We start from the raw sequence: 71,436 nt of genomic DNA, 5'->3' as shown, positions 1-71,436 counted from the left end.
TTATTTTTCTGTGCACAAGATCTAGTGCTTCTGTACCTCAGAGTCCATCCCAAGTGTGTTTAAGTTGGTGGAAAGACTCCCGCTGGCTGCAGCAGGCTCTGGGTCAGGGCCCTGGGACAAGAGGCAGAGCAGTGGCTCCATTTACTTTAGAAATTCCACCCATGAGTGCAACGCTTGTTGGAGGAGTCCCGTTCCCTCAAATGAAACAGCTCTCAGTGCTCTGGTCTGTTGTTCCAATCAGTGCTCCAGCCAGTGACATTTTTGGACATAAATAATTACCTTTTGGACTCTGAGGGCACTGCTTTCCCTGCCAGCCACCTCCTGCCCCCTGCCCTCGTGTCTAGCACTGATCTACAGACCTTTTGTGAGCCTCAGGTGTGAAAAACAGGCCAGTTCCAAGGCCTGAAGTGGAAACTGGAAAACAAACCAAGCTAAATAAAATATCCAAGCCAGGCATTTTGTGCTTATATAGCAACGTGTGCCGCTATCCAGAAAGTCTGAAGCCTCTCCTAGACTCTATAAATGATGAGCATCTTTACTGATGATGGGAGTCATTCAGGTAATTTTCTGTTGCTGTGCCCAGCACTGAAGAATGTGGATCAAACACAAAAGAACCACTTGTTTCCCAACCTGTTCAATATTTACAACCTCTGTTTTCTTAGTGATGGTGCATATCTTTTTCTCCATTTTAGGACATGCCCTGGAATGGTGTGACTGCTGAGCCTCTGAAGAGGGAAAAGAGCTCTTCTTAGCTAGTTTGATAAAACCAGCATTTCTGGAAGCTATGAGTAAGTCCAAGATGGATATTTAGTATCTGTTCAGCTTACAGCGTGCAGCATTCACTATAGATTGTCCAGGCAGCTCGGGGTGAGTCAGCTCTTGTACTGGACCCAGCTTGCTGCAGGGGACAAGGATGGGAGGGACTGATGGAGGGAGAGGTGGGGGCCATGACTCTGCCAAGGGATGGGGGAATGCATCCTGCACCAGCTGATGCTGCGGTACAGCTTGAAGTCCTCCTGCCCATCTCAGTAAATCAGCGGCTGTGTTACTGCCAAGCTCCAGGCAGCCTAATTTACGTTTTTTCGACACTGACATGATGATGCTGATCTCTGAAGTGTGCAGATGTAGCCTCAGACCTGAGACCTGCCTGCATTTAACCTGGCTGCATCCCAGGCAGGTGGCCTGGAGACCGCTTTGGGTTGCACTTGCCTTCAGCAAAGCAACAGGGAGGAAAGCCGATGGTGCTGGTGCCGGTTTGGGGAAGCTGATAAACCTGTGGATGGAAAGGAAGGGATGGCCTGGCCAGCCTGTTCAAGTCCAGGTGGCATCAGAGAACAGATACTGTCCCTATGTTTGGAGAAAGAAATGAAAAGAAGGGAAAAGCTGATTCCAGCAAAGCTAATGCCAAAACTTCCAGTGACTGCACTGCATTTCATAAAAATTTCACTGCATTTCATAAAGATTTCTCTTCAGTGCCTTACATCCACGGTTATTAAAAGCCAGGTGTACAGCTCATTTTGAATAAAATGTGGTGGATATTTAAAGTGATACAATTTGTTACATTTATAGTTAATAAAGCTAAAACCTATAAAAGGGAGGCATTTTGGGAAAATAAAATCCTTATGAAAGTTTAGTTAACCCAGGACAGATGTTTCTTCTCCTACTGACAGTCAGCAGTTCATAATAATGGAATTTGCTCCCTTTTTAATTAAAAAGGCTAGTGTTTGTGGAAAGGTGAATAAGAATAGACATTTGGCAAAGGATATTAAAGTATATTTTGAAAGAGGTCTGTTTTATTTCCACCCTCACAGCTGCTCATAAGTCTAAATCTCTGAACTGACTCTGCTGCTTTCGTAATTAAATACGATATATCCCCTTATCTTCTCACTCTGGAAATCACTCAGCGTTGAACGCTCCATTATGCAACTTCATCTGTTCACGGATGGGTGAACATGGGTAATACGGGCTGGTTTGTGCTGGATTCATTTCACTTGCTGGAAAGCAACTGGAAACAATTTTCTATTAGAGTGCTAAGCTTCGTCATTTGACATCAGGCAGAATCATGCGACTTTCCCTTCAAAATGTCACCTCGCGCATGCGACCGACGCTTTCTGGCTTCAGACTGAAAGGTCCTATTCACTGCCCCCTTCCCTGGCAAATCTGCCTCCAGGGGAAGGAGCCAGGGCAGAGCGCTCCTCACGGTGTGTGGTCACGTTTCTCAGGCGCTGGAGCAGAAGGAGCATCTCAGAAGTTTGAAAAAAGAGAGGCCAAGCCAGGCTCAGCCTGTGCGGGGGGAGAGGAGAGAACGGCGAGGAGTGCGAGGGTAAGAGCAGGAGATAAATCTCCCCAGGCCCTGTGAAGGGACTTGGCCATAACCGCTCAGCCGAGGGGGAGCCAGTCCCTTGCCACAGAAGACTTGGCCAGGGACTGCGAGCCTGAATTATTGGTTGGATGAAGGGAAGAGACACAGGCTGATGCGCCTCCCATCAAGTTTTCCTGGAGAGGAAAAAAATCTCCCCAGAAATCCGGCCCCAACCTTTCCCCGCACTGCTGCGCCTGCCGGGAGCACACTGGTCTCTTACCCAGGTCAGAAAGGATTTTCCTTGGCACCCAAGACTGGATCATGTTAGGTTTTGTTTGTTTTTTCTTAGACTTAGGGTTGGCTAGAAAACAGCTTTAGCATTTAATAAAAAAATGGAGGATTCAAAATTTATTTTCTTTCAGCTTAGAAATGAAATTGAGACCCTGCAAGAAAATCAGCTCCCCCCAGCTCACCCTAATAAATCTGCCAGCCAGCTTGAGCCCAGGGGTTTTGTTTTCTCACTTGGGCTTTTTAGCAAAAATCATACTCAAAAAATTCCCAGTCTTTTTTCTTTTCTGGTGGTAGAGGGAAGAAGAGACTGGATGGGCGTTTTCAAACTTTTAAATACACTTGTCAAGAATTCAGAGGTCTGGAAGCGAACACACTTCCTTGGTGAGGGTCGGCTTTCACCCCAGCCGGGACCAGCTGCGACTGCAGTTAGAGGCAACAGATTGTGATAGAAATGCCCGTGACAGATGGCCTACATATATATATATATATATATATGTATGTATACATACCAAGCCTTGTATTTTTCCACCTTTGCAAAGTGTTTTGTGACCCTCAGATGAATGCTGATGTTTTAAGAGCAAAATATTATTATTGCTTCATTGTGGCAGGAAAACAGCTTTCCATCTTGAGAGCTTTATTAACTAATGTGGAACAAAAATAATTTAAATGCCTGCTAGAAATGTGGAAATTGATTACATTCAATTTTGTTGAATTCCTAGGGAAAAAAAATATTTGGTTGTTTTAACAGCTTTTACATAAACAGACTGCCAACTGCAAAGAGCTGAGCTCCAGAGCAGGGGGCTTGGCTCACAGTGGGAACCAGCCCAGGGCTAACTGCTAACGCGGCTTTTACTCATTGTTTTTTCCAGGTATGGCTGTCATCCAGGAAGATGATAAACTCCACCACCTTACAATTATATCGGTAAAAACAACTTGGAAAAATGCACCTGAAATTAAAGGGTACCGAAAAGACGGAAAGTGTGGTGAGTGTATTTTCAACACCTCCTTCTGTTGTTCTTCAAGGATAAAATACTCTCTTCTCTACAATTTATATGAAGTTAGAGCAAATCTGACAACCCCCAAAACTACTGGATGCCCTGTGTGTCCGCAGTCACTTTGGCTGGGATGTGCAGAACAGGGTCTGAACCATTCTTCCCCCAGGCTTACCACTGGAGCTGGGCTAGCTCTCCAAAAAATATTCTGTTTACACTTCAATCCTCAGCTGCGCGTCAGAGAGCCTCTCGCCAGGTCTGGGGTGTTTCAGCAATTGCAGTCCATCAAATGCATTTAAGAATGCAAAAATAATAATAAAACAAAAACTAAAAAAAAAAAGATAAGATGAAGAGAGCTGTGGCTGAGCTGCTGGGCTGGCAGTTGGGAGGCTGTGGTGCTGCCCTGGCACAGGCAGAGACCAGCCAGGCGGGTGGGAAAGCACTCCCCACTGCCCCACGTTCCCCTTCCACTCTTTGCTTTGTCTGTTTGGAGGCTGAAGCCCCTTGGGACAGCAGCATGTGCGCGAGGCTGTACACAGCACAGAGCACTAAGCAGCTACGCTCTCATATCGGGCTTTTAGGCACCAGTGAAATATCAACAAGAATAAATTGGCTTAGACAGCAACACCCCCCTCTTCATCGCCACTAACAAATGCAACCCAAAACCTCCACAGCACCTTCCCAAACCCAAAAGTCCCCCTGAGCCACTCCGAGCCCTACGGGAGCTGGCTGGGGTAGGAGAGCTCTGCAGCTGCGCCAGGAAGGTCAAGGAATTCTGACATTTGTTCAAATAAAGGCTCAAATTCATTTGACTGCTGCGGTCTCTTATGGCTTCCCAAAATCGTATGTATGTGTGTGTGCGTGCATGTCCACGAAAACGTGCTGGTAAAAAGCCATCTACATGCTTCTGTTGGGCAGGAGGGTGTTTAGCACAAGTATTCTTCCTTGAGGGGCTGCTGTACTGCAGCCTGTGGAGAGCAAGGGATTGAGGCTGAGGAATTTAAAAGATACTTCTATTCATTTCTGAAAGAGGAAAGGAATTAGGATATGAAATGAAAGCTGAAGATAGGATTAGGGCAGATGGAAATAAAGGGTAGGCATGTTGAGTCAAGTGCCTTATTCCTAAAATCTTCTCCAACGTTTTTAAAACAAAGTTAATGAAAATTTTTCCAGCCATAATTCTCTTCAGATCTGTATTGGCTCCTCCCATGACTTGTAGCATGCCCTACGGCGGACTTTGTTATTTTTGAGAAATGTGAAGGCAAAGAGATATATGTGCATTAGGAGCACTAAACCTCAAACCTTTACAGGACTTTTCTTGTAGAAGAACCTCAGAACATCTGTTTAGTTTATCACGTCCAATTGCCATGGAGATGTGAACACCCTGTGTTATTCACAGGAAGATGACATAGCTATTCTTCTGCAAAACAGAAATTGCTTTTTAAGTATTTCCAATCATAAATCAGGAAAACACCCAAAAATCCACGTTCCACCCATGACCCAAAATACCACACCCTATTCTGTCGATTTAAAATAAATGCCTATGATAACCTTAAGCTTGATTTAGACGTGTCCTGCACTGAGAGTGTCAGCAGGCCAGCTTGCTTTCAGACCACCGGTACTGCCACAGCCCCTCTCCGAGCGCAGCAGCAACACTCATCCTGGCAGAAAGCATTTCTCTGCCTGAATTTCAGATACTGACTGTTCGTGATGAATATGCCAGAGTGACCCGCCAGCCCGTGACTCTTCTTAGGCAGCCGGTCTGGGAGACAGTCAATGTGTTTTAAGGAAGAAGACCATTATGACTGCTGTCCAAGCAGAAAGCTGCTAATGGAACAACATACATGCAGTTATGTGAGCCAGTCTCTAGGCTCTGCCCTGCATTAAATTAAACCAAATTAAATTAAATTAAATAAGTCTGCCACTAACTGATTATGTTAGCAATAATGTCATGTTAAATACCAGAGGCCCTGGAATTTTAGCCCCAAAGTGCAGTCAGTGAGCAACCCCAGCGCAGACCTGCCTGTGCACTGCTGTCCTGTGGTTTCCCTTTCCTTTTCCATCCACCTACCAGCAACTCCTCTCTGCATTTTCCCTCTGCCCTGCTGGCAGAAATATGAGTTCCTCAGACACCTGCGTGTGCATCCAACACCAATAAACCTGGAAACCTTCTCCCCTGGACTTCTACTCATAGGAGCACGAGAGGTAAAAGAAGGAAAAGTGACACACCACCATCAGCAAGTGACAGATCATAAATTCAGATCATAAACTATTGTCTTTGTCCTTTTGGGAGTGTAGCTGCTTTAAAATACATGTAGAATTGGCTAGAGACTGCAAGCTCCTCTGCAGAAACCTCATTTTTCCTGTTTCCTTTTGTACCCCACTCTCCATTGTCTCAGCATGAGTTATGTCCTCCTACTTGCGTTATCGAAATAAGTGGATGTCCCGTCTTTATTTAAAAACAACAAAGCCAAGTATCACTCGGTATGTCACTGAGGCACGGCACCATGTTGGCTGAGGCATCGCCAGTGGTGGCTGCGCACAGGGCAGCACCTCGGGGAGCACCAACGTGCTGCTTGAAAGTGGCTTTGCGAGCTTTAGTGGGGCATGTATCGCTGCTGGGTCCCCTGATCTATTTGGATTATTAGAATTCAGCTGTATTGGGAATTAATTCAATGCCTCCGGCTCTTGCAACATTACAAGGACAATTGCCAGGCACAAGGTTTTCTGTTATAAAACATAGCTTTAGTCTCATAATCCCAGCCTGATATTTCACCCTCCAGCTATTTCCCACATTTTATGATTAAAGTAGGCTTTCAATTAACTTGTCTTATGGATCAGATGCCACCTGCCGATACATATACAAACATAAAAAATGGAAGGTTACTCAGAGGCTAAAGAAAAATCCTGCACTTTATAGCCTGTTTAAATCCACCCAGCTTGATAGAGAGTGGAGCCTGTCGCTGATGGCTCTGGAGGAGGTTGTGTTTAGTCTTCCATGCATCCACCATTCAGCACATCTTCCCTAAGCGCTGGCACTGCTGACCTCTATCGTACTGTGGGACACAAAGGGGATCATCCTATAGACAAGGACTTGTTCAATGGAAGAAGGCTACAAGCATCTATGATTATTCATTCTAAAAATAGTTTAATAAATAACTTCAAATATCTTTCAGATCATTTTTCTGCAGGATCTCAGCAAGCATTGACCTTCTTGTGCTGTGCTCCCTTCCTGACCATGTGAGTGACCGAGAGGGAACTCCGCTCTCCTACACCTTCACACCATTGGAAAAGCAACCATTAAAATCTAAAGGGACTGGCTAATATTATGAGAATAAAACTAGACATTGCAGGAATTCCAGCCAATATGAAACGAAGTAGACTTATCTCACTGCAGTTTCCCCTGGGGGAAGCACAGAGAGGTACGGTGGGGTTTGCACAGCATTAGCTCTACCTCTGGCAGCCTCGGCTGGGGGCATTGCCAGCTGAGCTCATCTGGGCCCTTGGCGGTGATGCAGAAGAAGAATTGCATAAATCTATGAGATAACTTGTCTATTCTTCTGGGAAGGAGAGCAGGAAGGTTTTAGAGGACTCTCAACATGCAACATAGTATTTTCTAGTGGAGTTCAATCAGCAGCTTACAAATTTTTAAGGTTCTGTAGACTTATACTAAGTGGTCTGGAAGACATAGATGCAAATTTCTGTATTCCCTTTCACAATCTACGTATGTAAAATCTGTATAAGAGGCTGTGTTTCCACTAGAAAAATTTTAGGGGGTCGCTATGTCAAAAAGGGTTGGAATCCATCGCTCTGTGCCTTAACTACAGGTTACTGCCACAATGCAAAGGAGCGCTTGGCAGCTGGGCCCAGTGACCTGCCATGAAAAGCTGACCGCAGTCAAATGAGGGATCTGTGCACGAGGGAGCATTAAGGTCAACATCAACAGAGTTCTTAAAGTACAGAAATACCCTAATTACCCCAGAACTACACAAGGTTTCAAGCTGTTTATAACACAGCTGAGCCTTTATTCTTGTAATGCTCTGGCAGAGGCTGCAGGAGAGCATCAAGTAATTTGCCTTTAAGACAAACGTGTGGACGACCTTCACGCCTTGGCTTTGCTTTCCATGATTCCCCACAAGCAGCAGGAAGAGAAGATGGGCTCTCAGGAGCAACGTGAAGGGGAGCTCAACTCTGCCGAGTCACCACTCCAGTCAGGCTGCTGGTGGTGCCGGCCACCCTGGGACATCTCCAGGGCCACTTGAGGACCCTCCACCCACTCATGTCCACAGGGACCTGGGTGAGGCTTTTCCTCATGCAAAAATAGACTTGCAGGTGATGGGGGCTGCCTGGAAGCCTCCCGTGACATCACGGGGTCCCTGCAGAGCTTTGCTTGCCTTAGTCCCAAGTTTAACCCAGCAAAATTTGGCCTTCTCAGCTCTCAAGGTTTTGTACAGAGGCAGGTTTGGTGCCTGCGTGCCCCTGCCCTGCCTTTGCGGGTACGTCAGGGTCTCGCATGACGTGGGGCAGGGAGGTGACGGCTGCCAGATAAGCTGGTTACTCATCTCAGTCTGGCTCACACTTGCCACTGCGTGCACGTGTACGCTTTGCTTATAAACAACATCTTCAGGCCCAGCAGTTGCAATTAGGATCAAATCAGGATCCTGCTGTGCTAAGGAGTGTGTTCTTCTGGAGAGCTGTAAATTTATAAATGATGAGAATCGGGAGGGTGGATAGCATACAAGATAATGTTTTTAAAACATCTAATGTTTGTGGGGTGTTTTTGCCAAACTAACACTAACTCTCCTTCTTTTTTTTTTTTGTTAGGTGGCCACTAGCTCGTCAGTAAAGTGACTTTGCAGCAAAAATAAAAATAAAAATGGGAACGGAGGGTAAGGAGTCCTGGTCTTCTGAGCGAAGTAGGGCAGGGGATCAAGACTCTATAATCAGGAAAGAGGCAGCGGAAGGAGCTGCCACGTCGACGGGAAAGGGCTGTATCGCTTTCAGAGCAGGCATGGTGCAGGGTAGGAGGAGGTACGGGAGGACAGTGACAGAAGAGGGAGGTGGTGGTTTACGAAAGCCCTGGCAGGTGGGTTCACATGTGCATAAATCAAAACACCTCCAAAGATTTATTGACACCCAAGAAAAGACCGTTGGTTGAAAAGCAGGTATTTATCCCCAAGTCGTCTTACTTTCAAATGAAATGGAAACAAAAGAATTTAGGAATTACTATTAAGTAATAAAACACTTGTAACAGGGTCATAAAATCCACCCAGTTTCCCTATAAAGGCAGCTGTGATAACAGAGTTGCTTTTCCTTTCCATTTCTTACAAGCGACTGAACAACTGTAGAAAATGAAGTGATCTGAATAATGCTCGGCTTCACGGCTGGCACAGTCGAGCTGAACTTTTTAAGGAGCATAATGTCCTCTGTGGGGAAGCTCTGCAATGCCTCGCTGCGAGCAGAGCCAAACCGCAGGGCACGCCAGCCTTGTCCCTGCTGCTGCTGGTTATTGGAAATGAGACTCCAGCATCTTCAGGACACCGCATGAAATACCGCACCGGGAATCTATCCTGCGCCGCTTCGCGAAAGGCATAGGCAACCTGGTTTCTAAAAGGCAAACAGTGCAAATAGGTTTATACTATTTCTTTTTAAATTGCTTGTTCTCCAATTCAGCTTCTCTGCTGTCTTCCAGAGATGAGCATCTGGGATACTTTCTTGTAGATGCTTGGAAGTGAGGAGTAGTCCCCCCTGGAGTTACTATATCTACCTCAGGGAATGGTGCCAAAGAGAGACAGCACATTATAGTGCCCTTTCTAATATTGTTAAGTGCACAGGGACCACCTGTAACAGAGTTATCACTGTTTCAATCAACTGAAATTATGCTTTAAGGGCAGCTATTGATTAGATGGAAGAAACATGTTTAAATGAGCAAAGGCAAAACCAGTGATGACTTTGAGCTGGCATTCAGTCTGCGTCTTCACTCAAACCAGAGCTCTACTGCTCCTGGGACCACCTAACACTCCCATTTTCCAGGTGCCTGCTGAAGCTCACATATCTTTACCCCACAGCTGGCAGCTGGACTTGAGCATCTGGGCTGATCCGGAAACCTCCTGATGAATTCTGTGGTTTGGGTTACAAAGCAGGCAAAAACAACAATTGCTGAGTTCCCTGTAACATTTTCAAATCCACCTTCTGTACTAAGCTACCTATGAGGCAATCAATCAGTTCTGGCTGGGAAAGGCTGGAATTTGTGTGTTCAGCTGTTACTTGTGATGCCGAAGGAAAACATCTGCATGAAACCAGTCACCTCTGTGAGCAACAGCATAAACCAGACACTACAGAGCAGGCAGAACTTGTACTAAAAATCTGAGGATCACATCATATCTTATACAACCTTTTGTATCTTTTAGTGCATTTAAAAATATGAAGCAATCCTTTTTATTATTCATCTTTCAGAAAAAAAAAAAAAAACCCAACCACACAAAAGCAAGCCTTTTACATCTGCCTATACTAGTGATCAGCTAGAGCTAAAACCAGAAATGCCTTTTCCTTTTTTTACAACTTGGTTATATGGAACATCACTTTTCCTGTGCGTAGCAGTACAGCAGTTAAAGAAAAAAAAAAATGTCTTTACGGACAAGCTACAGGCCCTTCAAAATACCATCAAGCATTTCTCCTGCCAAATGAGAACAATTTTGCACCATATAATATGGTGTAATACACCCAACACACCCTATGATGCATCAACTAATACTGCGTCACTAACAAAGTTACTGGAAGCGATGCTTAAAGAAGTTATTTCTTTTTAAAATATGCTTTTTTACTCTTCATTATCTGCTTTGTTTATCTGACCTGAAGAGGTGGTCTGATAATCTTAATTCAGCCAGTCCAGCACAGTGGAGGAGTTTCTTTTTAGAAGCACTTGAATGTCTCCATTAAATTGCTTTTTTCTTTCCTAGAGGCCTTTATAGCCACGCAAAGCACTCCAACACCTGATTTTAAATACACCAGCGGTTTCAATGAGATCGATGAAATTATTCACATTTATTGCAAGAGCACTGAAGTGCTTTGTAGGGCCATGATAAGCAACTACAAAGTAAGTATGAACCAGGTCCTTTGATCTGAACCTACACATCCTCACACTTGGAGAAAGCAGGGCTGAGGCTGCAGTCTGGTTTTCAGTGATAACTGACAGAATTCCTGAAATCCCCTATCAAAAAAGGGTATTTTTGCAGCTTGACTTTATTACTGCTAGGGTCTGGAGCGGATCTCCCCTCTGCATTCCTGCATGCTAATCGCCTCCGATTCCCCTGGATGTCTGTAGCCTGGGCTGCTCCTCCTTCACTTCCAACTCTTTCACGGCGCTGAGCCAGAAGGTTACTTCACCTGCTGTATTTTGTTATGACTTTCTTCCTTCAGCTCTGCACTGGTGAGATAGTTTGCGGCAGGGCAAGTGTGTTCTTTAGGGCTGTACAAGCCTCCAGGGATGTACGCTAGAAAAATGCACAGAATAAAATCCCCTGAATTATTCTGACCTGCACAAGCATCACCTGAGCACCACAAATACTTTAATGAAAGCTCTTTGGTATGGGAAAAACACAGGCATGGCATGCCCTGAATCTCTTTGGGCAAAGCTCTGGCTGAGCAGCTTTTTTTTTCTAACAAAACAAGACTTACAGGATCTGGCCTCTGTAAGGTAACTGGCAACAGCATCTTCTCATAGAAAGGAAAATGTTTTCCTTCTGGCTGGACCATACTAACCCCACTAATCTATAGTAAAAGCTGTAAATAAATCTTCAGCTTGCCCTGCTTCAGATCCGCTTGGGAACACATCAGATTTCCCATTTCCTTGAGCTAAACTTTTTTTCAGCTGAAACCTGCAGACATCAAAGGTCAGTTGATGGATTCTTATCAGGTTTACTGGAGTTTTCCATGGGAATCTCCGAGCAGGGTACTGTATCTCCACCACATAGGGTGGAGTTGCTCTGATTACTAGTGTTCTGAGCCCCTATCTATATCTAATAGCAGGACTCCGTATGTGAGATAGCAGCTGTCTTGGCCGACAGCCAGAGAACTGAACCTGTGACATCTCCAGCAAAAAGCCAGAGCCGCAGGAGCTGGAGCCGATGTACAGCTTTGCAAAGCTAGCAAAGGAGACAGCCATTAACCTGCTCACCCATCAGTAAAGATATGAGCACCTCGTTCTTTGCCAAAATGAAATGAAGCATCCCTTTAGTCTCTAGGCATGCACACTTTCTCACTTTGGCTAGAAAACAATGTCCAAAGGCAGTCAAGGGACATGTTTAACTATTGCACTGTGTGAACCACCACCAAGAGGGGTTGAATGGCAGGGCTCCCCAAAGGAGTGAAAAACATATAGGAGCTCAGTCGGACTTTCAGACTGAAGCACCTCAAGAGGTTCCTGAATGAGGCTCTGTGGCTTGTCTCTCAGCAATTCTATTTTTCTTTTAAAAGACATAGCCTAGAAACAAAGTTAAAATCATTTACACCAGTAAGCAAAACCAGAAAGATTGTCCCAGTCCCACCTTCATGCTAGTGTTTATTTACAACTCGGGTTCTTCTTCTGTGAGCTATGAAAGACACCTTGCAAGGGAAGAAGTCTGTTCAGTAGAGCCTGGTCTAGCGCCCAATGCCATCAGCCCCAGGTATGAGAAGATGAAGGGGGGGTTCAGGTTTTAAGTCCTGTTTACAGAGCTGGGCACCACCCTGCACATCCACATCCCTTCTACAATTAACAGCGCGTTCCCTGTTGTACTGAAACTAAATAAGAACAAACTGACCAGCCTGCTGGGGACATCCCTATTAGCATGAGCCATCTGCACTGCTGCAGCGGGTGGTTTCTCCCGCGTCACTGCAGTCAAGGTTACTGGCAGGACACCCAGTCTACGTTAGGCATTAGGACTTGCTCCCAGAGCTTTCCTATCATCCTGCCCTGAAGGGAATTTTACTTACAAACACTGATATTTCTGCAAGCACCACCCTTCAGAAGCAGCATGTTGTAATTACACGTCAGAATCTGGCTACGTTTGACCAGTACCTTCCTATCAGTTGCTACTCCTACACTCACTCACTTGAGAACAAATAACTCATCATCAGCAACTTCCCTTCTCCACTTCAAATGTGTCTTTCATAGGCCCATAGTTTACTAGCTAGTAATTTTTTTTCTGTAAACTGTACAAAAAATAACTTAGAAACATGCAACCTCATTAAGGAACCATTCCTGCTATTAACATTTACCGTGTGATTTACCAGCTGATTGGGACAGAAAATTAATATCCACTTTTCTGGAAAAGTTGGGGTTTGGCTCAACTACAACTCTGGAAAACAGGAAGACTGCAGTGATAATCCATCTTCCAGATTATCCAGATGAGAATTAATGAGGTTTTACTGGCCAAAGTGTAATGAAAGAAAAGGTAATATTGCCACATAATGTAATAGGCACCTGCCTGAGACAGGTTTGCCCTGAAAAACAGACGACACAGTGACTGCAATGTATTAAGAACTAATTTAAATTACACAGAACAAACTTCTGGAAGATTTGGAAGTTTGGTCAGTTCCCTGGAGAACTGTTACTTTTTCTGCATTTAAGTTGGGAACAGGATTCCAGCCTGCTGCTGCAGAAGTTCTGGCTTGTCAGAATCAAGACATAAAAGCTCCAACACAATTTAATTACAGTAGGCTTGTAGTTCAATCCTAAAAAAAAAGCTAAAGAGTTCAGAATAAGCAGAGCCAAGCTGGATCACAGATTCTTGTGACAGCATCCATTATCCTGTAGCATAAAATGTTAACATTTCTGCCTTCACAACTATAAATAGATAGATACAAATATAACAGATTAGATGTATAATATTTTTACACGACCAGCTACACCTGAAAATACACCCCACGTGGGAGGGTTAAGCCTCAGGGTAGGTGTCAGCTGTGCTCTGGCCCAGGTCTGCCAAGGAGAGAACTGTTATGATCCCAGTGGCCAAACTACAGATGTTGTTGTCCAGATGTGGGTGCTTTTAAGGGCAGTCTGAAAGCAATTATAAACCCAGTCAAACAAGACTGGGTTAGATCTGAGATTAGATCTGAGGTTAGATCACCCTAATTTCACTGAAGACATTTCATTGAAGCTCTGCTTTTCAGGCCACAGCCGGCTGTTATAACATGTAAGTTAAGTATGAAAGTCCAGTTATTAAAAAAAAAAAAAAAAGTTTGCACCTTTCTTGGAGCTGAAATATTTCCAAAGCGAGCAGCAAAGTGTCTGTACTAAATAAATCATGGGATGAATGTGTTGTGGACATACGCATTAACTGGGCTGGATGTTTCAAAACCGCTCCGCGTCTTTGTCTGGCCCCATGCAGACGTTCTCGCCAGTCCAGTAGGAAGCATCACCTTATCACAAAACTTACTGGAATATTTGCAGAGCGGAGGGCTCCGGGCACGGTACCCACAGCTGCAGGGCAGGCTGGGCCGGAGCTGGCTGGAACCTGCCCTGGCTGCCAGCACAGCCCTCGGGAGCATCCTGGGCTGCAGGAGGCTGCTCCCTTCCAGCACTGCCAGCTGATGCAACCCATTGAAGGCAGCTTTCGTGTGCAGGTACACACAGCCCGAGCCCGCTGCTTTGCCCCGGCCCCGCTGCTCTGCTTGCTCAGCACCACCGGCAGGATCCGCACCCACCGTCCTGCGCCGCGTTACAGCGGCAGCTGGGTAACACAGAGGGGGAACTCCAAAGCATATCCAGAAATGTCAGGGGAAGGGAGGGGCTTTAGCTTTCGTGGAAAAAACAGGAAAACTTGGAAGCAAGGCAGACGCTCACCCTCTTGGGAAGCGGTCTTCCCGCCTCCTACCCCTTTTTGTAAAATAAGACGAAGCTTTGCGAAGCCCAATTGTCCTTTTTCCTTTCTTTTTCTTTTTTTTCTTTTTTTTTTTTTTTGGAAATATAATAGAAAGTGATGAAATGAACATGTGCTACCACCTGCTGTCCGGGATTTGCAAGAGCAGCCTCCTCCACAGCGCCCGGCCCCGCTCCCGGCCCCGCTCCCGGCCCCGCAGGCGCCCAGGCTGGAGCAGCTCCGTGCGGGTGGCAGGTCCCTGGATGAACAGGGAGGTACCAAGATGGAGAAAACATCCAGGACAGTTCTGCACAGCCATGGCCTGGGGTCCTCGCCCACCAGCTCGTCCCTGACACCCCATCATAGCATGGCAAACAAGGGCAAAAGATTCACTGAACGAACCTGGGTTTAAATAGGCAAATTTCTGTACAAGTCACTTCCACACATCGCCAGCGGGTCGTCGGCTCTGAAGCAGCATCGCGGACCTGAAGCAGCGGCACCCAGGGCTGTTAGGAATAACAGCCCAGGGCTCACCAGTACCAAGAATTTATTTAACCTCGTTCTGTTGCTGTGGTGAGCACACAGAGTGTGCCCAGCACATTAGGCAGCAAAGGTGTGGGCTTTTCTTGTGTTAACATAATACTCGTAATTATTTGTAAAATAGAATGGAGATCAATGGAGTCAGCCTAAGTACTCCCCATTCACTGCAGCCAAAGGACTCCCAGGAATCATTATCCTTCCAAAGTCTCGACAAGTAGGGAATTAAACAGGAAAAAAATCCGGTTCCAATTGATGTAGCCAGAACCACATATGTCCTGAACCAAGGTTACACATAAGACCTTACATGAGAAAAAGAATGGAAGAAACTTCTGGACACATCAAAAATCCACCTTTGTCCTTCTCAGCCTGTGCAGAGGTTTTGTGTTTGCCAAGGCCCTGGGCATCAAAGTCACACATCTCAAAGCCTTTATATCTGCTTCTTTTGCAGTATGTCACTGGTACCACTGGTCCACGGTGCCTCTCATCCAACACCCTCACACCTCTACAGCTCATTAATCAACCACTTTACAACTGTTTTACAAAGCTCAGAACTAATCCCTCACATACAATATTATATAGCTGAGCAGCAGCAAACTTCAAAGGCCAGCCCAGTGCCGAAGACATAACAGGTTTGTCTGGAGCAGCCGATGTGCTCAGTTGTGCTAGCAGAGAGCACACGTTGAACATTTACAAACAAGAAATTGGGAAGGATTACCTTTTTCCAAGATACCTTTTCCAAGAACATGTATGCAAATAAAGTGTGGCTAAATTTAATGAATAAATTACTCAGATATAATATTTTGATCAACTGCAACAGAAGGTCCAATCGCAGCAGTAATTTCATCGCTACCTTCCCTGGCCTTGCCCAGCCTGTTGCAGTTTGCTCTGAAAGCAAACAGCCCCTGGGTTGGTGTGGAAGTGATCGTTCCTATAAGCCCATTTACCCCAATTTTATCTGACACCATTTCTGTTCAGCCAACATGCTGGAGCAGTAACTACCAAGGAATAAAAAGACCAATCCAGCACCGGTCTAAAGTAGAAAGGCAAAAGATAGTGAGAAAAAAAGGCATAAAGGGGAGTAAGTTAATGACAATCCAGGCTTTACAAATGTGTTTCAAGGGCTCTTCCCTTAGTTTCCATCTGCCATAAAGAGAAGAAAGAAATAATCTATGGGGAAATAAAAACGAGCAAAGGAAGAAAACAACATGTGTGTTAAACCCATTTCTTTCTAAACCTTGATGGCATTTCTCTGCCGCAGCACTCCACATCTCTCCGTAGGCTTGAGCCAGCAACTGGATGCTGGGTTACTTCACTCTCATAGCGTGAACTCGTACTCCTTGCTATTCTCAATCTGTCACATTCAACAATCACATGCAAAAATGACTCAGGCTGCTAGTTGCCTCCGTGTTGTGCTCGTTGAGCATTTGCCAGTTCCTCAGGAGTAGGCTCGATAGTGAAAGCCACACTTTTGGAATTGTGATTTAGCCTGAGGCTGCTGCATAGGCTCAAACGTTTTGATTTTTGTCCTGCAACTTTCTGTCCTTTTTTTTTAATCTCGCAGCCCAACAATTCTGGACACAGAGGAAACAACGGCAGGTCAGATCGGTGGCTCGTTCAGCCTGGTGTTTTGCGGCTGCTGAAGGCATTTATTCAAAGTGCCTAGTATTTTGGAAGGAGCGGAAAAAGCCTTAATGCACCACACCAATCACCAGCTGTAAATGTTGGACAAATTTTCTTCCTGTCACCTGCAGTGATTGCCTGCAAAGCAGGCAATGATTTTCATCTTTTCCCGAGCAAACACCATTTCATGGTGTGGCCTTTTACCCAGCACAGCTATGGGGACGGAGTGACCCCCCTCCCCTTTGCAGCAGTGAATACCCTGCGTCAGTTCAGCTCACTGAGATCTCCCAGTGCTTGGAAACAAACCTTGTCCAGTTTCATCATCTCAGCTCCAATGCCTGCCTTCAAAGCCTTCAAAAAGAAATTACAGCCCCAAGGGTGCATACTGTAGCCTCCACTGACTATAGGGGCAGCCCATGGTGAGCAGCTCACGGACACGCACAATAAACGCCCACTCTTATTTAGGTGAATCCTGCCCTGGGGTGTCCCAGAGCAACGGACCCAGCTCTGCAGCAGGGAAGCAAGCTAACGTGTAGCTCCAGGAGAAGCTGATGAGTTGTAGTATTTAATTATTTTGGCTGTGTTGGTGTTTCACCCAATACTATGTCATATACCTTCTTTGCAAACCTAGTGTCCTAGGGAAAGTATTTTGTCAATTCAGGTAATATAGAAACAGCCACACTTAACTACTAGCTAAGTTTGTTCAGTAATTCTGTATTTTTTTTAACTGCAAATAGAAAAAAAAAGAATATTAGTGCCATAGCAGCCTCATGATTAAAGAGTACTTTATCAGTTCAGTGGAGGGACTTTTTTTCCCCACGAGAGACTGTCCTTAGCCAAAACTCTTCAGATTAATAATGATCTCCTATACGAAACGTTCAGCAACGAGGACATTTAACATCTTGGAAATGTGTAACAGGTAGCCAAAGGAAGACTATGTATAACTATAATTGGAAATTGTGCGAAGTCACTTACTGTTACGTAAGTAAAATTGGGGCCTAAGGTTTGATGCAAGAAATAACAAAATTAAAGAGATTAATTCTAAAATCTTCATGCAGCCATTTCATTGTTATTCAAAGTAATTAATCTGAGTTACTAATTTACAAAAATTAAATAATACATCACTCATTCTGTCTCAAATATCAAAAGTAAGGTCATGGGGACGATAAACAAAGTTTGCAGCGTCTTCTAATAACGTAGCAAGTGGACTTTATATTCAAGAAGCCTCCATAACTTCCCCCAATTACACAGAGAGCTGTCTGAAAGCATACGGTTTGTGTAAAGACTGCATATACCATATGCACATATCACTTCACTTGCCACTGAAACAGTTGTGTCATGGGTGGAATGTGGCAACTCTACCCACACACAGTAATGTGATACAACAGATGAAGATAGTGGAAAGCCGTGAAACTGCATGGAGAAATTTAAGTAGATTGAGTCCATCTCTACTTCAATGGGAATTAGATCAGGCCCCAAACGAGAATTTATGCATGACAGCTGGATTAACATATATATTTCCTGAAAGACAGTACCTTTATAAACTGAAGACCTCCACAGCGTCACACTAGAGCATTAGTTCATTTTTTATTAAGAGAGAAACCATCATTTTGTAATTCATGGTAATTTCCTCCAGGACATAGGTCTCCTTAGTTAATCTCTTTTGAGTCCTGATCCTACTTAATTTGCAAGGTAGGAGACTACAGCAGGGACAGCTTAGTGTATATTTGAGTTATAGTCCCCATATATTCTGGTTCATGAGCAGGAAACAGTGCAAGCATGAGAGACCCAATTAAGTTAAAAGTTCAGCAGTCTTCCGTTTCAGTGAACTATCAGGCATCAAATGATTAGAGTATTACAGTTTTTTCTTACCCAGGAAAAAACGCACCCCCTCTTATTTTTAAACCCATGCCCAAGCGGCAGTGCTCTGCCTGCCTGGTCCACGGTGTGAAATCCTGGCACTCCTGAAGGCTGGAGCTTCCTAACGGTCGTAGGAAACTAAATCAGACATGCCGTGCCACGGCAGGGGGAAGCTTTACAACGCAGGAGCACAGATGGGATCAGCTTGCAAGTAAATATGTTTCTGTTGCTAGAGAAAAGCGTGGAAAACAACAATGAATAAAGATGAAAAATAAGATGCTGACAGAAGAAGGGAAAAAACCCGCCAAAATGGGTACAAAGAGGATGTGGTAGAAAGGACCAAAAAGCCGGCCAAGCAGTCTGAGCAGCTGGCTTTCCGCTAATGAGAATCCTGCCACTTTACATCAGTAATGCCATTATTTGGCATTTAACCTCTCAGTCGTGACTCCGTAACTAGGCATTCGAGTATTTGATAGCAATTTTCACTATTCACTCACCTACATAAAAGCTCTTGCCGCGAAAGGCAAAGCCTTGTGCTCCCTTTGCGGTGCTTTAAATGCAACCAGGAGCTCTGCTCGTGTAATGAATGTGTGCAGGGCATACCTTTTTCTTTCATATCATTAACTTAGTTTTAATATGAAAAGATGGTGGTCTTGGAGAAAGGTAACCAAGAGCTGGAGAGGTGATTCTAGAGACAAAAATCTGTAAGAAACAGCCTGCACCTAAAAAATGACAATAAGGAAGGAAAACAACATCATGGTTTGTAAGTCCAGCTTCTTAACAGTGTCCAGATTTTAATATTTGATTAGGACAAGTAAGAATTATGGCATTCTTAGGTCTGTTACTTCACTACCACAGTACAGCACAAATATACGCACCAGAGAATATTAATAACTAAATGCTCCATAGACCTGCCAGGTTGATGCAGAAAACAAGATTCAATACACATTTTAAACTGCTACAATCCTGATAACAAATCAAACACCTAAATAAAAGTCATCTAAACATGGCATATGAGCATCTCAGGTGGTGGCAGAGTTAAGTAGTAATATCCATAACTGGCAAAAAGGAGCTAGGAATTCTTCTCTCACTATGGAAATCCTCCTATTAAATGCAGATATTTCTAGAAAGAAAGCTTTTGATCATATTCAACTTCTTAAGTACTTAGACCATTTTCGTGTAACAACACATATTAAAGTGATGCTAAGGCTGCAAAGCCCACACCTACAAACTGTGCCATCCCAGGATTAAAACTCCTTAATTTAGCTCTGTGGTGGATACGCATAAGGGGAGTTTTCAATTATCTGTTTCCATCCAAGTCTTCTGGAAGCCACTGAACTCCATTCCATGAAGAGGAAAGCAGGAATATTAATTGCCTCAATGCTTTTTGTATGGGGCTTTCACTGTAGTTTTAATGCTCAATAAACATCAAAGATTTATCTTTACTATGCAACTGTGACAGAAGATGTTCTCACATTCACTCGGTAGATGGAGAGCAGGCCATAAAACTTAAGGCTGAAATCATTAAGCATGCAATGATTTCAGATGTACGAGTGCTCCAAGTCCTCATTTTTCAGGGGACTTGACGTTTTAGGACGATCCCATGCTCAGAGCAGTGTTCCCCCTGATCTCAACAGCCATGGAAGCTGTCCTGCAGCTCGGACCCCTGTCTCTCTACCTGGATATATTGACAATGTAGATCATCGTGAAGCTCTGCCCTCCAATTTGGGATCCCTCTCCTCCTCCCAGTTATTCCCTTTTTCCCTCCTCATTGTCTCCTGTGCTTTGCCATAACTTTTCTCTCCTCCCCTGCTTCATTTCTTGCCTCCACTGGGTTTTTTTGCATTTCCTGGGCACAGAAAGTGGGGGACCGGAGAGGACTGAGCCTTGCCACCTGCGTAACCCCGCACCCGTGCCGTGACAGCTCTGTACCTGCTCTCCCTCAGGATGGGGTGATGTTTCTTCAGCTCACTCATCACGTATGATGGTGAGAAAGGACGTATCCTCCACGCAGGAGGAAGGATGTATCTTCTACTACAAAGAATTTATAAGTAAAACAATCCTCTACTGTACAGCCGTATATAGATACTTCAAAAGAGTATAGCTTCACCAAATTCGGCGATTTAAACAAAGCAAAAAGTACCATAGCTCCGCCACAAAGGCAACTCTCTACCGCAAGTTTCACATCTCTCTGTCAGCACACGGAGGCAACAGGACCTCAGGACAGCTGTGAGGGTTGTTCAGATGGAGCGAGCAGCCCCCCCGTGCCCTCCCCGGCATGCTCCCCAGCTCCCGCCTTGGATGTGTGCCTGAAGGGGGGAGATGGCATGGGTGCTAGGAGTTCTTAAATGACTCACAGCAAGTACTTCTGTCTCAAGGTGTACGGTCAGAAAGGCTGTAAGACATTCCCCTTCATTTTGTGGGACACTTGGTTGTGGCTCACAAGCCAGATTTGGCCCAGCTGAAGCCTTATTCCACAGTACAGGAAGGTATTTTTGGTTTAGGGTTAATGAATGAAAACTTCTGCTCAGAGTATGGTTAAATTAAACATTGTGTTTTAAAAAGTGACTAATTTCTGCTCTAATCTGATTGTCTTTCACAGCAGTACTGCCCTGAACTCAGGACAACGGCACTCCATGCAACATGGCAACTCCTAAAATGTGTGGAAACTGTCATGGGCAGGTAAAAGATTAATGGGAAGGGCTCCCTTTTGATTGATGAATCTGTGACCCTGAGCAACAAGAGCACTTTCCTGAAGTGTATCTGCCATGCGAGACAGACAAAATGGAAGAAGCTCATATTACACTCTCAGATCTCATTAAGCACCCAGACCAGAAACACCGATACTGGCACCGGCCATCTGCTCCGCTGTTTGCCTGGTTACAGGTCTGATAACACTTAGAGGGAGCAAAAGTTAATCATAGGTACAGATGAGCAACAGCACTTCTGCACAGGAAATTCAGTGGAGCGTAACAGTTTCTTTAAAAAAACCCCACGTACCTGTTTTTACTTCATTCTGTTGTTTCAAACCGCACAGGCAAGCTGGCAGTTCAAAAGAAAAATTGTTGACGTAAAAGGCCATAACTTTAGACTCTTCAAATCTTTTTTTTTTCTTTTTTTTCTTTTTTTTTTTAATAAATAACCTGTAAAGTCATCATAAGGTTAACTAACTTGAAAGCTGCCAAATTGCTGTGATCTCCTGTTAGTCTATATAATGGGCAGTAATACATAACTATTTTTTAATTGCTTTTAAATTATTTCCTCTAATGTACTTTTTTGCTTATCTCAGTTATTTGAGAATTACTAGTATTTTCTGCCATTTGTCCTCTGCTTGCAGCGACAAAGGCCCTTGCCAGCAGACCTTTCCAAGTCTACTGTAACATTACCCCAGCATCCATCCCCGAGGAACGAAGCTTCCCTGCAAGCGTTTTTTGAGACTTATGATCAGCTGAATTTTCTTTGCTGAACAGCAATTCCTGGAAAATCCTGCAACGTATTCAAAGACTTTCCTACTGCTTTTGGAGAATTAGCTCTGGGCAAAACGATACAGTCTATTGAGGCCATATCTGACCTAGAAAGTATTAACTGAAGAATGTGCGGGACAGCTGGTTATCAGAAAGAAAAGAAGTGCAGCGCAGGAGAGTGACATGTAGAGCTCCGCGAGCTAGTTCTGAATGACTGTCAGCTCTCCAGAGCCAGCCAAGCCCGGGAAGCAGATACAGGGCTCCTGCCAGAGCCCGTGCCGCATCCCGTAACGGAGCTAGCTCAGATATCTCTAGCACAGGACTGCGCCATGCGGCAAGGCGATAGTTTATCATCCACAAGCATTTCAGATACGTGATACGATAAGGCTGAAGAGAAATCTGAAGTATAGCAGGATGATTTCCAACAGAGTGCCAGAGTACGTTCTGTGATCCAGCTTGGCACGCCGTGTGCCAGGATCATCTTTTTCAAAGCCCTGCTCTCGATGGCTGGTGGTAGTGCTCCTCAGAAGCATGGCCAGGTATCATCCTCCTTTAAATTACGTTAAAAGAGAACACCGTGGTGCACAACAGCATGAGGGCTGTTTATTTCCAGCTACATATCCAGTTATACCTAAGCAGACAGGGCTTCAGTTCGTATTTAGCTTTCCCAGGCCAGGAATGGGGTTGTGTATCTGGGGTGATGTCTTTTTCTTTACTATTCCTTTTGATGATACATCACCAATACTTGAACACTTTAACTCTCTGAAAACCAGAAGAAATCCTTCATTTGGACGTCATTATTTACGACTCTGGCCACCACGGATGGCGCTTCCCACCATCACTTCACCTAGCACCTCTCATCTTGCACAGGGGCAGCAATAACAGCACTTAACAAGAATGTCCTTTATTTTTCCAAATATTTTGGTTCGCAGCCACTAATGGATCCAGGGAGAAAGCGAGGCGAGCGGTAACCCAAGTTTCATGGAGGTGCTGATGGAGGTCTGGTGGCCACCTGCCAGTGCTGATGGTGGTTCTGGTGGCGATCTCCCAGTGCCAACGGCGGTTCTGGTGGCCATCTCCCGGTGCTGATGGCGGTTATGGTGGCCATCTCCCAGTGCCGATGGTGGTGCTGGTGGCCATCTCCCGGCACACACTGCTCGTGTAAATGTCACAGCAAAGGCTCTCAGGTGCAACGTCGCTATTAAAAGACACGGGACACGGAACAGATCCTCCTTCCCCAGAAGCCTCCAGCACTGCACCCACATTTTGCCTGCGCACACCCGCTGCGAGCCCTGACTGGGACCTTCCCGGGAGTTTCAGTTGTTTTTTTTAGGACAAGCAGCTGGCCCCCGGCGGCTGCCGCCCCCACCCCGAGCACCCCTGCGCCCACTCCCCGCATCACGCCCCGGCCCACACGGTACTTTCATCCACTTTTCCGCCGCCTCCTCCCCTCCTCGGCCCCCGGCCCCGGCGCTGCCCCCGCAGCGGGTACCCCCGGGTTCGCCCCAGCCTCCTGTGTCCCCCGTCCCCCCCGCCCCGCGTTCCCCTCCGCGGCCGCGGAGCCTGCGCGGAGCGCGGGCGGCCTGGGCAGGCGGGGCGGAGGGCGAGGAGGAGGGAGGAGGAGGAGGAGGAGGAGGAGGAGGAGGAGGAGGAGGGCCGGCCCGCCCGCAGCCGCTGCCGCCAGCGCCGCCATGATGCTTGTTTGCTTTCAATGAGTGTGAGGAGGAGGCGGGGGGGAGCTGCTCTCCCGTCCGGCCCGCGGCAGGAAACAAAGAGCCAGGCAGGCGGCGGAGCGAGGGCGGCGGGGGGACGGGGATGCTGCAGCCACAGGTAGGGGCGGCCCCGTCGCGGGGGGCGGCCGCGGCGCCTCGCCTGGAGGGGGGGCTCTCGCCCGGGGGGGCAGGACCCGGCGGGGGGGGCGGCACTGCGGGGGGAGGGGAGCGCCGTTATTACGGCCGGGGGGGGCGAAGCCTCGGAGTTTGGCGGGGGGGCTCCCCGCGTCGTGTCGGTTGGGGGTGTCACGGGGGGGGCGAGGCCCCCCTGGGGGGGAGCGGGCTACCGGGGGAGCGGTGGCGCCGGGGGGAGCCAGGGCCCCGGGCGGTTGGTGCTGCGGGGCCGGCCGGGGGGGAGGGGGGGCAGCGCGCTCCGGGGCGGCGGGCGGGGAACGGCCGCGCTCGGGCGGGGAGCGGCGGCTCCGCCGTGGGGAACTTGCCCGGCCGGGGGCAGCGGGCGCCCGCCCGGTGTGCGGGAGGGAGCCGGGCCGGGCGGCGCCTCGCAGGGAGCCCGGCTTCATTTGCATCGGGAAGGCAATTAAGAGAAATTAGTATAATGGCATCTGGAAGCCTGAAGTTTTTTTTGGTTGTTTTTTTTTTCCATGTTGTTTTTTTTTTTTCTCGCTGTGCAATTGAGTTTAAAATAATTAAACAAAGGCAGAGGGAAATGACATCAATCTGGTAATGGCCCGTCCACCCTCCGCGCACGGCTTCCCCGCGCCGCTGGCTCCCCGGCGGCCGCTGCGCCCCACGGCGGGCCGGCAGCGCTGCCTGTCAGCGCAGCGCCGCTGCTGCTCCGGAAGGAGCCGCCCGCCCCGCCGGCAGCGGCAGCCGCGGCCTCGCTGGCACCGGGGCGCGGAGCGGCCCTCGCTCGTTCCGGCGGAGGGAAACGGCGAGGCAGGCGTGGGCCGTGACTGCCAGCCCCGGCAGCCAATGGGGAAGCGCGGGAGGCGGGCCGCGCGCCGGCACGTGAGGCCGCGGGACGGACGCATGCAGGGATAAACAGAGGGGAGCGGCGGCGGGCGGCGGCACCGTCACCCCCGCACCCCCCCGCAGCCGGGCCCGGGGCGGCCGCCCGAGCGGCGGTGACTCCACAGCAGAGCTCATGGGGACGGGGGGTATTTTGTGGCGTTTGTTGGGCTCGGGCAGGTGTACAGGGGGCGAAAGGCCCGCAGTGCGAACCCCTCGGGTGGGGGTGGGCCGGGTCCGAGCCTCCGGGCTCCCGGGATCTGCCGGGGTGCTTACGGGGCAGCTTTTCTCCTGTCAAGTTTTACGGAATTTTATTTCAAGCCTAGGGTCAGGTCTTAGAGAAGTAGGTACGTACACACCTGTCTTCACGTATGTATATTGCAAACACTTATTTTACCAGCAGTTTACCCCAAACATTAAAAATCCTTATGAGACCTACTTTGCCTTGTATAACATCAGAAATATATTCAGAACAAGTACAATAAAACAGGTTTTCTTGTGGTTATTTCTTTTTTTTTTTTTAAAATACTGATATCTGTGTTTTCACAACTGCAATGGAAAATTGTATTACTGAAAATAAAACTTTACAGGTGACTATTTGCCTTGTAACTTAGAGCTACAGGTCTTCTGGTTTTTCATTTGATTTCTGGGGTTTATTTTTCTAATCTAGATTTTGCCACAATGGGTAACTAATTCAAAATTCGAGGGATTAAGAAATAGCTGTGGTATTTGTCTGGCTTAAATACAGAGATGTGCAAGTGTTGACTGGTAATTGTATTGTATCTTGCATTTTTTTTTTTTCATTCTAGAGCAGGTCTCGTAATTGGGAATTTATCAACATTTCCACTGGGGTAATTTTACAGGATTATCCGCCCTCTGTTCTTCCTGCTGGTTCGTCTGGACTCTGGAGTTTGCTGCTAGCTATGAAGCCTTCTGTGGGGGTTTATTCATGCTATTACTGAAATGGAACCCTTCGCGTTTGGATTAACTCTTAGTGCACTTTTCACCTGAATCGCTTGGATCAGTCCATTTATAAAAAGGATACTACCATGCATCTCTTTTCTGTTTGCATTTTGAAGTTGAACTCTGAATACAGTCTTGATGTGTTCAGGCTGTTTACTTTGCTTGAATTTTAGAGGAAGAACTGAAATATAAAGATAGATGAGACTGTAATACTGCATGGGCAGGTAAATACTTCTGATATTTTATATGTGAAGACTTGAAAGCATGTTATGAAGGGTCACAAACTGAATGAGCATGGTGCCTTTCAAGGTAAAAATCATTAAAGATCAGGCTTGGCTAGATAGTAGAGGAGGACATTCTTCTAAGCCAGTGCAATGTTCTTGATGGAAACCACTCTTTAAAATGGGGTCAAGTGCTCCCAGGATTGAGAAGACTCAAAATCCTTTCCCAACAGATGAACATAACCATCTGTTTTTAAAAGCACGGCAGTGTAAATAAAATTGGTCCTGTTAATCTATCACCAAAAAGCTAGGTATTTTTGTTTGTAGTGCAGTGTGTCGTCGGATTTGGATTATCACCGTGCCTAGGAGGCCAGGCAGTGAACCAGAATTCCTTCTTCCAGTTGTGCAGCGCCTGTTAGAGCAGGCGGTCCTTGCTGCAGAGGCGTCTGTTCTGTTTGCTAACAGTCTGTTGAGTTTTAAATTACTTTCATTTTTTGTCACGTAATTTTGGCTGTACATGTGTGTATGTGTATATACCATTACATATGTACCCTGGCCCAAACAGCACCGCATTAAGTGAAGATTGTACACAGATGGTATCTTTATGAATGAAGATGCCTTTCAGGATTGAAGGAATATACAGGAATTGTCACTTCTTCCATAGCCTTTTGGGGGTTTTTTTTGCTAGGAGAAATATGTAGTATTCAGAGGTTAAAATTGTGTATGATGAGCTTGAAAAAAACTACTACTGACCTTAAAACCCCATGAGAATAATTTCAACAGACCCTACCTCTAGATTTTAGTCCTAGTTGCATGAGACAGAGGGTGACGCTTGCCCTGTTGCATACAACGTATCTAGTTTTTTTTTTATTCCGTATGTTGAGATTTTACACTACTTTCAGTGTCAAAATACTTTACTGACATTACTGAATTCAGTCTAAATTTAGACTTCTTCATGGTGTAATTTTGAAAGCGTTAAACACAAATTGCTCAAACTGAGTCACTGCAGGTTTTCATCTATTTTGTATTCCTTCTTCAGTGTTGGTGCTTCACATTTGGAAGTGCCATTATTGTACTATATCCTGCAAGATTATTAGCATTGTATTAAGTAATATAATTCATGTTTCTACATTTAAATTGGGTTGTAGAAGTCCACTCAACAGGGAAGCTTGGCATAAGCTTGGGGACCTGCACTCGCAATTTCTGCATTGAGCAATTTCTGCAGTTGAAGTCCTGAAGAGTTTACAAATGCTTTGGCAGGTCCCATAGAAAAAGCTGTTTAAATGCTTAACATGTACTTTTGAGCTGCTAATTACACTTCCAAGATGGTGTTTATTTAAAAAAAAATAAATTTGGCAACAACTCAATTTTTTCTTTTGTAAGACTGCAACATGAATCCTTTTGTTAATGCCTCAGAGGGCTTTTTTTTAAGTGAAAGAATCAAGGAGGGCCTAGAAGCAGAAAATATATACATAGTTGTTTACTTTAGAACTAAAATACTTGCTGTTAGTATTCTGATTTATGCTATAATGGAGCTCTGCAGGAAGATATTGATTTTTTAATTCTTTTTTAGACTGGGAAAGCTGTTAGGTATGCTATGGAGGCTGCCATCTGGATGTTGTGATCCCAGCCTGGACATTTTGATGGCTGTCTTGTGTGTCTCAGTTCATGTGCCTTATATGCGACCTTTATTCTGCAAATGCAGCGGCTTCCTCCCTGAAGACCATCCTAAAGTTTCTACACCGTTTTATAATACCAGTATCTCCAAAGCCTCCTTCAGCTCTTGGAGCTTCCCCCTTTCCTTAGCAAGGCAATAGCATAGTTTCAGTTTGAAGACAGGGGATTTCTAGAACACACTGAAGCCATGTGACTGATAGCTTATGTCATTAGGGTACAGCATCTTGCAGTAGGTAAAAGACCATAAAGTATACCATAATTTAGTATACTGCATGTTACAAATAATCCGTGCAGTTTTACTGCTTGAGCTATTTTGGATTATATTGAAGAGTGAGGTGTGGATCCTGCAAGGTGACCTGACCTAAATGGTGTTCCACAAAAGTATCTCTGTATAGATCAGTTTGCAGAGTCAGGAATCAGAAAAAAAACAATAAGCACCAGCTGTGCTTCAGAGACAGATCCTTTCATGTGCTTTTTGGAACAAAACCCACATTGAACTGACACCTACAAAGACAGGCTTGAGAGTAATGTAAAGCACTACTAGGTCTGGGCGTGCACTGGCTCATGTTTTATCACCGGTCAGAACAAGGAGATGGCATTGGAACGATTAAATAATAAAAAATATTAAGCTGTTTTATGCCAAACTCTGATCATAAATGCTTTTTAATGTTCTTTTAATTGTCCACCCAACAGAAGAGCTTTGTGACAAAGCAAAGGTTCTGTGAAGTAAGATAGAGGAGTTTTAGTGTTGCCTTAATTGCAACTCACCTGTAAATAGTACTTTCAGGAACAAGAGTTTTTAGAAACAAGTGATCTCTGTGAAGAATAATTAAAACTAGGAAGGAATCCTTGGTTTGCTGAGGAACATCATGAAAGATCCACCTCTGGAGATCTGAGAACTGATCATATAGTAATTGTTAGTTATGGCATAGTTGCTTTCTGTGTAGGGAGCAATGGGCTAGATCACTCTGTGGTTTCTTCTGGTACAGTATGCCAGGACTTTCCTCCACTGGCACAACTTGGAAAGCTGCTGCTTTGGTTGCTCATTAACTTCCCATAATCTACATCAGTACAACCGTTTTTGGAACTAATGCTGAAAACCAAGCCGTGATGTGGCTGGAGTGGTGATTTTTTTTTTTAATTTATTTTTTTTAAACCACCAACAATAAACCCCACTTTCTTAGCTGGGTGTTGTTGGTTTTGAGTGTTGTCTCACAAACAGCTGCATCAACACAACAGAGAGAGGCGATGAAGTGGAACACGGGGACAGGAAAGAAATCTTGAGCTGGCTTTGCTGTGCAAGAGCATGGTTGTGAAACGACATTCTCAGGCTCGTTGGTTTAATTTGAAGTAAAAACAATCTATGAATAGTCTGGTTGCTTCTATCAGGAAGTGGCTAAATGGCTAGAGCATGAGCTGCATGAAGAAATTCCGTAATACCCTGAACTTCAGTTAGTTTAGCAACTCTAATATTAACAAGCTTTTAAATATCTAGAAATTGTTTTTTAGGAGGGCAAGGATTTTTGGATTTAGATACTGACATCTCTTCTCAAGCTCTCATTCAGACCTCTGCTGAAAATGAGCTCATGTCCAAACTTCATTTAAAGTAGCTAAGTTATCTCTTACTCCTCAGTTCTATTGCAAGGCTAAGGAAGAGAATAATGTTTTGTGCAGTGACTTAATGTTTTCACCCACAAAACAGAAACGTGGTAAGTATTCTGCAGATGCATAAAGGAAAATGTGGTAAGGAACGTTGTGGTGTATGTGCCAGTATTAGAATAGCTTACAGAGTTGGACTACGATAAGAAATTGTGCAGTAGTTACTCTAACCAATGATTAATGTTCTTCTTCATGTATCATGAAGAATCGTAACTAAATTGTCAAATGTGATTATCTGAATACAGCCAGTGGAATGAGAATTGGTATTGTGTTAAAGTTTTGGAGTGTAAGACCATTCTCGTTAGCTTTCTGAAGACATTTGTAGGTGAAGTATTTAAGCCTTGGTCTTAACTGCCTGTCTGCATTTTTTAAACTTGAAGCTAAATGTTTTATGGCAAAACTCTTTCTTTTAAAGTTGATCTTTTAGGTTCCATCTTATTCATACAGTATATACTTAACGTAATGCAAGTAAATTCTGAAAGTAATTAGTGAACCTGACTGATCTTTTAATGTATTGGCATTTCAGAATACACTAAAATAGAAAATGAAAAAATCTGAACGTTGTATAGTACTCATTAGCTAACCAGAGTGTTTCTAGGGATACCAGTTAAAGGTCGGTCTTTGCCTTGCAATTTGGTTTTGTTTTAATGTTTGTTTTGTATACAGCAGCCTTTTACTATAGGCATAATTACAGACAATTGTTGATAATTAAGAACTATTCTAATCATCTGGACTATGCTACACTGAGAACACTTGGACTAGTACTTCTGATCATTAGATGTTGTGCAGGGTAGGGAGTGGGAATGTGAGTTCTTTGTCATGAGTCAGACAAAATAGATTATCTTCTAGGTCTGTCTAGAGGATGGAACAGTCAGGGACCTCGGTGCTGAATTACACCTTTGGTATTCTGGCCATTTTAGAGTTCTCTCTTGAAACCAAACTGGTCTTTATAGCAACTGAACATGGAAGTGAAAATTGCTTCTTTACACTAGTGAAACAATGGTAAATAACTTTTTCATGGCTTCCAAGGTTTAAGGGGTTACACCATTAAAATATTGGGCTGCAGGTTGCTCATCGGGTAGCAAATTGTAATTGCAAGTGGAGTGGAGGGGTGGCAGGTTGGGCAGGAGGAGAAGTAGAGGTTTGGTAAATGGCCCTGCCACACACCTTGTAACTAGCCCTTTTGTATTTCTATAAACAAGTGTTTAAGAACAGCAAAGAAATCTTAATTAAATTTGAAATATCTGCAGGTCAAGACTTGATAATATGGTCTTCTTAAAAATATGAATTGACTGATTTTTTTACTTAACAAAATTTAAAGCCTGATCAAGTGAGTGCTGTGTAGCTCTATATTCTAATCAAGTCTCCCTGATTTGAAAACAGCAAATACATCCTTTGACATTTTTGGCCCAGCTGATGGGAACTGTGATGTTTTGCTTTTCTTAAATTTCAGGGGGGGGGGGGGATGTCTCATTTTAGTCAGTTAGGCTAAATTAAAGGTTTTACAGAACTTCTAGTGTTCTATAGATTTTTTTGAAGAATATTAAAGAATTTGTCACATAGTAGAACTTATATATGCAAAATTAAATAACTCATCTGATTAGTTATGTTTCAGATATATTCACATGAACTAATGTGTATTGGCTTAATCAGTATCTTGTATTTATTATTACATAGTTGTAATGCATGTTCACATCCCACTGCATTATCTAAGTCTGAAAAAATGGAAGGGTAGCTTGTGGTTTTGTATTGGCAGTCGTGTAAAATTCTGGTTTTAGAAGTCCTCAAAATATGATGAAGAAGCATTAGTTTGCTGATGAAGCCATTAAATCTTAATATGCTAACAGCCACTAAAATGTGATCCTACCAAATGAAAAAGCACTTGGAATGAATCAATTGACTTTGTGTTGACTCAACAGCATTTTTATTTTTTTAATTTAGATTATTCCAACATTAAGCTATAAATTAGGTTAAAGGGTTCTTGACACTTTCCCACATAACTATAACACGTTATAGTTGAGTTTCTTGGGGTGCAGAGTGTTTGAGGAGTCATTCTTGTGCTGCTCCCCTGTGCTGCTACAGTTCTACCTGTGCACACAGCTGTTACATGCCATCCATTGCCAGACTAGGTAAAAGGAAATTTTTAATTCACAGCATGTACTCTGAAAAATTCAGGTGTTACCCTTTAGCTAATTTCCCAGTCGGATTTTTCCTAGTCTTATTTTTTCAATGCTATATACTTACTGTACAAAAAAAAAATAATTACTTCAACAGCCTTTTAAAAATGAAATGCCGAGAGTGTTTGCCCTAGACAACAAATAATAGATGTTTACACAACAGACATGATATTTACCTAAAAGTAGCATACTAGTAGGAAAAAACAATAAAAAAAATAATCTGTTTTTCTTGCAGCACTGTTGTTTGTATATTTCAGTAGAGCAATCTTGTTCACTCCTACAAAGTTAAATGTAAGTGGTATTTCAATAGATAGGCAAGTCCTCAAATTTCTGTTTATTCAGCTTCAGAATATTTGTAATGTTGGTTCTGATGTGCTTTAGTATGGATTCCTCTATTTTGAGGATGCTTTCATTCTTTCAGAGTGTTCTTTTAGGTAGTGGCTTACACCTGCATTTCTGAACTTTGGTTTATCTACTTGCATGGTTATGTATTGTAGCAAAATAAACCCAGAAACTGTATCTGGTAGCAGGATGCAGGTATTCTTCCATATTATGTTGTATACCTGCTAGTAGTTGGGATATCCAAAACTGAGGGTGTGTGTTAAGATCTATTTGTAGAATAAGACATTGATAGAAATAACACTGACATGAAATTAAGAAAGCTTTGTAGAAACAGCATTAGGCATACAGAAAAAGCATTTAATTCTCTAGCTTAAGTTTTATGTCTGGAGGGTGGGATGGTCCCTAATAATCTTAAATAAGAGTTTAGCTGAAGTACATGGAATTTACTTCATGTGAGACTTGAGGTTTATCTGGGATGTGTTAAGTACTTGCTTACTTCCTTATCGTGTTGGCTTCCCTATGAATATTTTCTCCATCCTTTTTCATTATTAAGATGACTATCTAGTTGTTCATGTATGGTATAGACTGAGGATAAATACAGTCATTGACTCAACTCATCAGTTCAAGTGCGTGGATTCTGTAGGGACTGACCTTTATCATAAGCCTGTTCAAGCTGCTGTTGCTTTTCTGTGAGAAGACAGATGTTGCACTGTGTCATCCCGGCCAGGGACAGTGCCTGTTTACACAGGGTTGTTGCTTCATTTGCCTGTACTTCAAGCTGAAATGTTACTAGGTTTCTGTAGAAATTTGGTACTTGCTGAGTAAAAGGCCACCAGTGACTGGAAGTGAAAGCAGCAAGCTTGATTCGTTTTTGACAAGCACTTGTTTAAAGGAATGGTAGTGGGTCTTTGAGTGGGAATGAGCAAATCTTAATTTTTGTAGTGAAAAATTAAATACAACACTATGAAATTACCTTAATTTTTTTTCCATAGTAGTTATTTTTTAGATCTGCTTCTGTTCCCTTTGAAGAGGGTCACTGTCTGGAATTTAAAGCAGTAATTTCTGTTCATTTGGATAAATCTCAACGGTAGAGATTAACCCTTTAAATACAGATTAACATTTCTGATTAGCCTATACATTGCTAGAAGTGCTACAACTTTAAGTTATCTAAAAAGCAGTGTACTTTGCCTTCAGTTAGGATTTCAGACTTTGTTCCGTGTTACTATTTAACTGATATATGGGTGAGGGTAGTTGGAAGCAAGATTCTGCTTCCTGCTGCGTGAGAAGAGATTTTGGGTAGGTGTGGCCAGAAAGACAATTATGTTGTTGTCCTAATTTCAGGCCTGTAAACAGCTGTGCTGCAAGCCCCCACATACATTAGTGCTATACAGGAATAATAATACAGGAAGCTAGTTATAATACACAAATATCTTTTTTCCTCCTCCCCCTTAGCTTTTGGGCAGTTTAATTCTCTTCACCAGCTCCTTTTGTTATCAGACAAAAGTCAGTGCTGATGCAAGAGTGAAGTGGAAATACACAGTCCTGGGGAGGAAGGAACTGCAGCAGGGCCAGCTTAGTTCTGCTTCATGCATTGAAAAACCACGGTGCAAGTGGCTAGTGTCGGGGGGTGAGGAGGATCCTAAATTAACTTTGAATTCAAGACATGTCAGTCAGTTCAAAAAATACTTAACACGTCGGGGGAGTCGTTGGAACCCCTTTTCAAAGGAAGCTTTGGATTGCATGGAAAAGAGCTTCATGGTTAAAGGCACAATGTTACAAATAAATGGTGTGGGATGAGCTTCCAGTATTTGGGTTTGGAGAAAGAAAGAATCGCATATGTGCTATCATTTTCTTATGGAATCTTTGAGCAACTTAATGGTTTATAATTAATAGGAAGTACTCTAGATTGCTTTCTATCCTACTTTTCAGCACTGTAAAAGTAATTTATTTTGCAAGTAATACTGTACTGCATCAATAAGTGGAAAATATACTTGTTATCTTCTTACTTGTGACTTTGTTAGATTTAGATTTGTGTAGTTTATTCGCTGTTTTTACTTGAAGTAAGAAGTTTGGGTAATTCTGCATTTGATCAGGTGTGGTGCTGCATTGTTTACTTCCTCCTCCTGGCTATTTCCTGGTTATATCAGGTTATTAGTGATAAGTAATATCAAGTGAGGGGTGGGTGGGGAAGTCAAGTCATGAATGTGTCAATAGGTTTCAGAAGCAGGGTTGTAATGCATAGTGATCTTGAGACATTTCTAAAGGTACTCGTGTATTTGTAAATGGGATTTGTAGGGGCTGCTTAGTAAATGTTGAAATACTTATTTCAGAGTAGTTGATTAGATCAGATAAAATTGTGTCTGAACACTAACCCATGCTGCTCTCACTTGTTCATTGTTTTCTACAAAGTTTTAGAATTTAAGTTTTCTTTGCTAATTTCAATTTTGATATGGAAGAAGCTGGTGTTTCTAGGAGAGCTTTGGGGGCAAACTTGATATCTGCATTTATAGTAAAGCTAATACCATAAAGAAGGTTCGATGGTACTTGGCATATAGGAGTTGTCTAATACATTTAGTTTTGAAACAGAATTAGTTTATCTGTGGTATTATAGAAGGCACTTCAGGAAACAGAGAATGCTGTGGTATTTTCTCGTTTGGTTTCGTTTTAACTTACTGCTTAGTCTCAAGCCTTCTCCCCACTGTGTTTCAATTTCATAAAACCAGCAGAAGGGAAGGACAGGAAAAAAAACATCATCTTTCCTGCCCTGTCACTCAAGGCAGACTATCTTTTCTCCATTCAAGAGGCATTATTTATTGGTAGTTTACACAGTCATCTGGAGCATTAACTGCCTCGTAGTCCAGCTTCCACTTTACACATGCTATAGCCTAAGAGACTTACCATTTCAGAAGTCTGGTCAGGCAAGGCTCTGGACTCTTCGGTCTCGCGCAGCTAGCGGTGCAGCCGAAAGGCTGGGCCTTCAGGCAGCGCCGCCATTGCCAGGCCGCTGGCACCGGGCACAGGCCTTTAGTGGTGTCGGTGCTGCAGCCCTGAGCGCGCCTCGGAGCCCAGCACGGCCGCTCACCTGCTGCCGGCAGCTGTGCTGTCTCTCATCCAGGGCATTCCCTAACCCATCACCTCACCCGGCTGCTCGTCGCCTGACCGCACTCGATGCTTTAACGTGGAGAGACAAGCGGCAGCGGGTGCAGGCGCACCTCAGCCTGCGAGCACTGGCGCTGTCTCCAGTGGCGTGCTCCTGAGTGCAGCCAGGGCCCGTGCTCCATCAGCCACCTGCTGTCTTAGCCGACTTTGTCAGCTCTTCTAACAGGTTGCCCTCCCTTGGCTTCACAGCCTTCAGGTGTGTTCTTCTCTTTCTGACCCCCATCATCCTCGCCCTGCACCTTTCCCTGAAGGGTCTTCGCCCCGGCCGCTGCCTTTCCCTCAGTGCCCTCTGTGCAGACAAGGGCTTAAACCCACGCCTGCGCTGAAGGCTCGAGATCTGTCTAATTCCCTGTGTTGGACCCTCGGCACTGCGGACCTCATCGGCCCCCTTAGCTCAGTTTCTTTGGGGTAGGGGGGTGTTAATTCTGTGTTGGGACTGTGTGACCTGGGCTGGGAATGGCCAGCCACGCTCCTCTTGAATGCTGAAGCTCTTCTGTTGTTACAACTATTTAAATAATGATTTTAATAACCTGGTACAAGAAAGTAAACCATTTCATTTGCATTCAAACATATTTAAACGTCCTCTTCATTAAAGGTACATAGTCAGGGGTGTGTTCTGGGCATCCATGTCACATCTTAAAGGTGTTCTCCTTCACGAACTGACTCGCTGCCTGTGGTGACAGTCTGGCGTCCGGTGGCGCTTCCACTGCGCGTGCCACTGAGAGCTACAGGTGGTGTGAGCTCTTTTGAAAATTACCGTCACGATAGTCTAAAGCTGCAGTTCTCAGTGGCTCTGAGGTCGTTCAACTCCATTTTGTGGGTCTGACTGAAAATGGCTTTAGTCTGACAAAACTGTATCTCTTAATCTGACGTTTACCTCAGCATTTCCGTTTGACTGTGGCAGCTCAGCAGGCTCTAGCTTTGGATTCGGAGAGGTGGAGAGAGGAGGAGAGAGTGTGATTTGTGAAAGAGGCTGATTTTCTTGAACTACTCCATGCTGTGAAGTTTTTTGAAATGCAATTCAAGGTATTGTGCTTGTGTTTTATGATACCCTGTGAAATGTGACCCAAATTTAGCCTTGCTGGCAGACCCTGAGAACTCTCCAGCTCTACCTGATGGATAACAATGCGCTAACACTGGGTGTGACAGTATCCTTGGTGTTCTGGTGTGGCCCATGTCAGCGATGCTGCCGGTCCCAGGAGCCAGGAGGCTCCTGAGCATTTGCTGCTGGTTTTTTTTGTGTTTTTTTTTGTTTGCTTGTTTTTTCCTCCTGGTAATCCTAAATAGCAGGGAATCATCCACTGTGAGATGCAGCAGTGAGGGAAAACCACCAAGAGGAGGAACTTTAATGAGAGGGAGAGCAATGCCATGGATGGACTGGGAACATGGGGTCACCAGAATCCACTGTTAAAACCTCAAATGCCTAAATCTCTATAATTGTTTTAGCACACATTAACAAAAACCCACTGGAAAAGTATGTCATCCTCTTTTGGTAGTGATGAGTGATATGCTGCTGGTACCAGCAAAGCTGTTAATTAGTGCATGTGATTGAGTGTGCTCTGGGGAACGTTCGTGTTTCTGTACTGAATGAGATTTCTGTCTCTAGTATACCTGCTTCGTTTCTTGAAAAATTGGAACATATTTATTAATTCAGGGAGCTGCAGGAAGAGAAAGCATCAAATGACCAAGGAAGGTAAATGTTTCCTGACAAACTGGAGCATTCCCATATGGCATGGATCTTATATAATTATATACAGCAATTTCAGAAGAGATGCTTTATACATTACTTTGCTATATATTATTGTACTAGTTGTATAGGTAATTGCAGGGAGTAGTTAAGCTTTTACCTTTCTGGTGGTTATAGTCCAGTCTTATCTCCTTTAATTAGCGTAGTTTGAAGAAGAAAGTGTTACACTTGGTGATTCCAGTACCCTGGGTGCTCAAGTGCCTTCATTCTTCAAGGAGCTCCACCCAGCTGCTATTTATAATCTCGTCCTTTTACCCACAATTCACTTTTTAAAGGGGAATTTCTTTTCATTGCAGATATCTGGTTTTGACCAGTCGTGGGATTGGGAAAAGGAGGGAGGAGTGTAAATTAGTAAAAGAGCTGTTGTATTAAAGTAAGCCTGTGGGCTCTAAAAGCTTTGTTTTATTCAAGGTGCATAATTAGCTGAAAGTTTTTTAGAGTTTTCTGTTGTTTATTTAGCAGGTGGAGTAAACATTTTTCAGTAAATTCAGTGTACAGATAATGTTTGGTTGATGCTCTAATTTATTAACAGTTATTCTTTGTTCATTCTCTATATAATTACACATTTTTCTGATGTATTCACTTTGTCCAGGGTTATGAAAAAATTAGAAAGTCTTAGAAGACCTGGTAGGTAGGTGTGCTCTTGATATTCACCAGCACAGCTTCTTCTGTACTGAGTGTTTTTGGGTAGTATTATAAGGTTGTTGTAATGTGTTTCGCTTAATAATTGCGCGGTGTTGCTTATAATATGTTTGTAAACATGATTTGAGCTAGCATTGTTTTGATTTCTTTTATTTCATATAAATAGTTCTATAGCTTGTTGCTTGTGCCTTTCTGTATGTATTTGGATGTGATAGCTTAAGATAGTGAAATCTTTGCTATAAAAGCTCTTATATATATGTAGGGCAGTGCAAAAACATTGCTTTTATTTGTGATAAATGGAGTTTATATTGGAAGTCCTATGTAACTTGAAAATACAGCTAATTTGCAAGTCAGTACAGTATTCATTTATTTATTCAAAATAAATTTAAAATTTATGGATTTGTTTTAAATAAGTTTAACATTTAAATTTATTTATTTATTTAAAATCTACATAAGCTGGTTTTCCTCTTAAACTGACTAAAACCCAGATGTATTTCTCCTGGGACAGAGGAGAGCTAGCTCATGGTACAGGGAGGGTTATGGCACAGGGCTTTATTATGGAGCCAGGAATTACTTCCCCTCCCACCCTTGCAGTGAAACACTGTAAGTATGTTGATGTCCAGGAAAGCTGGAAGGAGGTTGTTTTTGAAAGGAAGGAGTTTTTTTCGGAGAGGAATTTTTGCTATTTCTCTCTCAGAGTCCATGATTGGGTATGGTAAAAAGAGACAAGAAAAAACATTTATTGTAAACTTACCAGGAATGGTGTGAAAGAGAGTGAAATGGAGTTATGTTTCAGTGTTAAACACCTGGCTGAAGAAAGTGATAGAAAGGTCTACTTTGGGTATACTTTGGGTACAATATTTTCAGATTGAAAAGAGTAGGATGAGGGTTGGAGTAAATGCTGTCTTTTTGCAGGCTTAAAGAATTGCGGATCTTTGTGAACCGTTAATTCTTTTCGTGGATGCTGAATTGTGTGAAAAGTTAAGAATTGCAGTAAACCTAGGACTGATACATAGTCAGAGTTATTAGCAAATGTTTTCTTTATAGTTTATATGAGGGAGAATCCAGTGGTGGTGATGGTGATCACTTTCTGAAGTTTCATTGCTGAAGAACATAGAACCTGCAGTAGAATGGATTGATTTTGAAGGACACGGTGACATACTCATGAAAGGTGGCAGGGCACAATGTTTATGATGGTGTACAGATTTTGTTAAGTTATTGGGTGAGGGCTTAGGATGTCGTCCTCCATTGCAGGAGTATCAGGAATCTGTGTTCTTCTCTTTTATAGCAGTCTTTCCCACTTGGTGAAGTTTGTAAATGAGCACGGGTTATCTTTATCTGAAGTTTTAGAAAGTATTTGGAGCAAATGTCCAATGTGACATTTAACTGAAACAGAAATAACCTTTGAAAGAATTCTCAGTATATGATACCTTAATCACTTAATTGTCCTTTTGTTTCAACAGGAATGCCCAAGGAAAAGTACGATCCACCTGATCCACGGAGGATGTACACAATTATGTCCTCAGAGGAAGCAGCTAACGGGAAGAAATCACACTGGGCAGAGTTGGAAATAAGTGGTAAGAAACTGAGGAATGGTCTTGGGTTTTGAACTCGTTGCAAGTTAAGAGTAGCCTGTGTAGTATGATCTTGGACAAGAAGTCTGGAGTGGAGTTACCTACCTTGAAGTGAGCCAGCACACCAACGCAGCAGCTGCCGGTGTCTGAGTGTGTCAAGGGCAGAGGTTGGGTTGGGATAACATAGGGATATATAGGAGGGGTAAGTTGAGGCAGGTGAGGAATCCTAAAGGTTGGGAAGATGAGGATATGGATGCGAGCTTTTTGTGTTTTAAGAAGATGGGGAGGGTGAAAGCATGGATTTAAGATCTAATTTGTCAAAGAGAAGATGGTGAAGTTCAGGTTGATATATAGACATATGCTGTTACTTCAAGTAATGTAACAACAATGTTGTATTAGTCCATGACGGTGTAGTTTCTACTGAAGCAGAAGTTTTCAGTTTAAAAGCAGTTGTAAATCTTTGCTCTGTTCTTGAGATTTAAAGAAAAAAAAATTTAAAAGCCCTCCGAGAACTGTGCTAATTTTGAGTTACTCTTTGACTTTTGGATCTTTTTCTTGAAAAGAAGATAATGCTCAGAATTCATAAACATGAATTCTAACTGGTGTGGGACATGAGTCTCTTTTGATTTGTAGAGTAAATTCTGATTTTGCTACATAAGTGTGTTTACAAGGAAATTGAAGCAAATATTTTAAGAATTCAAAAACAATTTTGTGTTATTGTAAACTTATGCTGAAATTTTGTTTAAATATGGCAGTTCTTTAAGTGACTGCAAAAATTGCCATGTGGTATTTCTAAATGACTGCCCAACAGAAAAATTTATGGAAGGAAGAATAGAAACAGAATTCTTTGAATTGTGAAGAGGCTTTCCGTCCAGATCATTGAATCTGTGTCTTGCTTCAAGGGCCACGTGCCTTAACATGTGAATAGCATTCTTTACTTGAAGGTTACAGATGCAGAAACCTAGTTAAAGGCTGCTTCAGGAATCAGCATTGTGTATCAGCATTAGGCTTGGATATCCACTTGGACATCTGCTGCCTCTGCACAGGAAATGCATTAAGCGATGGCTCTTTCCTTTCATGCTTGGTAATCTCACTATAGACTGATTCCAGCCAAGAGAGGTGTAGGTAGTGAAAAGGATGGATCAGTGATGCTGGCTGGAAATCCTTTCAGCTACAAGGGTTTCTTTGATCACAGTCACCTGTTTGCATTGGGGTGTGTTGTGGGGGGAAGGTGTTAATTCAGTTTTAAAAATGCAAAGAACTATGGATTTGTATTTAAAACCTTCCAGAAGATGTCTTAATGAGCATTACAGTAGCATGAATCCTTTTTAAGAGCTGTATGCATTTGCCTTGCAAAATAAAATGTGACAATGTTTTTGTTTTATTAGTGTTCATGCTGTCTTTTCCTTGCAGAATACTTTGTCATCTAATACAGAAAGCCACAAATGTTTTAACTGCTCTCATTTAAATCACTGAGCTTTTTCACTGCAGGCTTTTTTATGCCACTCACTTTCGTATAGCTCACTGGAAATTATATCTGTATTAAACCTTTTTTTACCAGGGGCTGAGTCCCAGTTACACATATATCAGCATAGCTTTCCCCAGGCAGTAAATACAACTACTTTTATTTTGAGAGAAAGTCATTTAAGTAAAGGAACTACAAAGGGGGTGTGTTGGTATAATATTAACCAGACCATTCTTAATATTGGTGAGTTGTGGGGGTTTTAAAGGCCATTGCAAGTAACTTTTTCCCTTGGACAAACTGGCATTAGTACTCTTTTAATGCTTTTTGGTGCAGTGAGATGACTTCTGTAAATGAAAAAGGATCCGCTCCTGGCAGGGGGTGGGGGAGAATCTTGGAAAGAAGAAATGTTTTGAGACCTTCTGATGATATCTCACATTCCTTGCATTCGGCAATGTAAAAATCTTGATTCTGTCACACAAAGCCATGTTTCCACCCTTCAGTTTATACAAAAATCATACCGTTTTTTTAAATATCTGGCAATAGTTTGTGCAGCTTTTAGTTGAATGCCAGATGGAAATCCATGTTCTCAACTAAGCATCTTAGTCACCCTAAATATAGTGCTTCTATCTGTTCTTGCCTGGATTAATGCCATAGAATAAAGATTTTTGGTTTGAAAGATGTTGCGTAGAAATAATGGGCAAACTGAAGAGTATCTTTTATCTCAAACACAAACTATAATTGGAAAAAAAGTCTGTATCTTAGACCTCTGTTAATTATTGAATTCATGGTCATTTAGTAAATACATCTTTTTTTGTATGGAACTTGAGAAAGACAGATGTTTAAAACTTAAATATGAATTGGAAGAAAGCAATCTGAGCATCCCTGGCAGCTCCTTACATTCTCTTATGCATTGCTGAATTTTTTTGATCTATAGATTCGATGGTTAATGGATTTTTTGTTGAATAAAACAACAATAATGAAAAAACACAACAAAACCCAAACTAAACTCGCCTTCCAGTTGCCCCTCCCCGTACTTACAAAATGTGTAGTTACTGATAAACCTATGTATTTTAAATGTGCTGTTTTCTCTTGTACCATCCTTCTGCAGGGAAAGTGAGAAGCTTAAGTTCGTCATTGTGGACACTGACCCATTTGACAGCTTTGCATCTCAGTGACAATTCCTTATCCCGTATTCCTTCAGACATTGCCAAGCTTCACAATCTGGTATATCTGGACTTGTCCTCTAACAAAATTCGCAGTTTACCAGCAGAGCTCGGAAACATGGTGTCACTCAGGTATGTAAATTTTAACAGGAGTTAAAATTGTTCTCTTTATTTTCTTTGCTGAAGTCTAAGCTGGTGCTACATAAATTTTACATTCTAGTAAACTAAAAGCATAAGGAAATTCCTCCTTCCCCACTTCTTTTTACCTGTCTCCCTGAATACTTGGTAAGGCCTGTGCAGGTATAGCAATACTGGCTCTTCTGAGATCTCCTGTTCCGATGTACGACAGTACGGAATGAGCTTTGGAAGTGCTCAGTTTGATGACAACCACCCACTTCATATTTTTCCAAGTCAGGTTTCCTCTCTTATGCATCTCTTACCAGACTTTTTTACAAATATTTTTGTGGCATTTTTCTCTAGGAAATACTGATGCACAAGAAAAATTGCTTTTAACTCATAGTAAGGTGGGGAAAGGTCATATTAAACATACATAATCATGCTAGCAACATTTTTTTCCTCTTTATTTCTCTTCAGTATTTTTAACAATAGTTTTTATTCTGTTTATTTTACAACAACTGCAACTTGTGTAATATTGTCTCCTTCCCACCTTTGCTGTCATGTAACTGCATTCCTGTGCAAACTGGGGAGGAGAAAAAAATGTTCTAAAAACATCTTTCTTCCCTCCCATTTTACAGTACCAAGATGTGCAAAGTTTGCATGGAATGATACCTCCTTTTGGAAGTAAAACATGAATAGTGATGCCTATTTAGATTATAATGAAGTCTGCAGCATTTCACTTTGTAAAAACATTGTTCTGTAAATACAGAAGTGGTTTGTATAAGAGCAAATACTTAGAGGCAGCATTCTTTTGCCCTTAACGCAAAGGAAGAGCCTTATCTTAGGTTTATTAGACACCAGTAAATGCCTTCATTGCTTTTAATTTTGAAGACACTTATGGACAGCTTTCTCAAATCCAGAAAACACTGAGTCTAAAAGTAATGAGAATGTTATGAGAAATAAAGAAGACAATAGAGAAATGGACTGCCAGCACAGCTCTGAAACTGGAAATAAAGCAAGTTTGCATGTAGAAATATCAGTCATTGCATTATCTACTTTAGAAAAGTTCACTCTGTTGGGGAGGATTAAACTAGCCGATCAAATTGGTACTAAAAGCTCATATTCCAAGGTGTTTAGTCTCAACCTTGGAGGGTGAGCAAAGGGACATTGCTTTTTAGAGCACAATTGGCAGCTCTGTTTTGTAGTGTGTTGTGTAGTTGTTTTCAGCTGTGGAGTAGTCTGTTCTAAAGAAAGCTTTGCATTACTGTTTCAATTAAAGGCAGTTATTAGTAACAGGTTTCTTCCCTCCTCTACCCACCCCTCAGGTATTGTGAGCTAGAAATCCTACATTTACTAGAATATTTTCACATTCCTCTTTGTACTTCATTAGCATCCTTTGATTTTTGTCAGTCTTTTTTCTTTTAAAATACGGTTGTAAGAGTAATACTCATACATGGAGTTAGCTTAGCAAATGTATAGTCATCAGTAGTGTCAAAATATATTATGCTTTCTTCCCAACACTTTTCCCCATTTATTCTAGCTGATTCTATGAAGCTTCAGCTCTTTCAAGTCCTAAGTCTTTTCTGAGTAGAGAAGGCTAAATCTTGTGAACGTGAAATGTGTAGCTAAGGTCTAGGATCGCACTAGTTTTCTATTTATGACCTAAACATAACACTTGAATCCACATCTCTAGATGTGAAAAGCTAGTGCATTAACCCACTGTGCGCTCTCTGTTCTCAGTGATTGCAGCTGATCCTTTCCACAGGATGCAGATGATTTCTTTTCACTGGGGTGAAAGTCAGGAAAAACCCATAAGCACATCCTACGTGATAGCGCTCTGCAGGGCTCAGCTGTGCTGGAGTTTTATGCTTCAGGCTGGCTCTTACTGCAGACACTTCCCATAGCTTCTGGGAAGTTGTTCAAACTAACAATAATTCAACACTGGGCATAGCTAATACCCTGAGTCTCAGAAATCATTTGTGCTTACACATGTGAGAATTGGTAACGGGTCTTCCAGCTCCCACATCTGAGCTCTGGGTTTGGTCTGTACAGCAAAGCTCACCTGAGGCTCCTTGCATCTCCCTTTTTACTGCAGGTGCTTGAAGGAAGAGGTGTCAGAGCAGTAAAACTTCTGATCTTTGCAGAAACAGGAGAAAAAATAAACACTGTGATGTTATCTTGGAAAGCTCAGCTGTAAAGCAGAGTTTCTTGATATGCTTGAAAGAACTTGCGTGCCCGCTTGTATCGGGTCTGGCTGAGCCCCATAGCAGCCGCCATAGGGCTGTGCTTGTAGCGGTAGCTACAAAGGGGGTGATAACACACCGGTGTTTTGGCTGCGGCTGAGCAGGGCTCGCACAGCATCCCGGCTGTCCCTCCAGCCTTCCCCTCTGCTTCGCCAGTAGGCTGGGGGTGGCCAAGGTCTTGGGAAGGGACGTAGCCAGGAAAGCTGACCCAAACTGACCAACGGGACGCTCCATACCATATGACATCTGCTCAGATACAAAAGCTAAGAGAAAGGAGGTGGGAAAGAGGGGGCATTTGTTATTTACAACATTTGTCTTCTGGAGCAACCGCTACACACGTACTGAAGCCCTGCTCCCCAGGAAGTGGCCGAACATCGCCTGCTGATGGGAAGTAGGAAATAACAACTTTTGTTTTCCTATGCTTCTGCATTTGCGACTTTTACTATTGCTTCATTAAACTGTCTTTATCTTGACCCACACTTTTTTTTTTTCCATCTTATTTTCTCCCCTCCCTGTTCTGCTGAGGAGGGGAGTGATAGAGCGTCTTGGGGGGCACCTGATGTCCCAGCCACAGTCAACCCACCGCAATGCTCAGTAAGTTTGCGGATGCTTGCACCAAGTTGGGCAGGAATGTTGATCTGTTTGCGGGTCAGCAGGCTCTGCAGTGGGATCTGGACAGGCTGGATCAATGGGCTGAGGCCAGTTGTGTGAGGTTCAGCGAGGCTCAGTGCTGGCTCCTGTACTTGGGGCACAGCAACCCCACGCAACACCACAGATGTGGGGGAGAGCGGCTGGAAAGCTGCCTGGCAGAAAAGGACCTGAGGATGTTGGTCGACAGCGGCTGAACATGAGCCCCCAGTGTGCCCAGGTGGCCAGGAAGGCCAACAACATCCTGGCTTGTATCAGAAAGAGTGTGGCCAGCAGGACAGGGGCAGTGATTGTCCCCCTGTACTCAGCACTGAGGAGGCTGCACCTCAAATACAGTGTTCAGGTGTTGGGCCCCACACTCCAAGAAAACCACTGAGGGGCTGGAGCGTGTCCAGGGACAGGCAGGGGGCTGGGGAAGGGGCTGGAGCACAAGTCTCATGAGGAGCGGCTGAGAGGACTGGGGATGTTTAGCCTCCAGAAAAGGAGCTTCAGGGGGGACCTTACTGCTCTCTACAATTACCTGAAAGGAAGCTGTAGCCAAGTGGGTGTTGGCCTCTTCTCCCAAGTAACAAGGGACAGGACAAGAGGAAACAGCCTCAAGTTGTGCCAGGGGAGGTTTAGATTGGAGGTTAGCAAAAATTTCTTCACAGAAAGGGTGGTCAAGCACTGGAACGGGCTGTGCAGGGAGGTGGTGGAGTCACCATCCCCAGAGGTATTTAAAAGACTTGTAGATGTGGCACTTGGGAACATGGTTTAGTGGGACTTGTCAGTCTTGTGTTAATGATCTTAAAGGTCTTTTCCAGCCTAAATGATTCTATGGACTTTGCTGTGTGGGATTTGCTGTGGTCCCCTTTGCTGTGTAGAGAGGGCAGGTTCCATGGAGGCAGGGATCATTAGCAAAAGTAATTCTTTCATCCAAGAGAAACTGTGATACCTACTACTGTGCCATTCTTCCAGCTCAGTGTTTTTCCTCTAGAAGAATTCAGTATATTTTTTTGTAATTTATACAGAACTTTTTTTAGACTTCTGCAGTGCTTTGAAAAGCTCTTAGAGGAAAAGTAGCTTTCTAAAGAATAAACTAGTAGCTGTATAATGTCATATAGAATATCATCCCTAAAAATAATAGCTATTTATATCTCCAATGTGCTGAGAACTAGTGGAGGTGTTGACTTTGTTCAATTTTTTTTTTTTAAACCTCATCCTCTTTTCTATGTGCCAGGTGCCTCATTCGTACTTAGAAACTCTAGAATGACACAGTGGGCTTCTGAGTTTCCCTGTAAAACATGTGCTCTTGTCTATGGGATTTTGTATTGGAAAAAAAACCAAACAAAAACCCCACAGTTGACTACGTGCCCTGTAGTCTGGCAGTCGGTTGAGCAGTGACTTATAAAAAGAAAGTCCCCTCCTGTATCTTCTTCCACTATTACACACCCCAGAGTGCCTCTAAAACAAGCCACTTTGCTTTTACCAAGGTTTCTAAATATGCAGGGGTACCGAGAGAATTTCTCAGGAAGCCCTTGTTAGGAGAGGACCAGACAGAAGGCAGAGTTTACTTTTGAAATGCAAGGCTAGAAGAATTGTGTCTCTTTGCTTCAAATGCTGTCTTGTAGAAATCTGAAAGAGTAACTCTTGGCATCCAAGTTTATTTTGCTTTTTTTTCTTTTTTTCTTTTCCCTTTTTTGTTGCCCCAAAATACTTTTCAAGACTCCAGGCACCAAGTTGTAAACACTTTGAAGTAGCAGCTTTATATTGAATATGGTGAGGGAAGTCTTTACTGCTTAGATGGGAATGTGTTTAACGAAGTGAAAAGCTCCTAATAAGTCCAGGGTTTTGCCCAGTTCAGGACATTAATTCTGTTCCTGTCAGCATGTTTTGTAAGTTAAAAAGTATATATTTTGTCTTAACACTGAAATTATGGAAACAACCCAACAAAACCAGCAGAAAATCACTGTTGTAAATGACTGTTACATGGTAATACCATAGCTCTAATCATACTGCCACAGTCCCCGATTTTTTGCTTATTTGTTTTCTGGGATGTAATTTCCCTTTGGCCTTTAATCATAGCTGAACTGTTTCATGGTCTGGTTTGTTACTGCTTCATCACTTGTGGTCATTGAAGTATTTAATTATTTCCAATGTTTACAAAATTTCTGACTTTTTAAGGTGAACTCACCAAACAGCTACTTTCCTCTGTACTTCAATGTAATGTGTATTTTGTCTCTGGATGTGTTTTACAGCAGGATTTCCCTGACTATTGTTTAGTCTTCGAGTTCTTCAATGTTGTGGTTTACTAGTTAATTGTTTTTCCTTTTAGTTAAACTTCTTGTACTATGCTGCTGAAGACAAATATTGGTCTGTTTTCAGCCCTGTGTGATTCTTGCTCTGTCTACAGGGAACTACATTTAAATAACAACCTGTTACGAGTTTTACCTTTCGAGCTGGGAAAACTGTTCCAGTTACAGACTTTGGGTCTGAAAGGTATTATTACAACTTTTTCTTGGTATCCGTGCTTGTTTAATGATATCGTTGCTGAGATGTAATGGCTGTAGCCTCCTAGTTCATAAAATGTTACTGAATAGCAATCCTAGATGTAGGTACTTACTCCACATTTACAAATATTGTTAATTAGGGATTATTTAGAAAAAGAAAAATAATGAGTTTGGTGAAGCACTCCACATTTAAAGAGGTTTGCATCTCTTTCTGCAGAGTGAGCGGAAGCTTTCTGTAGCTTGCATAGGGGTTGAATACAGTGCTCCTTTAACTAAGGAATAGCCTGCAGTTAATTGTAGATATTCAACTCCAGTCAAAAAGGGAACGTGCTTTGTACTGCTGTAGGGTACTGTGCTATGCAAGCAGCAATTTAAATCTTTCCCCAGGTTTGGTTTTGGGTTGTTTTTTTTCCCTCTGAACTGTATGGATTACAGTGATAAAATTGCTGACCTTGGGGGAACTTGTATCACAAAATCACGAGCACTGAGCGATACAATACCTGCAAACACTGTTAAGTCTCAAAAGTCTGGGTTTTCTCCCCCTTTAAACTGGATAACCTCCATCTGCGCTGTACGTGAAAACTGTTACAATCGGCTTATGCGCTGGGCAGATGGTGGACTCTCTACTCGGATATGACTGGCAAATAAACTGATGGTGGATGTTGCACTTGCGTTGAGCAGAGCAAGCAGAGGTGGCTCCTGTGCTTGGCCTCCTCAGCTCTGCTGGCGTGTTGTACCATGCCAGTTCGTCACTACTGTTAACATCCAGTGACCGCCCTTGGGGTGGTCAGTCACAAGACAGATGCAGGAGAGAATGTGGTTACCTTCACTAGAGCTGTTCACACATCTCGTGTTTGGGCTGTAAGACCTGAAACCTCTTAAGTAGTTCATAGTAGATGCAGTATCTTTTCTCAGAGATGTCAGCTGAACACTGATATATAAGTTCATAACGGTTCTGTATGTTTTATTCAGCGTTTCCTTAAATCTCTTTGCAGGAAATCCACTTACACAGGATATTCTGAACCTTTATCAGGAACCAGATGGGACACGAAGGCTACTGAACTATTTGCTTGATAATTTGGCAGGTACTGCAAAAAGAAGTAAGTGACCATTCTTAAAACATTAATTTCTGCTGTGTAAAATAAATGTGATTATCACTTGTATCTCTACTTTAAAATGTTCCCGTAGTTTCAACAGAACAGCCACCTCCAAGATCTTGGATTATGTTGCAAGAACCAGACCGTACAAGACCAACAGGTACTGAACACACTAAGGATTTAAAGATTCCCCACCCCCTGCCTCCCCACTAATAAAAGGTGTTGATCTTTACTATCTACTGAAAAAACCCTAATGCTTAAATAACCAATCATCTGTGCAGTGCTGACTGGCCAGCTGAAGTAGTTCTATCTCAGTTGGAACATCTGTTCCAGATTTACCCATCTTTTACTATAAAGTAATTTCTTTTTAATTAATGTCCTTCTCCCAGGAATTGAAAATGTTGTCCACAATTAGTTATATAGTTGAATTTTAACAGGTTTAATTGAACATTTCTTGAAGAATTAAAAAAAAAATAAAGAACGTGAGCTGATTTCCCAAAAATGTAGAAATTTTTTCTTTTAAGTAACCAGTATCTCGTCTTTGATTCAGCACTTTTCTTGCTGTTTGGATTCAGGTTATTTTAATTTTTTTTACGTTTTTTTCCTGCATGAATTGTCTAAAATGCAGCCTTTTCTGTTTACCTGCGCACCAAAAATTTTAGTGTATTTCTCAGTTACTGCAGCCTCCTCTCTTTCAGTACTGATGTACATTCCCCTATTAATTTTATTAAGGCGGTTGCTTTGAAGATAACGATGTTAATGCAGCTTGTCTTTGGCTGTCACCCATTTATTTCAAAATGCTGGGCTTTGACCCCCAGTCAGCCCAAGATTGTTGCCTCAGTTTGCTAAATCTTCAAATAACTGTCTTACTCCTTTTTTCTGAGTTGTACTCCATGTTTGAGAGGAGCTCCCAATAAGCTTTTAAGCATCTCATTGTCCTACTGCCAATTCCTTAGTGCTTTATAAAAACAAACAAAAAAACCCCTCAAGAAAAGAAAACTCAAAATCTGTGCTGCTGGATTACCTGTCAAGTTGCCCCAAACTCTCTCATTATCACTCCTATTCCAAATTAATGAAGAGTAGATGTTTCTTGTCTTTACACCTGAATTGTAAACTTCTTGAGGTGGAAACATTTGCGGTTTTATTTTACCTATGCTTTTTCATTGTGCGAAGGGATCCATACCTTGCCTATGGATCTGTTGCAGGTTGGTGGTGGTAATACATAAGATAGATTTTTAAATAATCTATTTGAAGAGGTTGCAAACCTTTGTATAGCTATTAAATGTAAATGTTCAAATACACTTACCTTGGTTTAGGCTTTTCACAGTAGAGTGCCAATTAGCATAAAGTACATTCGTCTGCTGTTTACTGCATTAATAATATGAAGGGGGGTGTTGGTTTTTGTTTTCCAACTAAATACTAGAAGACAGCTGCCATAAGTTAAAACCTGTGATTTGTCTTCCTAGAAGGACTGACAATTTTTTTTGTTAGTATGGGTACACATGATGTGTTTTGATTGAAGCAAATGAAGCATGAATTGATAAATTTGCAGAAGCAAAAGCCAAGAACGTAATTGTATATATAATTTTTTTGTTGTTGTTAAATTTATCAGTATGTAAGTAAAATTATTGTTCTGCAGCCTTGTTCTCTGTCATGTGTTACAACGTACTCTGTGATAAATATGCTACACGGCAGCTGTATGGCTATTGTCCATCTTGGGCATTGAACTGGGAATACAGAAAAAAAGCTATTATGCAGGAAATCCTGAGCTGCAATGCTGACATCATAAGTCTTCAGGTAAAAGATACACCATTATTTCTTTTCCTTTTCTATTCCCTTGTGCTGGTTTCTCCACATTAAATGTATTTGCAGTAAATGATCTGTTTTCAAAACCTTCCAAAAACAGAAGAAAAAAGAAGTGGTGTTTAGAACATTATTTGTTGCTTGACATCAAAAGAATGCTTTTCAGCCACGGTAGCTGGAATGTGAACCAGCAGCTGCTGATCAAAGAAATGTATGTGGGGGTGTTTTTGTGCCTGCATTTGTATGTGGGGCTATAATTGACACGTTCTTGAATAAAAGGCTTGAGATAATCATAACTCTGGGGATTACAGAAATTCATTTATATTTTCTTAAGATAGGGATATTGCTCTCAAATTTGCATTCTCTGATGTACTTAATTCTTACATTTTTTTCCTTAAATCTAATTTGAAAATGATTTACACTTCTGAAGAGACTAAGTAATATCAGTCTTCTGTATTTTGCTAATAGTACATTCATGCTGTGCTGTCTCATAACTTTATAGGAGGTTGAAACGGAACAGTACTACAGTTTTTTCCTGGTAGAATTGAAAGAACGTGGCTACAATGGCTTCTTCAGTCCAAAATCTAGAGCTAGGACAATGTCAGAACAGGAAAGAAAACATGTTGATGGTTGTGCAATATTTTTCAAAACAGAAAAGTAAGTGATGTGTTTTGCAAAGCTTTCTATTGTGTCTTGCCCAGTTTCACATTAGTCGCCCTTTTTGTAGCCATTCATTGTTTGTTACAGAGCAATCCTGTTGTTAGTGGTCTGTATGAGAGAAATCATTCTGTGCACAACTAGCGATAGAAAATCTTACCTTGAACTTGTGTTGGGATTTCATTCTGTTAGAGCATTGCAGGTTAGGAGTTCACTAAATTGTACTTCAATTGTTGAATGTGTGTCCCCCAACCATTAGGTGTTAATCATAAAAAATGAAACAAATACTGTTATTTTTTTGCTTTTTTTTGAGGAAAGGAGTGATAATGCCCAAAATTGCTGAAGACCTCAGATGACGTTGACTTTTAGATACATTAGTCTTCTCATAAAGCAGAAGACAAAGGCATTTAATATCACTGCTCACTTCCAAAAAAAAGCCGTTATTTAAGAGCTGCAGCACTTACTGGTTGTGTCATATTGTACAACTGTTTGTATATGAGGGTAATAACTTCGCTTTGTCCTCCTGCTTCCATTCCTTTGTTTCCACAAGTAAATGTAGATGCCAGGTTTGATACCTTCTGGCTTAGAAAAATTTAGTCCCTCTCTATTAAACCTGCATCTTTGAACTAGAAACTGATACAGAATTGGAAACAAGCACTACTTTCTCTCTCTCTCTTTTTCTGTCTGGAAAGAAAAATCTTCTAATTGAAACTAAGGTAGTATAAAATACATAAAAATCACTAGGAAAACTATATCCTTTGATTTCAGTTTAGGATTTTATGAAATTATGTGATTGGCTGAGATGTTGGCATCATAAATGTGTTTGAGCTTTAATTAAAAGAGTTACCTGTAACATTTCCTTTTGTGTCTGGTTGCTGAAAAAATTATACATGATGTTTCTCTTTCAGATTTACTTTGGTTCAAAAACATACTGTTGAGTTCAATCAACTAGCTATGGCAAACTCAGAAGGTTCAGAAGCTATGCTGAACAGAGTTATGACAAAAGATAACATTGGAGTTGCTGTATTATTAGAACTGCGAAAGGAATTGATAGAAATGTCATGTAAGTCCTATTTAGTTTTATTTTTTTAATAGATTGTATTTTGTAAATGAAAAAATGTACTTTTGTTACAGTAAACCAGAGAAACTAGATTCTACAGATGAATATAACTGTGCTTTGTATGCTCAGACAAATTTATTTCCAAAGATGACATGAGGAAAAGTCATATTCTTAAATGATTATTAGGTTTTTTTCCCACTCTATGCTTAAGACATACAAAGACATGAGTTTGAGTGTTTTTTGCTTGAAGTTGTATACAGTTATTAAAGAATCAGTTGGTGTTAGTCGTGTGTTTCTGGATCATGTATCTGCATCATTTTAGCTTGTTATTTTCTTCACTGTCATGCTTATACAACCTGTTTGTTCTGCCCTGTCATTCTTAATTTAGGAAATGTAAATTGGTTTTGTAAGTATTGCAGTGGGTACCTACTCAACCTGTATTGTATTTATCCAAATGATATTTTATTAATTCAGATTCTAACAAGCAAGCCTTTTAAGAAGCACTTCTAGCAAGAGAGGTAACTTGTAATGTGGATAACTTAAAATTCATTGCTTATTGCCTGATAAGGTATGAGCAGTGCCTGTTTTACTATCACAACCTGAGGAAAACTTGTAATTTTTTAGAAGGACACTATTTGCCTTTACTTAAGATTCTGTTATTTATTGTTAATTCACAGTATTCTTAGGTACATAAGCATTACCTGTAACAAGATCATCTCTTAATGGTCTTGAATGTGAAACATAATTATTTCCAGTGTTTCACATCAACTAAAACATTCAGTGGATGTAAGAGGAGCTGTGTGACCCTCTTAAATGGTATTAACCCTCTTCAAGTTATACTGGTATTTTATTTTATTCTTTCCTCACCTCAAACATCTTGTTTAAAATTCAGCAGTATGTTGACCATGTAAGGTAAATAATTGATTTTAAATTCTAGCTGGAAAGCCACATCTTGGGATGGAAAAGCAGCTGGTTCTCGTAGCTAATGCGCATATGCATTGGGACCCAGATTATTCTGATGTGAAGCTGGTTCAGACTATGATGTTCCTGTCCGAGGTAAAGAACATTATTGATAAAGCTTCTCGTAGTCTCAAACCTGGTGTTTCGGGAGAACTTGGAACCATTCCACTTGTACTGTGTGCAGATCTCAATTCTCTACCGGACTCTGGTAAGATTTTTTTGGTTTTTGTTTTTTTAGACTGTTTCAAGTTTGCAACAATGTAAATGTTAAGGTCTCACTGTTTGTTTTTGTTAAGGTCTCACTGTTTGGGTTTTTTTGTTTTCAACTTAGAGTATACATTGTTTGATACATAAGCTCTAAAGGTACTAAGAAAATAGAAGGAAGAGAGAAAAGATAAATTGTTTCTTTTGTGAGTGACCTTACTGTCTGTGCAGTAGTATAGCTATGTCTGGTCTTCCAGCAGCATTTTCATTGTTATCTTACAGTACAGGAATGGAAAGGAAGAAATATCTTCCCAAAATAACTGGAAACATGAATATGTTGCTGATAATTGGGTTTTCTTAATTTCAAGTGTGAGAAGGTGGGTTCTTCTCTGTAAAGTTGCCACCATACAATAATTTTCTGTATCCCAAATATTTTAAGACTTCTGAAATTCAATACATCTCCTAACAGAAAGGATTCTTCAGAGCTCTTCACTAACATGCAAGGTTGTGGTTTGGTTTTTTTTCTCTTTTTTACTTGGAGGCAACTTTTTAGAAAGTGCAAGGTAAGAACAGATTCAGTGATCGCTGCCTTGGCTTTCTCAGGCACCCAGCTGAAGTGCTGAACTCAAGAGCTGTACTTCCTTCTTACTGCTAGTTGTTCCAGTATAATAATCTCCATTTCTGGTCCCCCTTCCTTCTTGTCTCTGCATGGCAAATCCTAACATCAGTTAGGGTTAATAGGAGCAGTTACTTTTCAGCAGTACTAGAAATCTGATTCATTCTGATCCCAGGAAAGCAAGTATTGCTAGTGGCTATTGCAATAGCCAGTTCATGTGTCTGTTTTCCTTTTTTTTTGTTTGTTCATTGTTTGTTTTCCTTCCAGAACCTTAGCACAGCTATTCTGAAATTAAAGAGGTATGATCACAGTTTTCCGAGACACAAATCTTATCAAGTTGCTTTGCAGCCTCTTTAAAGTTAACTTTATTTGAAGTACTGTTTCAAAAGCTGGCTTTTTTGCAACATTTTAGCCAAATGTTGAAGGCCAGGACTTGAGCATAGAGAGGAGGAGAGGAGGAAGCTGACTACCTAGCCTCTACAGAACTTTACTTCCGCTTTTCTTCATCTTCCCCCAAGTCCGTTCCTTATTAATCTTCTTGGTTTTCCACGTATATATTGGCTTGCAGTATTTTAAAAGAACTACAGCTGACTGTCTTGTCATATGTTGCTTGTATGAGTCAAAGTACCTACACATTCATTTGCTGAATGTTTGTTAATACCTTCACGTGGGCATGTGTCTCTCCTAATAGGTGTTGTTGAGTACCTGAGCACTGGTGGAGTGGAAACAAACCACAAAGATTTTAAGGAACTGAGATACAATGAAAGTCTTACTAACTTCAGCTGTAATGGAAAGAATGGAACAACAAATGGAAGAATTACACATGGTTTCAAGTTGAAGAGTGCCTATGAGAATGGTCTAATGCCTTATACAAATTACACATTTGACTTCAAGGTAAGGACTTGGCTGATATTTCAGAAAAGTTTTCCATTCTGAAGTTTAACTAATGTGATTTGCTCTACAAAATTGTTTAACAAAGAAGTTAATCTGGTTGGGTAGTTCACGGTAAATTCATCAAGTTTATGTGTAAAACATCGCGAACTAGAGAGCCCAAGATTTCAGACTCTTAGAAACCAAATTTTCCTTCTTCTTGTTAGTAACCTGGAATAGATTTGCAAGAATTGGGGTGCTGTTAACCTTCCCTGTAAATATGAAGATTTTGTATTTTAATACTCCAAGCTAAATTAAATAGTACAGTGGGGGCACGTAAGATATCAACTGCAAGGAAATAATCCATGTTGCTCCTGGAAAGCTCTCGATGCTCTGTTGCCCAGTGGAAAAAAAGATGGCTCCTTTCCTCTTCAAAATCCGATAAATGTGATTTGAAGCTATGTAAGAGACTGGAAATTATAACCCACAAAAGCACAGCAGAAGTGATATGGGGTGGACTTTTCTTTTGTTTTCCTGGTTTATACGGAGGAACCCACGGGATGTAGGAAGTAGAGGTCTCCTAAGTTGATGTGCTATAGAGAAGGAATGGTAGCATTTCACTTACTCAGAATACTGAGCTCACCCCTTGTTTGGAAGAATAACTTGGGCCAAGAATTACATGTTAATAATCGATTTTATTTCTTCTCTTGCTTTAGGGTATTATTGACTACATCTTCTACTCTAAACCTCAGCTAAACATACTTGGCATTCTTGGACCTTTGGATCATCATTGGTTAATAGAGAACAATATAAGTGGTTGTCCACATCCACTTATCCCTTCTGACCACTTCTCACTTTTTGCACAACTGGAGCTTTTGCTGCCTTTCCTGCCTCCTGTAAACGGAATCCATCTCCCTGGCAGGAGGTAGTCAAGTACATTTTAGAGGGCAACCTCAATCTAACTTGTACAATTGTAAAATCTGAATATAGAGGAGTGAGGTATGGCCAACAGGGATTTTTTTTCTTAATAATCTTAATCTTAAATCTAATTATTTGCTAAAGACATAGTAAAAGCCAGGTGCTATCAACAGACACAATTCTGAGCCCTATATACTTTGTATACTGTTCAACAGCGATTGGTGCGTTTGCACCCTTAATACGTTACAATTAACCTTCCTGTTTGTTTTATCCAACGTGACATTTTCATGCCTTGAAATAGGGAATTGTTATACAGTATACTCTCTTTGCACAGTTATCTGTAGCACTACTTTTTTGAGGCCAGTAGGAACATCCACAGAACATTCTTCCGTACTTCACTCCCTCCTTTTTCAGACTTGTTTGTAAAATATAGAATTTGAATTTAGCCTTTATTGATTGTATATGAACAACAGAAAAACTGATTTATGAGATTTTGTACTTTAAAAAAAGAAAAATCAGATTTGGAAAATGATTGTATTGTAAACTAAGGCTAAATTTTTATCTGTTTTCATGTGTTATAAAGGCCAGCTTGTAAAAGAGGTTGTCACAGGTTTTCTCTGCTAATGATTTGCACTGTTAGGGTTTCGTTAGCCCTTTTATACTACTTTTTATGTTCAATTGAGAATGTTGCTTTGAAAATCCAAACCTATAAAATCTTGATACCTTACAGAGACAACTAAATAAATTCTATTTCTGATTTAAAAAGAAAAAAGCATAGAGTTCTCACAGAACAGATAAGCTAAGCAGTGAATATAAGTAGACCTGTATGGATTGAAGGTTATTGCTGATGTGTATACACTCAGATATTTTTCTCGTCTCTAACTTTTGAAGTAAAATTTAGGGATACTTGTGTACAGCTTCTTCATTTCTGTTTTAAATACTTGTCCTATCTCCACTGTGCCTGCTTAAATTTGTTCTCAACTAGCACTGCCTGTGCATGCAGAGAGATCCTGTGCATCCTCTTTTATTTTTTTAAATAATGTTAACACTTGTGAAAATTTTATGAAGATACTTTTGTATAAGCTGTGGCATCTTTTTTTCCTTTGTGAAGCATTGAATATCACACTTTTTGAACATGTTCAGGTTATGGGTACACAGTTTCTAGCTTCTAATACCCATGCACTGCTTCTTTCAGTGTCATTGCACAGTGCCGTTTTTCCCACTAAGAATTACTATCATGTGAATTCTCTTTCATTTAAGCGTGTTCCTCTGTTTCAGAAAGTATAATTCCTTGAAGAAAAAACAACCTTACATTTTCTATTGATGAAGCAGTGTAAAATAAATGCATTTTTCAATACAGGTCCCAAAGACAATTCTTCAGATCATTTTTTTTTTTTAAAGTGACCAAGTCTTATCTTAAAGTGTCAAGCAAGACTGAAGTTATAGTGTACCCTCAGTGCCATTTGTGTCATGAAGCCAAGTACATAACAGCTTACAAATTTAACTTGTCTATTTGTACCCTAAAAGGGAGATTTTATCATCTCCTTAAACTAATACAACTTGAATAATCAATGTAAAAAAAAAAAAAAATTAAGATAGAGAGCTTGGTCTTAAACAGCTTTTGTTTCAGCTGCGGGCAGGGAAGCAAAAGGACACTGAGCATTAAGAGAAAACTTTCTAAATATTGTGAATTTTTATATATAAAGAGAGTGAATTGGTAATAACGATTCAAAATTTTATTGAAAAGTAGTCAGCACATAAGTGTGCTCAAACCGTTCTGTTTTAAGCTGGAAGTAAAAATTACAAACAGTTCGGTTATGTAAAATGTACATTTTAAAATTTCAATAGGAGAAATTTTGATCTTGAATCCTTGTCTGGGACCTAATCTCTTGGGGTTATTTTGTTTTGGTTTTAGTTGTGAAAACACCAAACATGTCCAGTTTATAATCAGTACATTGAAATGCTGGTAGTATTGCTGTAGTAGACTTAATGCGTAGTGTTATTTTTTTCTGTTCGTTTTTTTGGGTTTTTTTGTAAAGTGTGAATAAAAGGTGTTTTACTCATGTTTCCTTAATGATGTCTTGGTAACGTACATCATGACAATTTCCAGTTATGATAAGCCAATTTAGCTTGTCAAACTAAGCAAACTATTTTTCTTTTCTGATTATCTGGATTGTGTAATGAGTCCAGAAAGCTTTACAGAAGGGGAAGGGAAGCACTTATTCATTTTGTATTTCTTAGAGGGGGATAATTTACTTTAATAGATGCTGGAGCTTGAGTGCACTTGTTAGATTCTAAAGGTTTGAGCTTTATCCAGTATGTGTTCTCCTGTATTGCTTAGTCTTAAAAAATATTTGAATTTATGACAGCATGTTGAAATATGGCCCCTTGTGCTTTTGGAGACACAACTGTTCCTGCTTAGTCACCTTACAGTCTAAGGGTCCATTTAAGTAACCATTTCCTCCAGCTTTTATACTAGTCCATCAGGTCCCTATCAAAAACCCACTGAATACATTGAAGACACTCCTTTGACTTCACTGGGTTTTAACTGGACTGCAGCCATGACGTGGGGCTGAAGGAAGGAGAAATACTTTGAATATAGGGAAAGGCCAGATGGCACCGAAACAGAGCTGAAATAAACTTTGTCAAACAATCTCAAAGAAAATATATTCCCATGACAAACAAATCTAACTCAGAAGTCTCAGTTTCCAGCTATAACATAGAATAAGGCAATAAACCGTGTCTTCACAAAATCAAAATGTTTGCTTCATAGTTTTTAACATTAAATGGTTATTTGCAATATTTTTATTCGAGGTGATTTGGGGTGTTGCCATAATGTACCTTCAGTGTTCTTGTTGTAAAAGCACACATAGCAAAAGTCACAGAACATCTTTGGTGTTGAAAGGATTTATTTAGGTTAGACCAGGCTTTTTTCCACTTAAAGTACAGTCAGCCACATCTTGTCTAGTTTAATTTACCAAGAATTCTGGGTGTCAGTGTAAGATGAAACACACCTTTAACTAAAAGAGTTGATTAGACTACAAGACTAATGCCACAAGTTACTGCTTTTAACTTAGCTCAAGTAGCAGGGGGAGGGGTGTGTGAAAAGAGCCTATAAATCAGTGCATGTTGTAATTATTTTGTTCTTTTAGCAGCTTTAAAAATAAAAAAAGGTAAATTTGGCTAGCGTTTGTCAAAACTGACTTTAAGAACATTGTATGTATGTATATTTGGTGTAACTTTAGCAAATCTCTCAAGTTTATTTTTTTAAGAGCAGACTTAGAAAATAGCTGATGGTTTGCTTTTTCAACCATACAAAACCTGTATGAAAGACAAAATAATTACAACACCATTTGCGGGAAAAAGAACTAATTACACTGTAAAACTGAAAAAAAAATCAGTTAACCGCTTAAGTAGCAAGCCTTTTTCATCCAGCCGGACACAGTATTTTTTAGTATGTTAATTGCTATTCTTTTCTTTTGGTTGCATAAATTTGTAACACTTAAGTGTCTTGGTATGTTTAAGTAGTGTCTAAAATAGAGTATCTTAGTCTTTATTCACAGTACTTCTGTATAATGTGTAATGCACTGGACTAACTCTTGTTTACCATTCATGTAACAAAAACCAGCACATTATCTGCACTAAGCTCAAAGAATGTTGCATTTGTCTATAGGCAGCTCTTCAATAAGATAAATGGGAAACGGAATATGGTCTGATGGTAAACAAGGGCTTTTACTGTTCTCTTCAGTGGAACTTTCTTCTTGGTCAAATTTTAACTAGTTAGTATTATATTTATATACAGGGTCTTCTTTTTCTTTACCAATGTATTTTCCTACTCATAGCTGACCAATAAATCCAATATCTGTTTCAAACCTTCTTGAAGTCTAATTCATATTTTAACTTAATTCCTAAAGCTTTTCCTGAAGAGTTGCGCATACAGCCGGAGTGACTGAAGTGTGGTAAGGGTAAAATGGAAGCATGTAAGGAACTTGATAATCCCAGAAAGATTTTTGTGTACTTTCTGTTACTTTCTAGCTCTGCAGACCAGAAAGCTGCTTGGATCAGCTGGGTTTGGATGGCCAAGTGAAGACCTGGTCAGTAACGCCACCTGAGTTTGTGGAAAACCCACATTCAAACCTATTCAGATCTCAGCCCCAAGTCTTAATCTCTGGCCATCTTCTGACCTTCCCAAGTGAGTCAGTAAGGTCAGCTGTGCAGTGAAGGGTCCACAGGTTTTGTCTGGGTCGTGTAGACCCTGCTCCTTCCTTGCTTTTCCCTCCCCCCACCAGAAGACCTAAACTAGGCTTGGGGTCTGGCAGTGGGAAGGGATTCAAAGATTCCATTAAATTACCGTGGGAGAGGAACAAAGTGAAGATTCCATGCATCTATTTTATTTTATTTTATCTTATCTTCCCCCAGGAATGAGATTCAACTAACTCTTCTCCTTAGTTTATTTTAATATTGCATTATTTTTGGTATGTGTGTGTGTGTGTGTGTGTTTTTCTTCTGTATCAGAGTGTATGCAGAACAGTGCAGACCCTTATGTTTTATCCCAGCATTAGCAGCAAGCAAAACATCTGAGCACATGTGCTGTGTGAAGGACTGAAGCACACCAGACATCTCACCGGCACCTCTGCATCTCTTCAGAACTCAAGTTCAGTATGTTGGCACTGCTTTGCTTTGAAACAGATGATCTAGTTCAGTGTTTCCACGAATACCACGTGCCCCGGGGTGTTCAGCTTGTTTGTAGTTTTAATAGTTGTGGTCCTGAAGCAGCTGCATGTGTGCAGAGCGATGAGCCCGTGCTAGACTTCTGCAAGGGCTTTTTGGTTCCGTCTGATGGGTGAGGTTGGAATTGCCACCATCACTTGTGCAGTCCTGCCGCTAGATGGTGCGTGCAACACAGCCTTGGTGCGCGCCGTGCACACGCACAATCCAGGGAGCGTGGCTTGTAGGATTATTCTTAATATTTGTGGGAATTCAGGCCCTGGAACGAACCTTCTCCAGTGGCAGCTGTTGGTTTGGTAATGTCCATGCCAATTAAATATTTGCCTTATAAATCCAACTGTCACGATGGGAATGAAAAGGACTTACCTGCTCCTCAGTGGTAATATCATTCTAGGGCCCTCGCTTGCTGCATTTTATCTGCTTAATGCTATTTTTTAAGATGAGTACAGCTGTCAGTTACATGGTTCCAAACTGGAGTTTATGAGCTCTTAAATAATACCTGCTAACCTGGCACGTAAGTATTGGGAGATCTAGCTGTAGGGAAACATTAATTAATGTGCCAAAATTAATGGAGAGCCTGGTGCCCTGTCCAGAAAGCGTATATGAAAACCAGCATCTCTTACTCCAAGGACTGAGTTGAGCTTGTATCCTGTGGTCCTAAGCCAGGTAGGTGAAAATTTGTTTCGCTTTAATTTGCAGTAAAATAACTACAGCTGTTCTAATATAACTGAATACAAAATCACACTGGCCAGACTCGTAGTTACTGATCCTTCGTACCCTGTGTCCACTGGCTCTGCAGTGATAATGCAAAGTTGGGTTTGTGCCTTAAGGGGTGGGAGTTTCCCAAATCAGTGCAGGTGACCGGGTGGCATTTCTTTTCTACTGACATGGGTACAGCAGAGGAGCCTTGAAATGTCTGCAATTGAGCCTGAAAAGGGAATGGGAAGGACAAGAAACTGAGAAAAAGGTAAGTGGAAAGGACAAGAATATGCAAAACGCATCGGGTGACCTTTTGGGAGAAGCTGTACTTCATTTAAGGTGAGTGTTCTGGTTATTTTCTTGCTTTTCATCTTCCCCTCCTAACCCAGAGGCACTAATTGTTCACTCTCATAAATGTTCACTTACTCTGTTTGCATGGAAAGTAGTAAGGCTAATTAAGCTATAGGGACCTTTGGCGTATTTTAATATTTTCTTATTCCAAAATAAGCCTTGTATTCTCACAGATTATCAATTTTTAAAAGGTAGGAAGGTACGTTCTGGTCAAATCTTCCCAGTGTGTTAGTGGACGGTATTAATGTCCTTTAAAAATGCTAGATGTTTGTTGTAAAAAAAATATACATTACAGAAAATGAAAACATATATATGTTCCTGCTGGGTCTTAATGACCGCAAAGATTTAAGCTTCATAGAATTATTTTTTTTCCCCTAGTGAGTTAGTTTTTCTAGTTTTTTCTAGGGTTTTTTTCTAGTTTTTTGTAGTTCAAGGCACAGGCTGCTCCCTTTGGGTGCCAGTCGTGTGCACTAGTTTCACCACGGTGGCTAATGGTATTGATAGCTATTCAGGGCCTGGATTTATTGATTTTATTTCCCTTCTTCCTTTTCAAAAAATAGTATACGGGTTCACAGTCCACTTTTTGGCCAAGAGGGCTAAGACCTTTGGTATCTGAAGACCTGAACCAAGCTATGGGCTGGTTTCGCTGACCCTGGTAGCACGACACCACCAAGACAGAGATGAGGTGGGGGAAAGCCTAGAGATGCACAAGGATTTCTTTTAACCATCTCCTCCCCGCCCACCTCTCCCGGATAAAGCAGTGGGGGAGAGGAGCGTTAGGAATTGCATGTGAGTTGCTGCCGTGAGCAGCGCGGGGCGAAGGGGAGCATCCCGCCTGGCACGGTGTCTGGCCCGTGGCATCACCCGTGGCAGGGCTGCTGCTTCTAACCTGCCAGTCGCTTGATGAGGCTGCACCTTTCCTGTTCTCGTTGATTTGTTCTCTGCAGCTTCCCTGGCTCGGGGGGATGTGAGCCAGGCTGCAGCGACACGCGGGAGCACACCAGTCAGCGTGGTTGCGTGGTGCTGGGGTGCTGCGAACCGAGGCGCTTGTCACACTCGTGTGCTCCCGCAAGGCATGGGGAACGTGTGCTGCCGGCTGTGGAAAAGCTGCTGCTGAAATCTCAGAACAATGAATTACAGGTTACTGGGCAAAGGAAGCAGAGATACTTGAGATCTGTCTTGGTTAACCCTCTGAAGATGGAGCTCCCTTTGTCTCAGCGTGGTCGTGAGTTTTCCAGTGAATAACAGCAGCTACATCCAGTACAGAGTCTACGTGCATTGCCCAGTGAGAGAAGAGCAAGTCAAACAGGCTTATCCTTCAAAACTGCAGTTTGATTTTCAGTTTCTCACTTCATGAATGTATGTATTTTTATTCCCTTTGCAATGTTTTAAGACAGTGTGTGAAACAGCTGAGGGTTTATACTGCTTTAGCTGCTCCCTGGGCAGCTGTACCCCCGTATCCGTGTGGGCTGTTCCTGCTCGCTTGCTTGTATTAAACCAGAAATACTTCTGCTGTGAGTTTAGGCAATGCACTACAGGAAGGGCAGGGATTACTCTGTGCAACATTTTCTCCCTCGGGTGGAATCCTTCATCCAGGGACCAGTGAGGGAGGAGGGAGATGAACAAAAGGTAGGAATTTGGGTCTCGGCACAAGACAGCCGACAGAAAATTTTCCATTAATTCCATTGGGCTTTCACTGGGAACACAGGCAGTCGGGTGTACGAAAAATGGAGCTACCACATGTGCATGTAGAACAGGCTGTCTTTCCTGAGAGCTGTCCTAACCCACCAAAGCCCCGCAGGCGGGCAGGGTGAGCATCTGACCTGCAGCACCAAGCACAGGCATTCGCATTCCGCTGAACTGGGTTCACATTTTTGGCTGGGTCCAGCCCTGAGTCTTTGGTACGGCTGTGCAATTTAATTAAGCTTTCACATCTGATGGGGTGAAAGCTGCAGTTTCACCTAGTTACATCACCTTCAGTGGACATCCAGCCTTTTCGTTACATTTGTCTTTGTGTTACTCATGTCCTGTAGGAGCTATTGGATAAAGAGAAAGCACCTGCCCAGCGCTGCAGCACGCATGCCTCTTACCGTGGAGATTCTTTACTGCCTGTGAAACATCTGTTTGTATATAAGGATTTTTTGTTATGGGTTTGGCTGATCTTGCAAATCGTCTAAGAATTATTACCATTCTACAGAAAACAAAAGTAACTCAAAAAGCCAGCAACCTGCTGAAGGTGCTGGGCGTGTGGACTGCAGCACCCATTGCGCCTGCGCCCCCAGCTCGGGTCCTCGCTGGTGCTGCTGCCTCGTGCCCTGCAGGTGAGCATCACCTTATCACCTCCCACGAGCTGCAGCGTGCGGAGGGAGCTGAGCAAAGCTGCAGGTGCTCTGCAGTCGGGGAGATCAGGTGGTGTGAGAAGAGCGCGGAGCCGTGTCCGTGTCCTGCACAGAGCATCTCTCCGCAGCAGGGTGAGCCGTGTGCCTTCGGCCCGGCCCGTGTCCCTCCTCTGCCAGCAGTAAAAGAAATGTGTATGCTGCAGTGCTTTGTTTTTGTAGTGGTTTTAAAAATACTGCTGGTGTGGAACACTTTGTACAAGGTTTTGTAAACAGTGGCTCCTTAAGTAAGTCTGCAAAGGCCCTGGTCTGTGAAGATAAGTAAGTTGGTGTTGTCTGTTGAAGTGCAACGGAGCTGGACTAGTTTGGGAGCTTGTACCAGGAGCAGTAATGTCTTATAGCCAACTGTTTTATTATGCTCCGAGCAAGAAACATTTCTCTAGGAAAAAAAAAAAAAAAAAAAAAGATGTGTGACAAACTGCTGTGTAAATGCAGCCCTTGATACGGTTAACGAGAAGGGAAAGAATTCTAATAAATACTAATTAGACCCTTCTGATAGCTGGGTCCTTGCGGCCCTGCCGTGTCTCAGAGTCTGACAAAGTTGTGACAGATGCCATTAAGTGTTGCTATTCCTGGAAGAGCAGGAAAACAGAACACAATACAATTTTGCAAAACAGTTTGAACTTCATTGTGGAGTGGAATTGATAGAATCGACCAAACGGCATTGGACGCAACAGAATTTGGTGGGGAGGGTTTGTTTCCTGGGCAATTTTGACAGCAGTTGTTTTCATCCTTATTTTCAAATACCAAAATTTCGAAGGCATGAGGCATCCCAAATTTCTGTCAACCCTAATGGGATGATATTTAAATGCTGATGTGTTTTCCTTTCCACCCCATATTGTTTGCAATAGACCGCAGGAAGAAGGTTTTGTCTTTGGGCACAAAATCCAAAGATTTCTGCTGCTGATTGAGATTACCAGGTAACTTTCTGTTGTCAGCATTAGCCTTAGCAAGACATTTCTCTCAGAATCCTTTTGTTGAAGACCGTAAAATGTAATGAACTGATGAGCTTGGAGCAGGTTGCACTACCCTTGCTGTCACACACAATGTGTCATGCCTTCTGGCCAGTTGTGCCAGGAGAATTTTTACAGTGTCAGGAAAATGTACAAACCCTATAGATTCCTGTCAGCATCTTTCTAATAAAAATGAAAAATTTGGAAACAATTATACTGGGCACCCCAGCTGCCCGTACTACCTCCATGGTATCTACCTCCATGGAGCAGCTAGTGCGTACCTGCGTGCCCGCAGAGTGAAGCCTGTGTTTCACTGCGGGTTGTGCTTTGCTTACTTGCAGCAAGACCTGATTTCTTCCCTTTGGTGGTGAAAACCATGACTCCCATTAGCCCCCTGTGATACTCCCCTATGATACCACTAGTGTTGGCTTTTGGATTCAGCTATTACCCCTGCACATTTTTCTGGTTGATGCTGTCATACAGTGAAATAATTTATTTGGTTAATTACGCTGAGAAAAGGGTTTCAGGGTGGAGACTGAACCAGCTCATCTGCAGCCAGTTTATTGTGCAGCAGATTATTGTTCGTTCTCTTCTTGAGAAATTATTGGATCTGAAGCTTAAAGGCAGCGGAGAATGTAAAACTTCCATTTCCTATCCTTAAAATTACAAGAGGAGGGTTCCACCAGATGCCGTAGCATGGACCAGTTGTCACCGTGGCTCTCGAGGACTTCCAGAACAGGCGATGCTTTATTATTCTAAGACAAGACACTTTGCAATAGATCCTGCTATTTGCTTGTTGCTATAAAAAGATTGGGAAGGGGAGGTGGTGAGGAATTTGTTTTAAATCCAGCTGGTACCAGCTCAGCCCTTGAGGGAAGCACAACACAATTTCTCTTGTATTTCTTTGACCCAGTTAGCATTGCACAAATGTTTCTGATCACAGGACTGTCTAATCCTCTCTTGAATCCTGCTAAATTTTATCTTGTTGACATCCTGCTGCAATTAATTCCAGGAGCTGACCCTGTGCAGCAAGAAGGCCTGGCACTTTCTCTCTGAATCGCCTAATTATCATTTTCCCTCCTCCTGCCCTAGTTCGTACAGAGGTTTGAGCAGAGGCAGCTGTGCTGCCGGCCCCCAGGGCTGGGGTGCCTTGCCCTCCCCGCCCCCCCCCCCCAGCAGCTTGCCCCCATCTACCGAGCAGCTCCAAGGTCAGGGTGCCCCGGCCGTGCTGTCACCTGGCAGCAGGAGCAGTGCTGCAAGTGTTCCCAGGAACGCCGGGGCCAGTTCTCCAGCTCATCCTTACTTGCCTTTCCCGAGCAGGAGCAGAAACGCATGTTGCAACCTCCGTGCTACCGAATTGCGGCTCGCTGCAAACAGTGCCAGCTGCTCCGACATCCATCTGTCCTTAAACTGGCATCCTGAGCAGGACCTGGATGTTTCTGGATTCAAAACTGGGCATGCCCAAGCCTGTGCTTATATCTGCTACCCCTAAAGACCAGGAATATTTTTGCTGACAGCACTGGCTCTGCTGTGAGCAGGGACCGTGCACAGGTTCCTTTGCTCTTCGTGCAAATCAGCCTTAACCTGAAGCACCCAGCCCATCTCACGGCGGCGGTTTCGAAGGCTCATAGGCTCAGCACGTCGGGGACAGCCGCTCCCCGTGCACCCACAGCACCCAGCCGGACAGGACCTGGTGGGCAGCTGCCATTGCTGACGCACAAAGGGCATTTGGGAGCAAATGTTACAGTTTTTTCTGCGCAGTTTGATGCTTCTCTAGCATGAGCCGAGGGAGAACATGACAAGCATCTCGAACAAAGTTGGTATTTCTTGTGTAACTGCTTTGGAGCCTGGACGCTCAGAATGTGGCATGTCTCTTTTTCCGAAGCTGAGCCACAAGCCAGGTTAGCTCCACCCAATGCTCCATCGAGTGCGTTGGGAAGATACGGAACTTGCAGCCCAGCACCTCTGGTATAAACCAGAAGCCATTTTCTCTCCTATGTACTTGTGACCAAGGGAAAAAAATAACAAAACATTCAGCTAAACTCAGCTGACTCATGGATGTCATATTCCAGCATCAGATGAGATGTGGCAGTCTCCCTGCTGGTTGGTTCTGCTTTCACCTTGTGTGGCCACCTCGCTTTGCAGAACAGAGACTTGCTAATCGCAGAGGGGAAAAGCCACGGCAAGTGGTGTGAAGTGCAGGCAGATAAAATGTGGTTAATGCACAGGTTTTGCTAAGCTCGAAGCTGGCTGATGGGCTTCCAGCCTGATTAATTTAAAAGCAAAGACAAGAAATGGTTGACAAAATGCTAATACACACAAATAAACAAACTAATAATTTGATTTCTCTCATCAGCTGCTATTAGAAATCTGTGCTTTAAACAAAGCAGAAAATTGCTCCCATTACAAGCCCATTCCAAAGGACTTACAGGCTCCCTTTGATTTAAAATGGCATTTGGTCAAACGTTATGTAGCAACTACACAGTATTCCAAAAACGCCCAGTTCTACAGCTCCTCACAGCAGTCCCCAGAAGTGTTGCCTCCAGGAGCATTAGTTCCAGGAAGGCTGCGACTGCCAGGAACATTGTATCTGTATTTACACAACATGTATTTTGCATCAGCTCTAGCTTGTGCCAGGCAAATTAAATTATACTTGAGAATCCCAGAGCACGGGAAAGCCGAAAGATGTGGGGGCTTCAGGGGCCATCGCTGCTCTCAACTGTGGCCCACATAAGTGGCGCCAGCCACAAAAACACATGTGGGCCCTGGCGAGCAAGGCAGAGAGCTGTGCTTGAATGATCTGACTCTTCCAGCACAAGCAGAAAAGCTTTCAGGCATCATTTAGGATCTCTCTTCTGCCCATGGTTACAGCTGCAAATGCAAACCACTTTGCCATTAATCATGTTGCTGATGGGACATATGAGGTTCTCACTCAAAGCAAAGGGATTCCTGCTTGGTCACTAAATGCAGTTTAACTTCATTGTGCACCATTTATCATTGCTCTCCACTTAGAAAGGCTCAAAGTTAATTAAAATATGCCCTCGGTGAGCAATCAGGCCCAATTGCAGGCACTTCAGGGCATGGGGAAAGCCTGATGGATGCACAATCCACAAACCCCTGCTTTAAGCAGAGCGACCTTGTGTTCTGCCTCGTTCTGCCTCGGGCTCGTCTGATCTGCTTAAATGATGCCTTAAATTGGAGCTTTAAGATCTGGCGCGTTTTTTTCTTAAAACAAAAATAGCTGCGTTTATTCTAACTTCAGAGTTAAAGACCTTTTTTAGAAACTGGTTTTGCTGACCTGACTCACACACCTCCTGCATCCACCTGTTTGTGTGCAGCCCTTAAATCTGCTGCAGCTGGTCTCTGCTCTTCATCATCCCTGCTGAGAAAGACCTGTTCGTGACCTCTCGCTGTCTGTAATCATGTTGGGCTGGCTCGTATTTTAGTTTGCGATCAACATCTGTCATCCTGGCTGTCCATGTGGGCACAGAAAAGCTCTGGTGGCAGAGGAAGGTCCCCGTGTGCCGCGGCTGCTGCAGGAGTACAGGTCTAACCACCAGACCCCAGCAGCGAGGCTCACCGAGCCCTCGCATCCTCACCTTTGGATTGAGCTGATCTGTACCTTTGCCATTTCAAAGAGAAGTATTTGAGGAAAGAGTGGGATGGGTTTGTTCCTACCTCGTAGTCACCAGTTTGTAAATTCTGGTTGTGATTTTCTGTGTCCAAATGCATTTACTGTTTGCGGTAGGAAGAGGCTGCATGATCATGAAAGCGAAATTGCACGTTAGCCCATAGATTGCTTGTGAACCGGTTGCGAAGGCTGAGACTGAAAGCTGCCGGTGGGATTTGGATACCAATTCCCCATTCAAATTAATCCAAATCCCTTTGGCAGTTCTGATGATCTCAATAAATGAGATTTTTCTGCCAGTGACTTCAAATGCAGAGCCTGCCATGAGATTGGCCAGGGAAGCGGCATGGCTTTTATCTCACTCCGTGACCTAAATTCCTAGATAAGGTTTTCTTTCTTGTCTGGAAGCACTTCTGAACAGGCTGTGACTTCTGCAGGTTTATCCTGAGTGGTGATTCCTCAGCTGCTGTTATGCATGGAGGAAAAGAGGGAGAGCATCTCCCAGTGGCCCCAGGTGTACCACGTGTGCGGTCACCAAAGAGGGGGACAGGGAGAAAAATGCTGTATGACTACATGCCATGTCACCCCGTCTAACAGAATCCGATTTATTTTCCTCTGTAGGCCTGAGGCTCCCTCGGCAGCTCTCGGTCACCTCTGGCAGAGCGCTCGGGGGCAGGGAGCTGAGGGGCTGTTGCAGCAGCAGATGCTGGCAGCAGTGGGGTGAAAGGGCCGCCCCACACCCCAGCCCCTCGCCGAGCCAGCCCCAGGTGCGTGTGGAAGGTGGGTGATGTTTTACAGCTGCAAAACTGGCTTATTCCGGGAACTGCTGCGGTATTTAATTGCCCGGAGCTTGCATGGGGGCCAACGTGCTCATTTCCAGCAGAGGCGATGGTGAAGGTAAGGGCTGTGCTTTTCCAAACAGGATTTATCTGAACCTGAAGGATGGCTGAAGCTAATGGAAGCAACCCTCGCTATCTGCTCTCTCTGTCCTGTGTCAGCCAGGTTTTCTTTCTCACCTCTGTCACTGCACAGCTGGAACCCCCTATCCCTGCGCTCCCAGCCCCAGCCCCCACCATCCTGCTGGGAGCTTCCCCGCTCCCAGGCTCCGCCAGCCCATATTTCCCTCCTCTTGCCTTGCTCCCATCACTCCTGTGACCCTAATTTGCCTGTGCCTCCATCTGTCCCCATCTTTGCTGCCTCCCAGCAGCTTTGGCTCCTCAGACAAAACCCGGTTGCTTGAGTAGCACTTCAGTTTTTGCTAAAGTAAAAGTGCACTCTGGAAAAAGCCCCTTTGCTCCAAAGCTTCACTCCTCCGAGCCTTGCTGCACCTGACCCCGCACACCCAGTGCTCCACGGGCATGTAGCACCCGCTGCCGAGCAAACCTGGAGCCCCGCTGTGTTTACAGATGCCCCCAGCACTGAGCCCAGCCTGCCCGGCGCCCTGGCCCACAGCGCTGCCCCCTCTCCTGCCTAAGAGGGGTCGGGGGCTTTTCCCAGGGTGTCCCGAGCTGTAGCTCTCTCCTGCTCCTGCACTGCTTTGCTCTGGGTATGGCAAGATCCGCAGAGCCAGGAGCGGCAGGAATGGCCAAGCCATGAGCCCCGCAGCTGCGCTCTCCTCCGACACGGCACATCGGTGCTCCTGCCCCTCCTCACTGAGTTTAGACACCCAGGGAGCTCTGCTGGAAAAGTTGATGGGTTTCAGGGATTCAGAGGCTCACAGGACTGTGTGGCTGAGAAGGACTCGGTGCTGGGCACCAGCTGCCAAAGGGGTGAAGTGCAAAGGCCCTTTTGTGCCCCCGCCACGAGGCTGAATATTTTAGCTGCAGCGCTTGTCCTGGGGGACCTGCTGATGCGCAGCTTGGCTGGCCTTAAGGGAAGCAACTGCCTGGGCCCTGGGCATGGAGAGCCTGACCCTGACAGGGCAGAAAAGCTCTACAAGGCACTGGATGTGTGGGGAAAGAGTCTGGGAGCTGGCTCTGTTGGTGCCCTGGTGGGGTGAGGAGGTGTTTGGGTGGTAAGTCACCAGCCCACGTGCTGTGGGCCAGCCCTGCACTGAAAATGACCACCCGTGGTTCTGCAGTAATGGCAACAGCAACTTGATGTAAGGATTTTATTTGTTTCCGCTGTCAAAAGCAGTGATACATGCAGTTGGCACAAGACTTGCTAGGCATTAGTGTCATAAGTATTCACACGGAGAGAAATTAAAATGTCATCAAGGCAATGTGGACAAGCATCACTTAAATCCCAGCGCTAACCTGAGAAGGGAGGGAAAGGTGTGGAGGAGGCAGAGTGGCGTGGCACCTCCCTGATCCAACTCTCTCCATCAGCTCTAATAAATGCTGGAGCCACCTTCACTTTTGTTCTTGCTGTGTGGTTAGTTCAAAACACAAAGATGAGAAGCAGTTCAGCTCCATAGCACTAATGAGTTTCAACAGGAGAAAAAAATATTTGAGGTAAGAGATGTGAGAATGAGAAGCTCAAATACGTTCACCTTTTGATCCTCGAGCATATTTACACTCACTTTGGCACTAAGCAGAAGCTGCCTTCTGATTTAATCTGCTCGAGGGTGGTTTAGAAACTGCTTGTGAGCATTTTTATAATTGCAACTTTCCAGTGGTGTTTCCCATCTTAGCTGCTGTTGAACAAACAGCCTGGTCCCCATGCTCTCCTCTGTGCCAAAAGATGTGTTCCTAGTAGTAGTTGTAATAATTAGGCTACTATTGCTTTGCAGTTTTCTCAGTTGCTTCTCTTGGCTGGCTACAGAGAGCGTGGTACCCAACGCAGGCACGGGAGGCAGCTCTGCAGGAGCAAGCGCCGATGCGAGGCAGCTTCTCTGGGTGGAGAAGCCTCCGCACCGCAGCAAGGGATGACTCGGGCGTGCGCTCACCACACCATGCCTGGACTTCGCCACAATGCTTCTCTTCCTATGGACACCCCGCGTAGCATTCACATCAACTGAACTGCTCTATATATGTTACGTGCTGGATGGTCATAACACACACATGTGGGGTTTTTTTCATGTTTCAGTCTCACAGCACCAGGCGAAGCACGGTAAGCATCGTCATCACAATCAGGTAGGTGGGAACACAGAAGAACAGATATGAAGGGAAACCCAGAAATTATTATTTCACATTTTGGTCCTGTGAGTGCCAGCCCAGTGTCCCCAGGCTGCATCTCAGCCAGAGCTGCTCTTGGCATGCTGTGGAGCCTGCAGGGCTGAGTGCGAGCTCACAGGGCTCCTGCCCCCGCACAGCAAACTGTGGGTGCCCGTGGCGTGCAGCCTGGTGTGGCTGTGACAGGGCAGGGACCAGCGTGATACCTGCATTTTTACAGCTGAGATCCAGGACAGCCGCAGCAAGGGCACGGCAAAGCCCACCCAGGGCTCCTAGCTCTCCTCCTGCCAAGAGTAAATCATGGAGTACAGGTAACAGAACTGTGCCAGGGTAAGCAACAGGCAAATCTCCACCTGGAGGAGCTGTAATATTCTCCATGTTGCCCTCTAGCAAAGCCTCATAAAAGACTTGTTATGATTTAAAAAAAAAAAAATTTCTCTATGCCA

The 71,436-nt window shown here is 43.0% G+C and overlaps 2 protein-coding genes across 5 annotated transcripts in view; one reads left to right on the top strand and one right to left on the bottom strand.

Moving 5' to 3' along the window:
- The first annotated feature begins 23,571 nt into the window (after window positions 1-23,571).
- On the top strand, window positions 23,572-58,998 carry CNOT6 (CCR4-NOT transcription complex subunit 6). Of its 4 annotated transcripts, none has more exons than XM_080398432.1 (13): window positions 23,573-23,740; window positions 25,515-25,838; window positions 38,702-38,815; window positions 41,386-41,572; window positions 46,841-46,926; window positions 47,933-48,037; window positions 48,126-48,194; window positions 49,674-49,831; window positions 50,340-50,494; window positions 51,403-51,557; window positions 52,492-52,722; window positions 54,026-54,228; window positions 54,921-58,998. In XM_080398432.1, the coding sequence occupies exons 3-13, from the start codon at window positions 38,704-38,706 to the stop codon at window positions 55,131-55,133; spliced, it is 1,674 nt and encodes a 557-aa protein (XP_080254558.1). In that variant the 5' UTR covers window positions 23,573-23,740; window positions 25,515-25,838; window positions 38,702-38,703; the 3' UTR covers window positions 55,134-58,998. The 4 variants fall into 4 exon arrangements, with proteins under 4 accessions (XP_080254559.1, XP_080254558.1, XP_080254557.1 ...); XM_080398431.1 differs by having other exon boundaries at window positions 25,461-25,838; XM_080398433.1 differs by lacking the exon at window positions 25,515-25,838 and having other exon boundaries at window positions 23,572-23,740; window positions 47,933-48,022.
- Window positions 58,999-71,414: 12,416 nt separating this feature from the next.
- Window positions 71,415-71,436, bottom strand: part of LOC308068220 (uncharacterized protein) — a 3,483-nt gene continuing 3,461 nt past the window's right edge. The window contains exon 2 of the mRNA XM_080398452.1: window positions 71,415-71,436. This exon is cut by the window's right edge and continues 1,525 nt beyond it. The gene's annotated coding sequence lies outside the window, so the exon portion shown is untranslated.

This window comes from Falco punctatus, assembly GCF_963210335.1.
Source record: "Falco punctatus genome assembly, chromosome: 8".
Classification (NCBI taxonomy): Eukaryota; Metazoa; Chordata; class Aves; order Falconiformes; family Falconidae; genus Falco; species Falco punctatus.
Note: the sequence above shows the minus strand (reverse complement) of the source record. Positions and strands in the feature narration are given on the sequence as shown.

Coding starts and splice junctions, on each gene's coding strand:
- CNOT6 (XM_080398430.1), top strand. CDS start 38,704: ATGCCCAAGGAAAAGTACGATCCACCTGATCCACGGAGGATGTACACA. Junction 48,038..48,125: donor GGCAGGTACTGCAAAAAGAA/GTAAGTGACCAT, acceptor ATGTTCCCGTAG/TTTCAACAGAACAGCCACCT. Junction 52,723..54,025: donor CAATTCTCTACCGGACTCTG/GTAAGATTTTTT, acceptor CTCTCCTAATAG/GTGTTGTTGAGTACCTGAGC.